The sequence below is a fragment of the Neovison vison genome, chromosome 9 (assembly GCF_020171115.1).
Source record: "Neovison vison isolate M4711 chromosome 9, ASM_NN_V1, whole genome shotgun sequence".
NCBI lineage: Eukaryota > Metazoa > Chordata > Mammalia > Carnivora > Mustelidae > Neogale > Neogale vison.
The window spans coordinates 15,148,834-15,220,922 of NC_058099.1; positions in this window are offsets into that span (position 1 = coordinate 15,148,834).

A 72,089-nucleotide genomic window follows, 5' to 3' on the forward strand; every position below is an offset into this window, starting at 1 on the left:
GGTAGAATGCCATGTGGGGATAAAAGTAGAAATTGTAGTGGTGCTCTGAGAGGCAAGATATGTCAACATTTTCCAGCAAACCACCAGAAGCTAGGAGAAAGGACTGGAACAGATTCTCCCTCTCAACCTCAGAAGGAACCAACCCTGCTGACATCTTGATCTAGGTCTTTAAACCCCCAGAACTCTGAGATGATAATGTCAGGTGGTTTAAGGCATTTAGTTGGTGGTATTTCATTGTGACAGCCCCAGAAAATCAATATACTCTGTTTTGTGTTTATTCTACTTCTCTTCTTGTGTCCTTATTTATGTATTTTACTCCCTTTCTCTTCACACTGGAATGTAGGGGTCTCATGTTCAATGCTATCCCTGGTTCTTGATCATGGGCTGCCACCTAATATGTAATAGGCAAATGTTTTGGGAAACAATATAAGAAAGTTTATTGACTCACGTAGTTCGAGGAAAGCTAGAAATACAATTTTAGGTAAGTTTGATCAAGTAACTTGATGTAATTACCAAAATCTATATTCTCCCTGTCCCTCTCCTCCTCCACAACCCCATGGATTTGGTATCAGTTTAATCCTATGCCCAGCTTCTCCAATGGAAACCAGATGGTTCCCAGTCATCCCAGACTTTATCAGTCAAGATTTTCACTTATAAGCAAAAAGTGGCTAACACTAAAAGAAATCCCCTAAAATTAGGCAGTTGATTCAAAACTCAACTGAATCAAAATTCAGTTGATTCTGGGCGATGGCAAATAGGATAGATATGTGCTCCTTAGGGCTTCAGGTGTCTACATCTAAGTAGAACAGAGGAAAGCAAGGATTTCTCAGTTGACACAGAGGAATGTCTGGAACTGATATTGCCTTCACTGGCCTGAACTGGGTGGGTCAAGGGCTCATCCTTGGCCCAATGACCCCATTCCTATGACACAAAGCTAGGAGTGGCCAAGGTTACTCTAATAAACTGAAGCCGTGGAGACTGGAGGTGGGGCCATTGCCACCTAAAACTCAAGGACTTCTTAGAGACAGGAATGGGAAATTGAAGTCTGAGACATAACCCAAAGTGCCCAGCACATAGTCTAAACATAGTGATTTTAGTATTCTTGAGTCACTAGCTTCCACCAGCATTACATGGGTCAAACAAATAGTTACTATATCATAGCTAATGTCTTTTCTCTGTTGTTCTTCCAAGTTCTGCTTTTTGAGATCCATTGCTTTGTTTACTCTTTATAACTCAAATACAAATTAAAACTGACACTTAGGTTGCTCATATCCTTTTATCAAAATGTGATGACTCATTTGAATGGATTTGGATGGATTCAAGACTTTCTACATCTCGAAAGCACCCAAATGACACTTTAAAGATATGAAGCCCAATTTAAAAATGGACAGATTCCTGAATATAGGTCTTAGTATATAAACCAATTATTAAGCATAACACTATCTATAATTCAGAATGAGAGAAGGCAGAGCATTTACTCAAATTTATTTTTTGTTATTGTTGTGGAGGGAGGATTATTCCCTTCACCAATTGGTTTCATGTTTTTTAGTTTTCTTGATTGATGTTCTGGGTAAAAGCTTGAAATGAACAGAATTTCTACTAAAAGCTGTACTTATGTGATTCTCTCAAACCACTAGCATTTAAAGGCTAGAATGCACTGGTTTCTAGGGTATAGAATAAAAGGATTTAAGAACACAATTAGTAACTTGTTCCAGCAATTAGAGCTGAGTTTAATTACAAACTAACCTCTTGATAGACCATTTGACAGTCAGCGCAAAGTGAGAGAAAGAGATCAGAAAACTGCTAGAAGCAGCAGCAAAAGAACTTTTCCATATATTTATTTTTGCTCACATTATCTTCAGACCTAGTGTTGTTGCTTTTGCAAAGGGAAAGGTACAGATTTTGTTCTTTAAAATGTTTTATTTTTTAACTTGGCAACAGGGTTTTATTTTTGCATTCTTTCTCTTCCACCCGAGAACCAAGCTGCCATCCTGGATTTATGCTCATCTGACACTAATGGGACCCGGTGGGTTTCCTCTCCAACCCCAAAGACATGTCTGTCTTAACATGGAGGAGGGCACCAAGCATGCTCAGAACCTAAAATGTTGAACATAATGGGGCTTAGAGATCACCTGGTCTAACTCAAGCAGATTATAGATGTGCATGCCTGGGTTCTGGAGAAGCTGTAACATACTCAAGATTAGAGAGAGAAGTAGGAGCCAAGACCCCAACACGAGTTCTATCAGCTAAGTGGAACAAAGTCCACTCTATGGAACAAAGAAAAGGTTTATCCGTCCTGCGGTTGCACTGGAGCAATTTATTTTCTTCCTGTTAGCATTTCCAAAAATGGAGACCTCAAAAAGATAAATAAGAGACCATTCTTTCAATGCTGCATATTTTCCCTTAAGTACCAGGACTCAGATCCATTTACTGGGTGTGTTACATTGATAGAGCTTTATGCAGAACCGTACTGGCCACATGCATAGAGCCAATTACATTACAGGGAGAACTGAGCAGAGCAGGAAAAAACATGTGGTTAAGAATTAGGATTGGCACAATGCCCTATTCTATTTACTAGCCATAAGTAAGTAAGCCTTGTCACCTCAATCATTTTGCTTCTCCTGATTTCTGAATGGGAATCCTAATGTCTTATCCAATATTGCATTTACTCAGCAAACATTAATGAGTACCTACTATGTGCCAGAAACTGTACCAGGTGCTAGAAATATGGTGGGAAGCAAGCAAAGTTCCTGATCTCACAGAGTTTATATTATAACAAGGTGGACATGTAAGCAGAGGATGAAAATGAGGGAGAGTCATGCAATAACCCAGAGGCAAAGCTCTCAGAGCTGAGGGATAACCAATAAAATTTTCCCAAGTCTCCTCTAATACTGAACAAGAAAGCCATAATTTTTTACAAGGATCAAATGCCTACCATCTGAAATAACAATAAGAAAGTTGTAAACACCTATGCTAATAATAAAGTGTTGCATTTATTAATGGGAACCATGTTCTGCTAAGATTATATATGAGTGATTTATAGTTTTATGGCTTTTTCCCAATATTCTAAAGTAAATGTATAATGCCTTTATAATTTCTTTTAAAAGTTATTAAAAATATGAAATCTGGACCCAGTAAACACTGTGTTTAGGAGAACAGACTTATAAATGACAGGCTGGGTTCAAATCTTGACTCCACTGTTCGCTGGCTTTGCAATTTTACAATAATTGTTATTTAAATCTTGCAGATTCAGTTTCCTCCTCTGTAAAAAGTGGTTAGAAAATATGGACCCCAGAAGGGCCCGAGAGGACTTAATTACACACTGAAAGTCAAGGACACAGCACAGTGGATGGGTCTGGAAGGGCTCAGTAAATGTTAGCTCTTACAATGTAATAATTAGGACGGCGTGATCATTTGTCCCCATTTCTCCTATAACAATGAACTTTACTCCTATAGAAAAAGTGCCCATTAGCCAAGAAACTTTGTAGAATAATCATCATTCTCAACTTGCTTTCTAAAGAAAATACCAAAGCAGGTCCAATTCAGAATGCAGGTTTGAACTGAGTCACCATCCGGTCCCTGCTTCTGCTGCTAAATAAGAGACAGAATAGAATGGCCTCTGACACATTCCCCACATTTAGTACAATCGCTCACTACACTAACCCCTTCTTGTGTGCAGCAATCTATGACTGCCACAGTGAGAAAGTCCTTTACCTTAGTCTATGTCCTTGCAGGGTGAGGTCAGGAAGAGTCTACAGAACTCATGACTTCCAGAGCAGCACTCTTGGCCCCTGCCTGGAATATCAACATTCACATATGAAATGATAGGTCTCTTACTAATAGTGGTCATATTTCATAGGAGCATATCATAATCTCTTGGAAGAACAAAATATACAATTACAATCAACTCATAAAGAGTACATTATATACGTTATGTTCAGACTACGCTTCCTGCTAAAAATAAGGCAGGCTTAGAGCCCTAACGGTCTACTGCTATTCATAGGGACCTGGCTCTCGTGAGAAGAGTTCTTTATAGATAACAGGTCATGGATTGCTTTGAGAATCTAATTAAATTCATGGGTGCTGGACAGTTCCCCAAAATGCCATATGACCATATTGCACAAGATCACCAGAGATCAGGATCCCTACAAAAACAACCCTGAACCCTAGTGTAATAATTTCATGCTTGGTAATATCTTATGTTACCCACTGTCTTTGGCTCCTTTACTGTGTATGAAGTGGCTTGACCCAGTCTTTCAAATGATTGGGTTACTCTTAGCCTGGGAGATTCCTAGAACAAAGAAGAATATAAGAAGGTCCTCCCTTGCTCCTCACCTTCCCTGCTTCTTCAGCATTTTTTACCAAGTCTCCCAAGTTCCCCAAAGGTTCTCCTGAATCATGAAATCTAGACAGATTATTTGAGCTAAGCCTAGAGACATTAGATTAAGTGACAGGGAAGTCAGGTGGCCACACAGCTTCTTCCCCCTTCATTCAAATGAAGTTGTGGTGGAATGACAAATACCACTTCCATCAAATATCTCTGCTTAATCTACTACACATTATGTACCAATTTTATTTATTCTAATTAAGGTTATATATTATCTGTTGGATACAAAACAAAAAGGTTTAACTCCAGTCTTCCTTCAGTTTATAGGTAAATTAAATTATTATCACTAGTAAAATTGTTTTTGCATTTAATTAATATATTGATAATGATGTCAAACATTGATTGAGGAACCAGAATATGCAGACATTGTTTGAGACTCCTCAAAGTAACTCCAAGAAGTGGGTTTTGTCATTTTTACATCTGATAAGGAAAATGAGGCAAAAATAGGGTAAACAACTTGTTCAGAGTTACACATCTAAATGGGAAAAAACCCATTTAGAAAAAAACCACATCTAAATGGAAAACACCACTATATTCTTGCCACTCCCCCATATTAAGATACCTTTTTAGGCAAGATTAAATTCTTTAATTTACCACAATAATCTTGGTTTTTTAAAAAAAAATTAAATTTTAGTTAGTTTGACATACAGTGCAATGTTGGTTTCAGGAGTAGAATTCAGTGATTCAACACTTAGATACAAGAGCCAGTGCTTATCACAACAAGTTGGGCTATAAGCTCTATTATAAGTATCTCCATGTAACAATGACGAAACTATGTTTTAGACAGTTAAGGGACTTATACACAAATTTAACCAGCACTAAGTACGCACTCAGAATTCAAACACCAAAATCTAGGATCTTGGCTTTGAGGACACACACAAAATATGCCAAGAAAGTTTATTCACCACGACCAAGTGGGATTTGTTCCTGGACTCCAAGGGTGGCTCAACATTCACAAATCAATCAACACGATATGTCACATTAATAAAAGAAAGGACAAGAATCATAGGATCCTCTCAATTGATGCAGAAAAAGCATTTGACAAAATACAACATCCTTTCTTGATTAAAACTTTCCACTGTAGGGATAAAGGAAACATATCTCAATATCATAAAAGCCATCTACGAAAAGCGCACAGCAACTATTCTCAATGGGGAAAAACTGAGAGCTTTTCCCCTGAGGTCAGGAACACAGCAGTACTGCCCACTTTCACCACTATTGTTCAACATAGTACTTCAACATATTGTACAACACAGAAGTCCTGGCCTCAGTAATCAGACAACAAAAAGAAATAAAAGGCATTCAAATTTGCAAAGAAGAAGTCAAATCATTACTCTTCGCAGATGACATGATACTTTATGTTGAAAACCCAAAAGACTCCACCCCAAAATTGCTAGAGCTCGTAGGAATTCAGTAAAGTGGCAGGATATAAATCAATGCACAGAAATCAGTTGCATTTCTATACACTAACAATGAGACTGAAGAAAGAGAAATTAAGGAATCGATCCCATTTACAAGGGTATCTAAAACCGTAAGACACCTAAGAATAAACCTTGCCAAAGAGGTAAAGGATCTGTACTCTAAAAACTACAGAACACTTATGAAAGAAATTGAAGAAGACATAAAGAGATGGCAAAACATTTCATGCTCATGGATTGGAAGAATTAATATTGTTAAAATGTCCATGCTACCCAGAGCAATCTACATATTTGATGCAATCTCTATAAAATGTCATTGACATTTTTCACAGAGCTGGAACAAATAATCCTAAAATTTGTATGGGACTAGAAAATACACCAAATAGCCCAAGGAATGTTGAAAAAGAATGCCATTGCTGGGGACATCACAATGCCTGACTTCCAGCTCTGTTACAAAGCTGTGATCATCAAGACGGCATGGTACTGGCACAAAAACAGACACATAGACCAATGGAACAGATTAGAGAACCCAGGAATAGACCCTCAACTCTATGGTCAGCTAATCTTCAACAAAGCAGGAAAGAACATCCAATGGAAAAAGAACAGTCTCTTCAATAAATGGTGCTGAGAAAATTGGACAGCCACATGCATAAATATGAAACCAAATTGGACCATTCACTTACACCATACACAAAGATAAACTCAAAATGGATGAAAGATTTAAACGTGAGACAGGAATCCATCAAAATCCTTGAGGAGAACACAGGCAGCAACCTCTTCAACCTTGGCCACAGCAACTTCTTGCAAGACAGGTCTCGTAAGGCAAAGGAAACAAAAGTGAAAATGAACTGTTGGGTTTTTATCAAGATCAAAAGCTTTTGCACAGCAAAGGAAAGAGTCAACAAAACCAAAAGACAACTGACAGTTTTCCAGGTGGTTAAGGGATTATGGTAAATATTTGGAAATCTGGAGATCCAAGGTCTAACCAAGGCCCTGCCACTATTGCTACCAGTACTTTCTTAAGTAGAAAGTTTTGGACGTTAAGTGTACCTGATGGTCATGAACACCAATAATTACTCTTGTTCTAACACAGCCAAGATCTCAGGATTCACTAGTTTGTAGGAAATTGTTTGTCCCTACAATGACTAGCCTCAGACTGATCTCTTTTCTAAGTTCTTTTGTTGATTTTCGCGTTGCTTGCCTTCGTTTCCATTTTGGTTGATAAACTCTCCATAGTTGCTTCTCATCTGTCAGCACCAGGAGGGAAGGAGAGGAGTCACTGTCTAAAGGAGAAGGAAAGAGATAGGTAGAGAGATAGGCAGACAGACAGATGGATAGATAATAGATTGGGACAGACAGTGAGGGAGAGAGCTGGAGAGAGGGAGAAGTGAGAGGGTGGGAGAGGGACAGAAAGGAGGAGAGAGTGTTGGGGTTGGGGAAGAGTCTGTGTGTGTGCAGTTTGGAAAAAGTAGACGAGATTGCCATTTTTATGGTTTATTTATAGCCTCTTAAATTTTAGTTCTTTTCATTCTTTTCTGATGGCAGAAGTACTTACTTTGAAATCTGCAATGATATTAATGAAGATGGTAAGATTTCTATTTGTATCCAAGGGGAAAAGAAATTGCAGGAAGACTGAGAGAGACGATTTTAGGGCAGCATTCCCATCTTTGCTCCCAATCTACAGCTTCACCTGGTTGTGTGCATCTCTCCTTCCCCTTAGCCCTCACAGAATTCTGTGCCCACCTACGGGTCCCTCAAGCCTCACAAAGCAAACTCTGTGTGGTATCAATGATATCCTCAGGTCTTCTTGAGATTATGTCTTGGTTCTTGACTGTTTCAGGTACTGGTGTTTGCAGTGAGTGAGGCGGACAGAAGCAGAAGCAGTAACAATCTGGAACATGTGATTCCCAAGCAACCACACCAGCCCTTATCTCACCCAAGCTTTGAAAAAAATCTGGAATTTCATGTCCTATCAGATTTATCATTCTCCGTGTGGTCTATTCTTCCTCCAGACAGATCTTTTTGTTTGGAAAAAGACTCAAGGGGCCCTTCTCAGGTTGGATAAGGAATTGGCCTGACTTCCATTTTATTCCTCATAATCTATGTAAAGTCTTGCATGGGTTAATGGGACATAGATGCACTATTTGCATAATCTCCCTCAGGTATTTTTGTCCACCTGTGTGAAGTGTTAATGCACACATTTGTCCTAAGATGATCTCTTGTCAACATTTTTATTCATTTTCAAGTAAGCCAGGAATGGGGAATATTATGAAATATTAGGAAATATACTTTTATTTTCTGGTAGAGCTTAAATTATCCCCTCTACCAAAGTTCTGTGATTGTCATACCTCTGCCGCCATATGGAAATAAGTACCATTTCTCTCGTTGAGAGCACCTCTTAAGTTTCATCTGTAATATGCATTATATCATTAACGCATATCATTTCTTTTACAGGATTTAAAGTTCTTTGAGGGCAAAAAACTGACTGCTAACTTCTACTCATTTCCTGATCACAAGACATGTGCAACAATGGGGCTCATTGTTGGTTCTATAATGATAATAATTACACTGACCTTATTTGCACCTTGCATTGTCTTATTAATTTGACTTTTATCCTTCCCTTGCTCTTCTCAAACTACAGAAGCCATATTTGCTTTCTGGATCAGGAAGGTAGGGGTGAAAGAAATTAATATGACAAATCAGCTAAGCCCAGCGAACCATGCAACATGCTTGCTATCATGCTATTTCTTGGGACAAGTGAAGTGGAGTGGTCAAAACAGGCTCTGGAGCCTCACTGCCTTGGTCTGAAATTAATTCAACCAGGTATTAAATGTGTGGCCTTGTCAAATCATCTAACCTCTCTCTACTTTACTCTTCCCATCTATAAAATGAGGACAATAAAAATGCCCACTTCGTTAGTAGGTAAAAGGATTAAAGGAAAAAAAATTATGTAAATTGGTTAGGATTGGTGCTTGGCATACCAAAAATACTAAACAAATATTATCCAGTGTTATTTTGTCCTACTGCAATATTGTGAGTTAAATTTTTACAGATTAATACCACCTATAAATGATACAGCTAAAACTCAAGACACATGAAGGAATGTAGTTAGTAAGTGGTAGAACCAGTGCTTAAATTCAGTTCTTTAGATTGGTAATACGTATGATGAAGAAGGAATTGAGAAAAACTACATGATTCACTGGGTGTTCAGTATGTGCCCAGTAATGTGCTAAAAGCTCTACAGGCATTATCTCATGTGACATGCAACGACAAAAATGAAGTAGTTTCTATCATTGTCCAAGTTCTATAAATGGTGACCTCTTGACTCAGAAAGGAGACCTACCTGTCGAGTAAGTGGTAGAGTGAGGAACTAAAGCAGACGTGTCTGATTCCAAAACCACATACTTTGCTTCAACTCTACCTAAGAGCTGGGAATCCATTTCTTGTTCTAAAAAGCAAGGGTTTCCAATGATCGTGTGCGCGTCTGGGAGTGGGGCTGGCAAAAGAATGAATATAGACAGCATTCTGAAAGAGAGTCATTTATAAGTGAGATTACAGAATCTGTTTGAAGATTCCCCCAGAGGACACGTTAAAAAGATGACTTGCACGCAACTTAACGAGAGGTTAGATGAAACGCACCAGGCTCTGTGTAGGCAGGATGTACACCGAAAATTAAATCCACGTTGGAAATGTTAATAAATGCAGACACATGTTCTTGTTTGTAATGTGCTTCTTGTTTTTCTCATTTTCCCCATGTTAGAACAGTGAGGGCATCTCTGTTGGGTCTCCTGGGGCCTGTTTTTTTTTGTTGTTGTTGTTTTGTTTTGTTTTTTGTTTTTTGTTTTTTCCTCTCTCTGGTTGTTTTGCTTTCTCTCTATATCTCTCCCCACCCCACCCTCATGCCCTCAAAATGTGATTTCATAGTTGAGACGGTCAGGACCCAGGGGTGTGACTATGCACAAGAAATGAAGAATAAGGAAAGAACACTCATGGGGCTTCCAGACCATGCATCCCACAGTAGCCATAGTAATGTTAAAACCAATAGCATCACATCACTCTCTTAAGGATTTCTCAGGTTTCCTTTGGTGATCCATACAGTGAAGTCCAGACACTTCCACAAGATGTTTAGGGCCGTAGTGTGTTGGCCATCCTCTGGCCCTCCTGGCCATCATGACTCTTCATGCCTTCTACCTTTTACCTGATATGTCCTCTTCCACTGGAAACCTTCATTCATTTTTCCATATCTAATTCACATGTGATCTTCTTTAAGAAATCTTTCCCTGCAGGGCACCTGAGTGGCTCAGTGGGTTAAAGCCTCTGCCTTCGGCTCAGGTCATGATCTCAGGGTCCTGGGATCGAGCCCTTCATCGGGCTCTCTGCTCAGTGGGGAGCCTGCTTCCTCCTCTCTCTCTCTCTCTCTGCCTCTCTGCCTACTTGTGATCTCTGTCTGTCAAATAAATAAATTAAAAAATCTTAAAAAAAAAAAAAGTCTTTCCCTGCAATTCCCCAGGTAAAGTCAGTTGCCCGGACCTCTTGGTTTCTCTAGCACTTTACATTTATCCTTTCTGTACTGTTAATATTAGCATAATAAATTGAATGCTTCACATGTAAGGAACAGGTCTAAACATCTTACATGAGTTTTCTAGTTTAATTCACCTAATAAATATATTAGACACACTTTTTTTTCTCCACCCAAAAATGAGGACTCTGAGACTCAGAGACATCTAGGAAACTGTTTGGTGCATGCTAAAAGGTGGTAGAGCCAGAATTAATGTTCTGATCCCTGTACTTTCAATACCCATACAGTAAACAATTACCCTTGACCATCATTTTACATTCATCCATAATGATTACATATGAGACTCACTTTGCTAGTAGTTCCTGGTATATCTGAAGGCAGAAATGTTTTCTTAGTCTTCTGGAGAAGGTTGGGTAGTGTAGTGAAGAGAACCTGGTTGAAACTCTAGCTTATTTATTACTGAATCACTCTGAAAACCTATCTCTACTTCTTTATAATGGGCACAGTAATGTGTAGTCAACAGAGCTGTAAAGAAAGCAGGTTACATATTAAAATACTGAAGACTATGGTCACTCATTATGGTCTAGTTCTTGTTCTTTTCTTTCCCTATATCCGCCCAAGATCCTGGCCTAGACTGAAAATCCAATAAAGGACTTATTTTGTTTTGTCTTCTTGTAAAGGAAATAAGACAAAATAAAAGGTGATTTTAATCTCAAGGCCACCTCAAAAGAAAAAAAAATGGCCTTTATTCATGACAACTGATTTATTAACTGAGTTCTCTAAAAGGCCTGGCAGGTTGATGGATTTGCATTCAAGGAAGAGGGTAGAGAGGGATAGAAAATTGGAATATTTTGACTAGGGAATATGGGAAGAACTCAGCACAGATGGGGAGGAAGGCAGACTGAATACTCCTCAGGGAAAGGAGAAAGGAGTTAAACATGTTCCCAGGAAGCAATTCCTGGGGTTTAGTGCCAAGAACTTGGTCCAAAAGATTCTTGGAATTAAGATCAAGACACTGGCATGTCATCATCATGCAAAAGGTGACCAGGAAGAGGGGAAAGATACAGCTTTCTACAACTACAATGAGATAAGAGTGAAAAGTAGACTCTTTAGGTCCTGGATGTCAGCCCTTATTCAGCTACTCTCCAACCTCAGGACTTGACACCAGTCTTTCTCCCAGAAAATGGGAGAAATGATATCTACATTGCCAGAGTCAAATGGAAAAAAGAAAAGAAAACTATCAAAATGTTTTTTTATCATAGGACTTAAATACAATGAGTATTTACTGAACAGATATTTATTCGGTTTGGTTTGGTTTGACCCCCCACCCCCAACCCCAATACCTCACTTCCTTTCTGTATTGGTCACATGCACGGGTAGAAAGAAGACATAAATGTATTTGTTCTATCTGAATTTTATCCACTTGCCAAAGGGCTTTCTACCATCATATCTCAGTGCAAAGCTTTCAGGAGCTGTGGATAACTTCAAGTTGCCACTCTCCTGCCAGACGCCAAAAGGGGCCAGGCCAGCTTGTCTCTCTCCTTACCATTTCCTTCATCACCCAAATCCAAGCCCTTTGGGTTCTCAGCCAGGATCACTCACAGCAGATAACCAGAGAACCAGGATAAAGAGACTGACACCTCAGCATTGTGACATATGCATTGAGTAATACTTATCTCATCATTCTTTTGTTCAGCCATGGTTCCCACTCAATGAAAGGCTATGCGGAGGACTATGGAGGAGCTTCTGTTCTAAATAAAATGTCTCTTGTTCTTACAGTGGTACTTGGCACACTTAACCATAGCTGGCTTGAAACCCTTCTCTCAGTTTCAGAAATACCATCCTCTTTCTGGCTCTATGTGCCTCATTCTTTCTCATTTGTAAAATGGTGGGGGGGTGGGGAGAAATATAGGCACGAGGTAAAGATTAAATAAAATAAATCTCAAGAAGCAGGTGCAGCTGCTGGCACATAGAAATATTTAATATCACTAGTTGAAATAGCAGCAGTGATGACAATCACAACAGAGATACCAGGAGTTGTTCTAGTGGTAAAATATATTATCATTACTATTCTCCCAGTGTCTATTGCTAATTTTCCTAAGTCCTCTTTCTGGAAGTAGTAAGCAGGCAAGTACTGCTGCTTCATAACAGCATGAAGAGGGGCAAGACCCCTCCCCATTCCTCATTGTCAAATCCACAGCACACTTGCTTCTGTACCCATCTTCCACTATCAAACACCAGCCCATCTACCTGAGTGCAGAGCAGATCCCGTCTCATGTGTTCCAAGTTCTTTCCTATACATACTCCCGCTTCCCTCTTTTCTGGAATATGGATATCCCCCTGTCTACTGCCTCTTTCCCCATGGAACACATACTATGGCATTACCCATTCATTGAAAGAAGCCCTCTCATGACCTCCCATTCCCCTGCAGCTGCTCTTGTTTCTCCCCGCCTTCAACATGATTCACTTGCTAGCTCAGCTTCCTCATCTTCCACTCACTGTTCAGCTCACTCCATTTAGGTCTCTATCACCATCATGCTAGAATATATATGGTCAAAGTCATCAATAACCTCATGTTCAAAACCAATGGATTTATTTTGCCCTCATCCTCCTTACCACCTTCTACCAGTCAATGACTCTCTCCTTGATAACCACTCTCCTCCCTCCATTTCCAAAACGGAAGCCTTTTTCTCCCTTAACTTTTTTTTTTTTTCCCCAACTATCCTCTTTTTGGCAAATGAGTTCAATATAGACCTGGATTCTCAAGCCAGAAACGGAATCTCTGTGATTTTCATTCTTTTCTCACTTGTTCGCTCTTTATTCATTTTTCTAGTCTCTTTTATCACTCAGATCCAATCCATTACCAGTCCATCAGTAGGCGTAGAATCTCTTCCAAATGAATCCTGGATCTATTATTATTAATACTATTATTATACTATGATTTTTCACCATGGCTGCCCTCATCCAGGCCCCCTGCAACTCCCATGGGAATACCGTAACACTTCCTAATTGCTCTCCCACCTCTTTGCTAGTCTCTTCCCCTCCATTACCGAATTAACTCCAATCCATCTAAGCATGACTGGCTCTTCTCTTTGCCTCATACATTTAAAGGCCACCCATTAGCCAGAACCCAAGTCTAAGCTCTTTAGAATGACATAGATAGGTAACCTGTCCCCTTTGGCTATCTCTTCAATTTCTTCTCCTTGATACCCTCCATTCCCTACTTTATGTTCAAACAACATGGGTATGCTTAGGGTTCTTGAAGTGCTCTTCCCTCTTCCTCATTAAATCAAACTTAGCTCCTGTCCCGAGAGATCCCATGAGAACTTCTTCCAAAAGACAGTGCGTCTCTGCTACTTTTGTATCTTGTGCACACTTCTATTGTTAATGATTTATTTTATACTCCTATCCTTTAATGCAGTAATTATACAACCTGGTGATAATGCAGGATTCCCCTGGAAAATTTAGAAACCCAAAACCAAAAGCTACTGCCTCGGTCTCTCATTCAGGGCTTCTGATTTAAACTGGTATGGAATACTGTTTGGGTATCAGGAATTTTTAAAAATCAAAGATTCTAATGTGTAGTCAAGCTGGAGACTAGGGATGTACCCATCTTCCACTATCAAATACCAGCCCATCTACCTGAGTACAGATTGTATCCCCTCTCATGTGTTCCAAGTTCTTTCCTATACATATTCCCGCTTCCCTCTTTTCTGGAATATGATATCCCCCTGTCTACTGCCTCTTTCCCCATGGTATACATACTATGGCATTATCCATTCGTTGAAAGAAGCCCTCCTTGAGGCTAGGGATGTCCTGTCTTTATTTTTAATTCTTGTTTCTTAGGTGTTCTACATCCTATCTGGCCCATAGTTGGAATTCAACTTATGTTGTTAAAAATACACTTACCATAAGTGAAAAGCTTATGATACAATATGATACACAATTCCCAAATTAAGCAGATAAAGCTAAGTTAAGAAAGGCAAATTTTCAACAAGATTTGGAAAATGGAAGATATGGAAGATTTTGGAAAATGCCTGGAATAGACTTGCAACAATAGACCTGCAACAGTGTTAACATCTGAAAGAGGCAAATAAAAGTAAATGGGATGCATAAATAAAGATATTCATAATTAAGAATGGAGAATCCTGAGGCCATTTGCAAAGTGAGTGGAAGAATAAGGAAAGCAAGAATTTGATGGTGAGACTTTAAAAGTATGGGAATAATAACAAGAGGTCAAGATAGATACCCATGGTAGTCTTCTTAGAGAGGGTGGCACTGACTTGACATGAGGATTGAAGAGAAAGAGACATTCAAATTGTGCAGCCCACTTTTCTTTTTTTTTAAAGATTTTATTTATTTATTTGACAGAGAGAGATCACAAGTAGGCAGAGAGGAGGCAGAGGGAGAGAGAGGAGGAAGCAGGCTCCCCGCTGAGCAGAGGGCCTGATGCGGGACTTGATCCCAGGACCCTGAGATCATGACCTGAGCTGAAGGCAGCGGCTTAACCCACTGAGCCACCCAGGCACCCCATCAGCCCACTTTTCTAACTACCACCAGTAAATGGTATTTGCACTCAAATGAACAGAGTATCTTTTGTTACCAACGATTACTGATGGTAATGATAATTTCACAGCCGAATAAGGTGGGATTCTGTCCTAGTAGCAGACATGAACTTTGGGGAGCCATTACATGGTTTCGTCAGTTAAAAGCTATAGGACTTTTGGCAAGTCACTTAACCCCCATGACTCCGTTTTCATCTAGGTAAAATGGGGATAACAGTTATGCCTTTGTCATGGACTTATTGTGACAAACAAGTGTATTAATTTAGGTAAAGTGCTTTGAAGAGCCAAGCACAGGGTAAGTAACAATAAATATTAGTTCTACAGTACAGAGGTAGGGGACTGCCCACTGTTTGGACAAAGTCAAGGCTTCCAGATGAGAGTGATAAAAAGGAAAAGTGAGATTGCATTCATTTAAGTTACAAATACAAAAAGAGATTTCCATTTTAGAACTAAATCTATAGCTATGTGTAAGATGTGTTTGATCTCACTCTCAAACACATACACACCACTAGAATAGTAGTAAAATAACCACATTAGTGAACATTTAAAATGATTCTCTTTAAATCCTTAATTATTATCAAATTTATATATAATCTCTACATAGGCTAACCAACTGTCGCCTGGGAGAGGTCATTAAGGCTCCACTGATTAGATAAGAATAATTTGCAATTAGCTTAGAGATTGTTAGCATGAAAATGGGCCCATCTAAATTTCTTGAGTGTTCTTGAAACTACTGTTCTCTAAGGTAGTCCAAACACTCATATAATCCTATTGATAGGGTTAATTAATTTGATTAGAATATTTTAATTTCCTAATTTCCTTTTTTTTTTAATATCAGACTTGCTCTATCCAAATGATCACAAATTATTTCTAAAACAGGCCAAACTTACAGTCAGGTTTAAACTTTTCTATAAGCCTCAGCATTCCACTAAGAATAACAAATTATCAGAAGTAACATAAGTATTTATTGTTACCGAAGTTCTCTCCCGTTGACTCTCGCTCTTTTTATGCATCTCTGCAAATCCGCCTCAAGGCTGCTTAACAGACCTCTATTCTCCTATGATGCTCATGAGCTGCTTTTCTTCCTCGGAGCCTCAAAAGCACTCACAGTCTGAATCAGACTCCTCAACTTAAAGAAAGAAGTAATGGACCCTATTCCAGTCCTTGCATCAGACCTTGGGTGAAATCCTTTTCGGTCATCTACTCCCTGTTTGATCCTAAGCAAGTTAATGGAATTCTCTTTGAACTACTGATGCCCACCACCTTCCAGTGGAAGTAAGAGCTCCTTTGTGGAAGCTTCAAGGGAGGGTCCCCAGAGATCATGCATGGCATAGTAACAGCTTCCCAATATAGGACAGCCATTATTAGCTTTTATCATACACTTGTTGATTTTCTACCAGATGAACTTTGCTTCCCCTGCTATACTGTAGTTTCTTAGAGGGAAGAATAAGTTTCTTCCTCTCTCATTTTCATGGTTCTTAGCATGAAGCATACAGTTGACAAATATTTCTTAGTTCTGCTTAAGCTTCTAGTCCAAACCATTTCCAGTAGGAAACTCAAACCAAATCAGTAGGTAATGCTCAACATAATAGACATTGTATATTTTATGTAGTATATGTAGGAAATGTATATGTATATGTGTGGTGCTAATGTATCTATAGAAAATCATATATAATCAGTAACTTATCTATAAAACACAACTAAGGATGAAATAGATGAAACATACACATTTGTATAAAAGCCACATACATAGCTTCTATTCATATATAGATGTACAGACTTACCATAGATCTTGTAAACAGACACACAGATGAGATACAAAGAGACACTTCAACTTAACGAAATGTTGTTAAGGTCTAAACCTTAGAGTACTTGTTTTATGACTATATAAGTACGACTTGTAATTAGTATATATACATACCATAGATAGGTGTATGTATAGTAATACTCTGAATTAAAATAAATGGATATTCTCCTTTTATCCTTGTAGACTCCCCTACCTAAAAGTTAGTCTCTATTTTTTGCCTTCCCCTCTCCCAATTCAGTGAGCTAATACATAGCCTCACTACTGAAGTCAGAAGGAAGAAGGACCTAGTGGTGTGCTACAGTCAGCTTGAACCAGTTCACCAACAGAACTGCAGATTTTTTGGAATTTTTTGCAAGCCAGTTGTTAAACAGAATCAGTAGTAAAAATTAAATTATATAAACTTACAATTAGATAAATGATTTTAAAAGAAAAGCTAATACATCCTCAAAATTCAACACTCAAACTAATTATTTTCTCTACAATTTGCTATCATCTATGCTCTTGACCTTGTTTATGCCTATTTTATCTGTGCAGCATCTATTTGGTACAAATACTGTGTAAGGAATGCTGGAGTGCATTTCCTTCCACTTGTGTTCCATGTCTCCTTTTTAGCTTGCAATGAGTATTTATACCACAGAAATTGGCCAATTCTTAAGTCGGTGCCTTTTCTTTTTCCTGGAGAGTCAGATGTTAAACATTTGCCATCACAACCCTAGATGAGCCTTTTTGCCTGTATGCTTCATATTCCTCTTGGAGGCTTGAGGATTAGTAGCTAAATAAGGTAGTTGTGAAAGAAAAGCAGTATTGGTATATAGATATATATGGGGAAACAAACCCCATATAAACATAGTTAAATTACATCCAATAAAGAAAGTACAGAGAGTGGAAGGGGAAGATTTCCCTGGAAACTGTCACAGAATACACACACATGCTTTTGAATAATGAATTTAATTTCCAAGCTTCACAGAGAGCTCTTTCCTGCCTTGGCTCTCCCTTAACCTTCTTCCTACCGCCTTTTCCTCACCCCTCTACCTGAAGTTCTTAAAGAGCTGCAATTCTAACCTGTTCCCTCCCTCTCTATTATTCCACTAATCGGTCTCCACCCACGTAATTAAGGCAATCACCTCCTCCTGCCTCCTGCAGAGCCGCTTTAATCACCCCTCTCTTACTCTGGCATAGCGACCTTCAGCCTACATGATCTGGGTAACAATCTTAGGGGCCCTTCCCACACTGTCCCCGAGTCTGCCCACTTCTCTCTTCCCTCCAGCCCACTGCCAGGCCAGGGCTGATCAGCTGCTAAGAAACCATTCTCCAACCTCTTAGCTGTTCTCCACCCACTAACATGTTTATCACCTTTGGTCAGAAAATCAAATTTCTTTCCACCTTTGTTTTTCTCTCATTGCTTTCTCCCAACCTCTTCCAGGCTCCCAGGAGGCTGAATTAAACTGCTCAAAAATCAAAAATCACCTGAGGAAACACTGAAGGAGTTATGGGTGTTGGCACCTGAAAAGCAATCCACTTCTTAAGTATCTCCGAGAAAGGGAGCAAATATGATCTGTGACATCCACAAAGAAAGAACATGGAACCATAGATAAATAAGCGAAGACTATGACTTCAGATCAAGGCAAGAACGGACATCCCACCTTGAGCTAACCATCACTCCAGTTTGATGGCGAAACAGTGAACTCTAAGACCTGGGATTATTTAAGAGCCATCACAAGAGATGCCTGGGCTGAGAAGGGGATTGGATTCAAGGTTCTGTAAAGTCCTTTCCAGTCTAAAATCATCTCGTTCCATGAATCTCTGAGTTGTAGCCTGAAACCTGGGCCATGGGACCAATAATTTTGACTTGCATTCATCTCTCACTTCTTACCTCCTTGCTTTGCATAATTTACAGCACAATTTTGTATCCCTGCTTGAAAACAAAGTGGGGCTTCTTCATTACAAGATCCCCCACTGGATTTGGGTTGGTTCTTCTTTGAAGTCACCCTGCATTGCTTGCTTTCTTCTGGTGAAACAAAAGGGTAAAATTTCCCCAGTAATATAGTGAAGTACTTCCTGAAGTAGGAAAAAGAAAAAGAAAAAGAAAAAGAAAAAAAGACAAAGTAAAATAAAGTGCAAAAGAGCCTTAACCAAGCATTTCAGAGACAGAGGATGAAACAGAAGAGGAAGCATTGGGACTTGAAATGCAGAGGTTTTTTTTTGTTTTTTTTTTTAAGATTTTTTTATTATTTGACAGAGAAGAATACAATGAGAGAGGGAACACAAGCAGTGAGAGTGGGAGTGGGAGAGGGAGAAGCAGGCTTCCCGCTGAGCAGGGAGCCTGATGCAGGGGCTTAATGCGGGGGCTTGATGCGGGGACTCAATCCCAGGACCCTGGGATCATGACCTGAGCCGAAGGCAGATGCTTAACCACCCAGGTGCCCCCTGAAATGCAGAGATTCTTACCATGGCTTTTATCCCAGGCTCTTCAACATCATGTGAAGCCACGTTATTGCCCTCATTGTTCATCTTATTATTATTTAGCATTTATATTTGCAAGGAGTTTAGTGTTCATTTTTATTAGCAACCCCTCATAATCTCATGGTGGGGAAGGCAGAGTTGGGGGCCTCCTCTGGTTCTGATGAGATAAATGAGCCCAGGCAAATTAGAGGCTTTGAGTCAGTCTGTCAGTGGACTAGGGGTCAAGGGGGAGATTCAAGCATCTGACCACAGAGTCTAAGTTTTGAGTAGGGGATAAGCAGGCCATGCACATGGGAAGCAGCAGAGTGTGTTGGAAAGAGCACTGCCTTTGGAATCTAATACTTGATTGGCCTTAGGATTTTTTTTTTCTCACTGAATCTTAGTTGTGTCTTCAGTAATATACAGAAGAAATAAATCCTACATCACTAAATAGAGTCATTTCTGAGAATACATTAAGGTAGGACATTTGAAGCAGGAGTTGGTATTCTGTAAAATTTAGGTCTCTTTTCCATTTCTTTTGATGTGGGCTTAGGGTGTGATTGTAATTCTACCAGCATGAAGATTGAACCCCAGGCAGTATGATAAGTGGAAAGTGCTGGGGAAGCAAAGATGCATAGAGCCAGTCCTGGCTCCGCAGATCCAGATAGAGAACATTAAAGGTGGGTAAAAATTCTTTGCTTCTCATCCCACTGAGAGGTAGAGACTAATAGCATTCATGCCTTGCTTGACCGGCAGAGGATGGAGAAAGTGACATTCTACCACTTCCAGACTAGCCTTTAAGAGGCCTGGCAACTTCTGGCTTGCCTCTTAGAATCTTGACCTCAGAGACATTGTCTATATATATACACTCTCTAATTGGTGATCCCACCTACACCAACTCTCATAATTCAAACAGGAGTAATGCCATCTTGGATCTTCCAGAAGAACTCATCTGCCAACCAAATGTAACCAAGGAGGCTTTGTTGGTACCGTGTAGAATAGACAACTCAATCAACAGAGCCCTGACCGATTTCCTGACCCACAAAAATACATGACACAATAAAAAGATGGGTGTTTTAAGCCATTATACTTTGAGTAGTTTGTTTAGACAACAGTGGCCAACTGGAACACCAGTTAAATCCCTACTGTCAAACTGGAAACCACAAAAATGGAAAATTGGAACTCCAAACTTAGCCACTCTCTGCATTTCCAACCTCATTTCCCTGAATACTTTGCATAGTTTATGCTTTTCCAGAAAAGTTTCCTCTGTCTGGAAGGTACATCTACGTATCATCCTGGACCTGTGGAAGTCTCATTTCTTTGCCGAGTATTTTTTGATAATTTCTATTAGTTAGGATAAGCAATGTTGTCTGTTCTAACGTGCAATACAAAAGTCTCAGGGACAGAGCACAATAAAGTCTTACTCTCTTTCATGTCACAGACTGATATAGACTAGAATCTTCTCTGGCGTGGCTCCCCTCCGGGATGTAGGGCAGGATTTCAAGCTTACTTCCAATAGTTCCACTGTCCTTAGGACCTCCTTTGTGTTCCCCACTGAATCCTCTACGTCAGACCAGATGCAAGAAAATCATGCATAAGCCAAGAGTCTCATAGGGAAATGTAGAGGCCACAACTGACAGTGACATATGGATGTCCCCCATATGCCATTATCTAGATTTAGTCACATGTTCCCAATCTAACGGCACTGGCAACTTAAAAATATAGGCTTTCTGTGGGCCCAGAAAAATAGAAAGACCAGTAGGAATCCACTCAGTCTCTGCTACACCACTGTTGTCAGAGGTAATCCATTCTTCATCCTGCCAAGAGTGTTCAGTCGGGGTATGAGTGTTTAAATCAATCTTGATTTTAGACTTGTGCCCAGCTCCTTTTCTAGCTGTGTGACCTGAACGGATCGCTTAACTTCTCTGAGTGTCAGTTCCAGTTGTAATGAAGATAATGATGTCCATGCAGAGCCATGTGAGCAAAATAAAGGCCTCATTAAAAATACTCAAGAATAGGTTTGGGGGTAGGAAAAGAATAAATGAAACAAGATGGGATCAGGAGGGAGACAAACCATAAGAGACTCACAAAACAAACTGAGGGCTGGCGGGGGGAGGGGGTAGGGAGAGGGTGGTGGGGTTATGGATATTGGAGAGGGTATGTGCTATGGTGAGTGCTGTGAAGTGTGTAAACCCAGCGATTCACAGACCTGTACCCCTGGGGCTAATAATACATTATATGTTTAAAAATATATATATGTATATATATATACATATATATAACTTAAAAAATAATAAAAATACTCTGTTCTAAAAAAATTGTAGAAAAATACTCAAAAATACACTTCATTCTTTCTTTCAACATGCCTTCTAAAACACTCTCTGTACCCAAGATGGACAATTTTTCCTTCTTTATCATTAGCAGTCATTATTAATCAGTTATGACACTTTATTTTCTATTCATTCTGTTACTGGTCTCAGAATCCTTCCTAGTATGACTTTCCAGGCAGCCAAAACTGATATATTGGAGTTAGTTTTTAAAACAAAGCCTTATTGTGATTTTTCATCTAACATAGTCACTAGACAGAAAATCTTACGCTTTGGATTCCATCATTGTGTTTTTATACAGGCATGTTTGCTTCTCCAATGAGAGGTTAAGTCTTTGAAGACAGATATTCTGCCTCTATTATCCCTTTCCTATATGGTGCCCAACACAGTGCATGGCACTTAACAGAACATCTGTCTCTGAATTGGATATATAGTATTGGAAACAATAAGTACTGTTTATTGAGAGGACATGAAGGTCACATGCTTTACATGCATTTTTTTATTTAACATGAATTCAAAACCTTACAAAGAAAGAACTATTATTATGCTGATTTTGATGACAGAAAACTGGGCCTTAGGAAGGTTAAGTGACTTTACCAAAGTTATTTAGCTAATGACTGAGAGAATGATTGAAACCCAGACCTCCCAGGCGCCAAAGCCCAGGACACTGACCACTGTTCTACATCATCATCATGGCTTACCACATGCTTGCCTACTTCTTTCCAGGTCAGTCGTGGTTATGGAGATAGAAGACTCTTTCAGCGGACAAGAAAGGAAATGAGAAACATGGTGGAAATAGACTGCTCAGAGAAAATGAGGGGATGAATAAGGGTGAAAGAGAGCATTTTGAGCAAGGGGAGAGAGGTTCAGATGGGATAAAGCTAGAACAGACGAGGAGCCTATGAAAGACAGGTATTTTGATTGAAGTGTGGGGCCTGCACAATTTGTCTTCAGAATCCTAAAAACTGGGGCACCTAGGTGACTCTCAGTTGGTTAAGTGGCTGCCTTTGACTCAGGTCATGATCACAGGGTCCTGGGATTTAGCCCCAGGTTAGGCTCTCTGTTCAGCAGGGAGCCTGCTTCTCCTTCTCCCTCTCCCTGTGGCTCCCTCTCCTTCTGCTTTCTCTCTCGAAGAAAGTCTTTTAAAAAAAGGAATCCTAAAAATTAATTTCTTAAAAAAAAGGACAGATATTATCGATGACTATTTATTAGCAAACTCAACTTGAGTCCTTTAGTTAGAAAAGGCTTTCTGCCACCATATTTTCTTCACCTGACATTTCTTCTTTGTACTTGCAAAACACAGACAAGAAACTAAAGCGATTTTCCAAGTGGTAAGTGTCAGACACAGAGCTGGATGCTTTTTTGTGTATTTATTTATTTAATTTTCAACAAAACCCTGAAGGGTTGTCGGTAGTATCCAATTCCACAAATGAACAAATAAAACTGAAGCTTGAAGAAGGGATTCATTCATGCAATACCCATAGCTACTAAGTGGGAGCTCTGTCTGAGATGGGAAGCTGTTTGTTTTTTTCCCCCATACATGACAGTTTTCTCTAATATCTATGTCTATAGCCATTATGCGATCATCCACTACTTGTTCACTTGCTTAGTCTGTCGTCACAGAAAGAGAACTTCATCCGGAACGCACTCTGCTTATGAAACAGTTCCTGGCATCCAGTAGGGATGTAATATTGAATTGAGTGAATATCACTCCTGGACATAAATAGCTCAGGTTTTTTTTGTTGTTGTTTTGTTTTGTTTTGTTTTGTTTTTTAATGCATAGACGAATGGATACCTGCAAACTACCACCTGCTGTTAGATCTGTAGATGATGGGGGGGCTTGCACAGGTAGTAGGAGTGGAGTGTAATTTCCTAGTGTTGACAGTTTCTAACCATCCTTTATCAGTCAGTCTATAGTCTAAGTTCTCACTATCCCCACGTACTCTGTAGGACTTTTTGAGTCCTGTGCCTCCGCACTGTTCAGAAATGGAAGGGCAGTGCAATGGGAAATGATTAAAGGAATGGGAAAGGAAACTCGGGATGACAGATTAAAAAATGTCAGCCTGCAGAAGGGAGAGATGAGGGGCTGGCTTAACAACTTTCAAATGCCTAAGAAGCTATGTAATAAGGAAGGTGACCAGGTTCACCCAGAAAAGAAAAAGTGGGCTGGCTATAGCTTCGAAGACTTACAGGGGAATTAACGAAGAACTGCCTGGCTACAGGTCCTCAGACACAAAAGCAAGCTACATGGAGGAGGCTGTCTTCTTTCCTACTTGATAAAATCATTATGGAAACAGACGTTCCCCTGCCTGGTATTGGGAGTGGTGGTGATTTGTAATGAATTCAGTCATTACTTGTGCCTCAACTATGTGCCAATTGTTGTGACACATTGTGATAGGCATTTTCTTGCTATTTGCTCAGAAAGGAAGAGTTGCTTCCATTTTTACAAACAAAGAGCTGACTCAGAAAAGGAATATTCCCTAATAAAAGTGACAGGGTCAGGACTGAGAACCACATCTGCCTGGCTTTAAGGCACAACAGCAGCAATGACAACAAGGATAACAACAATCAACATTTACAGATGACTTCCTAGGTGGCAGGTACATTGTGTTATGCATTGTGTCATTTTAACCTCCTGGCAACCTTATTTAAAAAGATTTTAAATCCACAATTTTCAAGTGAGGAAGCACTGCAAGGTGGTGATGTTATCTGTCCGAAGTAATATTATCTCCTAAATCAAGAGTCTGGATTCACACTCAGATCTTTCTTGTTCTTAAGGTCCTACTCTTCTTTCTCTAACATGCCACTTCTCCCAATCTTATATATGAATAGATTTAAGAGTCTCCAGTATCAGTATCTGATATATAATAGAGAGAGAAATAATAACATATAGGAGGGAGAGAAGACTGTTTTCTGGAACAGACATAAAGGGGTAACCAGAGAGAGAGAGGAGAGAGAGAGAGCACACAAGCATCATCGAAAATGTGACATTATAATGGAGAATTTTAAGATGGGTTGGGTTTCCTCTCAGACACAGGAAGGAAAGAAAGGACATGAATTAAGGAAGAGGTGAAATTGTGTAAAATTAACAATATTGAAATGAAGGAACTAAGCAGTTGACAGAACATAAAGTGCGTTGAGTTGGAGCATGCCAGGTAATTTTGGGGACAAAGAACAAAGAGCTTCAAAGTGACTAGTATGAATGAGACAGTGGTATATACTTTCTACTTTCCTCCTAGGCATAGAGACATTCCCCAGCCTTCTTTGTGTCTGGGTCAGGCAGCATAACTGAGCTCTTACCAGGGGAACGTGGAAAGAAGTACTGTGTGCCCCTTCTAGATCTGTCCATGGGCTGGCTTGGGAACTTCCCCAGCTCCGGACTTTCTCTCCCAGCCACATGGCTAGAAGTGAAGACTTTTAAGATAGCAGAGCCACTGGGTAAAAGTGGCTTGATTCTCTGAGCTCAGGAAGTATCGGTAACCTCCCCAGGAGGATCCACCAAACAAGAACTTTCATGAAAGAAAAATCAGCCATTGAGATATTGGCATTGCTAGTTAAGGAAGTATGTCTAGCTTGGGAATTTTCATTTTAGACTGGCATTTTCCAAAATGCATATGTTTACCATAACATTCATCACAGAAATGCTTCATTCTAAATAACTCCTTTTGGTTAAATATATTTAAGTATTCTATACATTACATCCCCTGTTAGAGACTCATTAATACATACCAGTGTAACAAGAACTCAATGAAGTCCTGAAATAAAAAAAAATCTGGTGAACTGTTTAAGTCAGTACTTTGCAAATGCACTTTCCCCCACAGAATCCTTTCTAGAAAGTAATGACTATGATATCTTGTGAAATTCATATTCTATGGATCACAGCATGGGGAGTATTATTCTGGCCAATGTGGACCCACTGAATGGACCCACTGAATGGACCCAGGTATGGGATATAATTATAACCTTTCAGAAAAGCTAATGTTGTGTTTTTTCTCCCTAAGCCATGTAACTTCAGCCTGTGATCTTCTTTTCTTAACCTGACAGTTTCCCCCTAAGGAAAGAGAAATTGCTAATCTGACCAAATTCAAAACTTTGTTTGAGTCATGCTTACTTATAAGAAGGGTCACTGTGTATTCAAGTCTGCATGAATAGTATAATTCTTATTTCCTACAGTAATGTGATAAACAGTTCTAGAAGAACTGAGTAGACTTCTGGGTCAAGTGATCAAGGGCGCTCTTTTCTCCCCTCTCTCATTCTGAATAAGAATTTCAGGAATTTTTAAAAATTCCAAGATTTCTATTTTGAAGGAAGGTGAATGGACAAAAGTAGAAAGTACTTGTTGAGATCCAGAGAGATAAAAGGATTTCCCTAAAGGCATTAGGGAAGCTGGTGACCTCTATCATCCTAACTCTGATCCCCTAAAGTTTCCTTGGAGGCAACCACCATAAGTTGTACATGATCACAGTGACACAACTTCCTCCTTAAGGACTGAACAAGCTGTCAGTTTATTCCTCTTATTAATACTGATCTCCATGGGATTACAGTAAAAGAATCAAATAACAGATGATTTTATTATTATCTTTTTTGTTAACATTTTCAGATATTCATCTCACTGTTTTTGCCTGCTTTGAAATAAGGTAGTTTTTCCTCCTGAGTATATGTCCAGCGATAATTAAAGCAAATTGGAGGAGTCATACCTTACACATCTGTCCTCTTCGTTACACTTCTACATGAGGTGATATAACCTTACCTGTTTTATTCTTTTAAAACATAAATGATTAACGCCCAATTATGAAGGAGGTCTATATATTAGTAAAGGCTGGACTACATAATGATAATAGTTTACATTTTGCAAATCAGTTTTGGACACATTGTCTCCTCTGAGCCTCAGATTAACCTGTAAGACACAAAGGGCAGAGGATCATCCCTTTTTTTGCAGATGAGAAAATCAATACTTTGGCAGATACAATGATTTTCCCCAGGGTCACAAAGCCAGTAAGATGTTCATTAAAACCTACAGTCAGGCCGCATCTTAGATTCATGCTCTTACTTCACTATTACGGCTTTCATGTGGTGAGGGCAGTGGAGAAGGGCCCAGTTCCCAGTGTAGACTAAGTCAAGGTGGAGAGTCTCTGGTTCCCTCTGTTCTACTTCTGTGCCCTAGGCAAAGTCACTTCCTCTCTCTGAGTCTCTATTCACTCAACTGCAAAATCAGAGAAAAAAAAATTATTTCATTGTTTCCAGCATTAAATGAGACATCATGTGTCAAATGTTTGGCATACAAAGAGTTCTTTGCACATGTTAGTTCTCTCCAAATGGCATGAGTCTGGGATTGTCCTTGAGGGAATTCCGATTTTAATTTTAAGGGGAAATAAGCCTCATTCTCTCTACTGAGCTCTAGGAGGACAGAGGTATTGTGTTCCCTGAAATCTTTATCTCCTTTGCCTGTACTGAGCATGGTGCACAGAAGGTGCTAAGCACATATGATTTTTGAAGACTGAAGTGGGAATATGGGGGTACTGTCTTTTTCAGTGCTTGCTTAATCTCATTATGGTGCATTGTCCAAAGAGAATGTGGAGCCAGAAACGTACAAAACAATGTCCTTGGCTTCAGGGCCAAACCAGGGAACCCATGATGAAGTGCAAATATATCAGCTCTTAAAGGCAACGATGGTGAAACTGGCCCAACAGGAACCCAGAGCATGACAATTCAGCCATCTCTTTTCTTGGAAGTGCCTGCAGAATTTACTTTTCAAGAGGCTTCATCTGTCAAGCTCCCTAGCCTATCCTTCTGGCAGCTTTCTCTCTGGAACCTTATTCCAAAAGCAAATCCAAGGATCTCAGCCTTCCAATTGTTGATAAATAAACCCCTCTCTGAGAGCTTCCATGACAGATAAATCTGTCCACCCAAGGACATTTCCTAAGCAGGACGGGCTGTTTAAACTCCTTACCAGATTGCAGCTGGCACCCGCCACGTCGATTTTTCCCTCTCCTTATAATCATAATGGGATCTCGGCAATAAAGATGGATTTGTTAATTTCCATCCCCTTCTCACTTTCTCTTTTAATCACTGTCGAGCATAAATTAATTTCAGCTTAAAGAGCTTTCAACAAGATTCCGTCATTGTCTAGGGCAGTAAAGGTCAAAAAACAGGAGCCTCTGAAAATACTCATCAGCTGTTTGCCAGGAATAAACTTTAGTTATTGACACTTAATTATTTCTATTTTGTCCATGGCAAGCTGGAGTCAGAGAAAGAAAGGGAGGGGGGGAGGAAGGGAGAGAGAGAGGGAGGGACGTAGAGGGAGTGTGGGAGGAGAAAAGGAGAGGGAGGAAGGAAAGAGAAGGGTGCAGGGGAGAGAGGGGAAACAGAAGAGAGGCGGAGATAGAGAGAGACAGAGAGACAGAGAAAGAGACAGAGAGAGAGAACCCAATTTGATCACCCACCTGCTGGTATGTGGAGTGTTACATTTTCTCCTGAATCTTTGATAAAATGAACTAAAGTTTTAATATCAGTCTTGATACTGTTTGTCCATTTCTTACAGGGTAAGATATAGTTAAGTATTAGGTCACCAGCCTGTTTAAGTCCAAATTCTGCTATATAGCAGTAGGAGTGCCTGAGGAATACTTAATCTCTGAATTTTTACCTGTTAAAAATGCAATAATTGCACCATCATACAGAACCATCCTGTGGAATGGATGAGAGAAATACTGTAAATGTCTAAGTACTAAGCCTGGAATGTCAGGCATCCCACAAAGTATAGCTATACTTAGTGGTATTTCCTTTATAGGTCTGTCACTTTAGATCTACGATGAACTGCGGACAGTGTTAAAAGGCAACAAAGTATGGAAATATATAGGACCATAAGGGAATGGATATTTTTTTCCCACCATGGGTGGAAGAGAGTCAGGAAGGCAGTATTTAAAAAAAAAAAAAAAAGCCTTCTCAAGTGATCTGTAAATACAATTTTCCTTGCTCTTTAGTGAGATACTGGAGTGAAGTTTGGACTTACTGAGATCAAGATCAACCCCCATTTCTGACACTAAGTCTGTGGGAGCTTGGCAAGTTAATTATACCTATGAACCTTAGTTCCTTCAACTGTATAATGGGAAAAGTACCTCCCACATTTGATTGCTGATGAGGATTAAATGACACGATATAGGGAATCAATGAACTTAAGACGTATTTGGGAACACTGATAGCAGATGTGTTTTACAGTCAGCATATAACTAAACAATAAAAATGATGTAATTATTAATACTAATAACTAATGCATATAGCATGTTCTACATCCTGGGGACTTCTCTGGCACTTACATATAATAACTCATGTAACCCTTACTAAAAACCCCACAGTGGTGGTATCAATATTGTTCTCATTTTACACATGAATAAACAGAGGAGGTCAGAGACATTGTTTAACTTGCTCAACATGATATAGAAATGGTCATGCAGCTAGGATTTAAAACCCATGCAACTGCATCCAGAGTCTAGGCTCTTCATCATTTTACTACTCTGTTTCGATGGAAGGAAAAGGAAGGAGATCTTACGCTTTTTATCCTAATACAGTGGTATGTTAATACACACACACACACACACACACACACACACACACACACGATCCACTTCATGGCCAGGAACTTCAGGGATGGAATTCTAATAAAAAAGCCCAGATTTAGAACTTCTAGAGGGTGGCCATATGGCAATGCAATCCTCTAATAACTGCAGGTAAGGAACTGTGTGATTTAATCCTCATGACAACCCTGGGAGACTAGTATTTTGCCTATAAGGAAATCACTAATTAGAAAGTTAAGTCACTTGTATAAGAACACACACAGGAAGTGTTAATGCTAGATTTTGGACTGAAGTCTGTCTTAACGCAGGACCTGGGAATTTTAAGGACCTGGGTATATAACTTCTCACTTAATTGCAGCACTTTTTTAAACAAAAGTAGCAGAGAGGGAGGGTACTATTAAAATCATTGTTCTTAAGCCTTTAAAAAATAAATCCTGTCTTTCTACATTTTTGTCTCCTTTCTCTCCTCAACCTCAGCACCATTCCAACTACTGCACATATCCATGATTTGGAGATTCCAGAATAAGCAGTTTCAAAACTATTTCTAACTGTGCTCCCAACTCAACAGCATCAGGCATAAGTGTGATTTCCCTCAAGGGTCTGTAAATAAGGATGCAAGGTGTGGAATATATTACCTGGGAGCTAGTGGTCTGAGGAGATCTATGGGAAGTGGAGACAAGGGCACACAATTCAGAAACAAATTTAACTAGTATTTCATAACTGGGGGGATATGATTTGATTTTGGATCTATCTGGACTTGGCTGGTTTTATTGAACCAGAGTCCATAAGAAAGACTTAATGTTTTTATTGGCTATTATAGCAATCCCATTTGACTCAGACCAGTGAGTCCAGGATTCTAGACCAGCTTTTTAAGGAGAATTTGGGTAATGGCCATATTCTACCCTGCTATATGTGACAAGGACTGGTAACTGTTTTTAGAAGCTGAAACTTGTGTTCACATGCATTATCTCCTCTTAGTTCATCCTTACAACAACTGTACTGGTTGCTCTATTATTCCCACATTGGGATAATGGGATTTTTTTCCCCAAAAAATATACTCTGTTGAACATTAGACATGGAGCTAAACCACTCCAGCCGTTCTTGAGGAAAGAAGAAGAGAAGATGACTAGAAATCTCCCACTGCATTCGCAACCAGTAACCTGGCTTTAGGTTTCAAGCAATGTATCTTGAGTCTACTATAGAGCAGACACTTTGTGGGACGCTGAGGGTAGAATTTTGACTAGGAACTGTGGGCCCTTTCCTCTCAGAGCTTATTTGCCGTGGGGAGTCAGATAAATGTATTATCCATTATTTAATTATATTTCTAACAAGTGTTATGAAGAAAACGACTGAATTGTCATAGGAGCTGATCTGTTTAGGTGAAGGGCCTGGATCATCAATGCCTTGGGCTTCAAATCTTGTGCTTTAAGTCTTTAAGTACTTTGAAAGCCACTAGATTAAAAAAAAAGAAGAAGAAAGAAAAAGAAAACTCCACATTTAATAAGATATCCTGAATAACTTTCAATGATGTCTAAACATTTCTGAACTTCATTTTAGTTTCCATATTATATTCTCTCAATATGGGGGGAAATAACTCGGCAAGATATTTTCCCTCTATCCTTATCATAATACCTTCAAGGTAGTTTATGTCATTGACAACTGTCTGCACAGCACCCTAACTTCTGACCACACAGTATTCACTGTCTGAAATCCTATTCCATCCCTTTTATTGACCACATTCGATGACTTTTTTCATGATCCATTCTTGCAAAAATCTCATTATTCCAAGTACCCATGTCATTTCTCATTTCTCAGGATTCCGAATGTTCTCACTATCTATACAACTCATTTACCCATTTCCTTGAGTTCCTGGCTATCTTTTTCTTTCCTTTTTTTTTTTTTTCATAGATGCCTCATCTCCCAAACTCAAGAGTGGTGCCTTAACATTTGATGACTCTCAAACCCCATTTCATGACATCCCTTCTCATTCCATTCCATTTCTTTCTAATCAATGACTGCTTACTTATTGTTGCTGGGTCCTGACCTGGATTGCTGCACCTTAACTTTAAGGAACTTAAATTCTGAAGTAAAGGTGAGGAGTTGATAGAGAGGCAGGAAGAGAGCAAAGAGAGAAGATTACATGCAACATGAAACAAAACACCTTTTGGAAAAAAAATTTTTTTGAGTGGATATTTAAAAAATTAGATAAATATGGTAGGAGAAGGGTTTGCATAGAGGTTGGGATACCCCCCCCAACTTTTTGAGAGACTTCAGAGGGATGTGGGATGTAAAGGAGGACATTCTAGACAGGGAAACCAGAGTGAGCAGCGATACTGAAGTTTATCTAGGGAACCGGGCATAGGGGGAAACAGTGTGGGTTGTGGGTTGGTTAAAGATTTAAGATTTTACAAGAAAATGATAATTTATGGGGGGGAGGAGTCAAGATGGCGGAGAAGTAGCAGGCTGAGACTACTTCAGCTAGCAGGAGATCAGCTAGAGAGCTTATCTAAAGATTGCAAACACCTGCAAATCCATCGGCAGATCGAAGAGAAGAAGAACAGCAATTCTAGAAACAGAAAAACAACCACTTTCTGAAAGGTAGGACTGGCGGAGAAGTGAATCCAAAGCGACGGGAAGATAGACCCCGGGGGGAGGGGCCGGCTCCCGGCAAGCGGCGGAGCAGCGGAGCACAGAATCAGGACTTTTAAAAGTCTGTTCCGCTGAGGGACATCGCTCCGGAGGCTAAACCGGGGCGAAGCCCACACGGGGTCGGCGTGACCTCAGGTCCCGCGGGTTCACAGAAGGATCGGGGGTGTCTGAGTGTCGCAGAGCTTGCGGATATTGGAACGGGAAAGCCGGCTGCAGAGACAGAGCCAACAGTAAGCTCGCAGCTCGGTGTTGCCTTGAACCGGTCGCAAGCTCGGTGAGCTCAGAGCGCGGCCGGAGGTTAGGCAGACGCGAGTTACTAGGAGCTGTTCGCTGAGGGCGCACAGGGGAGCGGGGCCCTGGGCTCTCGGCTCCTCCGGGCCGGAGACCAGGAGGCCGCCATTTGTATTCCCGTCCTCCGGAACTCTACGGAAAGCGCTCAGGGAACAAAAGCTCCTGAAAGCAAAGCCAAGCAGATCACTCAGCCCGGCCCCTGGTAAGGGTGGTGTAATTCCGCCTGGGGCAAAGACACTTGAGAATCACTACACCAGGCCCCTCCCCCAGAAGATCAACAAGAAATCCAAGCAAGACCAAGTTCACCTACCAAGGAGTGCAGTTTCAATACCAAGGAGAGAGCAGCAGAATTCCAGAGGAGGAGAAAACAAACCACGGAACTCATGGCTTTCTGCCTGTGATTTTTTAGTCTTGCAGTTAATTTTTTTTTTCTTTTTCATTTTTTTTTCTCTTCTTCTAAAATTTTTTATAATTTTACCCTTTTCTTTTTTAAGTTTTTTAACTAGATTATCTAATATATATATATTTTGCTTTTTTATACTTTTCTTTATTCATTTTCTTTTTTCTTAATTCTTTTTTTTTCTTTCTTTCTTTTTGAACCTCTTTTTATCCCCAAATCAGAAGAGATCCTAATCTCTTCAATCTTTTTTTTTCTTAATTCTTTTTTAAATTCTTGATTGAATTTTTAATTCAATCTCTTTTTTTTTAATTCTTTTTTTCTTTTTTTTCTTTCTTTCTTTTTGAACCTCTTTTTATCCCCAAATCAGAAGAGATCCCAATCAAAAGAGACTGGGAGATCCCAATCAGAAGAGATTGGGAGATCCCAATCAAAGGAGATCCCAATCAGAGGAGATCCCTCACCCAATCGTGAGGGGGGAGAAATCCCCCCGCATGATTTGGGATCTCTTCTGATTTGGTTAACGCATATTTTCCTGGGATTGTTGCCACCCTTTTAGTATTTTACTTGCTCCTTCATATACTCTTAGCTGGACAAAATGACAAGGCGGAAAAATTCACAACAAAAAAAAGAACAAGAGGCAGTACCGAAGGCTAGGGACCTAATCAATACAGACATTGGTAATATGTCAGATCTAGAGTTCAAAATGACAATTCTCAAGGTTATAGCCGGGCTTGAAAAAGGCATGGAAGATATTAGAGAAACCCTCTCCAGAGATATAAAAGCCCTTTCTGGAGAAATAAAAGAACTAAAATCTAACCAAGTTGAAATCAAAAAAGCTATTAATGAAGTTCAATCAAAAATGGAGGCTCTCACTGCTAGGATAAATGAGGCAGAAGAAAGAATTAGCGATATAGAAGACCAAATGACAGAGAATAAAGAAGCTGAACAAAAGAGGGACAAACAGCTACTGGACCATGAGGGGAGAATTCGAGAGATAAGTGACACCATAAGACGAAACAACATTAGAATAATTGGGATTCCAGAAGAAGAAGAAAGAGAGAGGGGAGCAGAAGGTATACTGGAGAGAATTATTGGGGAGAATTTCCCCAATATGGCAAAGGGAACGAGCATCAAAATTCAGGAGGTTCAGAGAACGCCCCTCAAAATCAGTAAGAATAGGCCCACACCCCGTCACCTAATAGTAAAATTTACAAGCCTTAGTGACAAAGAGAAAATCCTGAAAGCAGCCCGGGAAAAGAAGTCTGTAACATACAATGGTAAAAGTATTAGATTGGCAGCTGACTTATCCACAGAGACCTGGCAGGCCAGAAAGAGCTGGCATGACATTTTCAGAGCACTAAACGAGAAAAACATGCAGCCAAGAATACTATATCCAGCTAGGCTATCATTGAAAATAGAAGGAGAGATTAAAAGCTTCCAGGACAAACAAAAACTGAAAGAATTTGCAAACACCAAACCAGCTCTACAGGAAATACTGAAAGGGGTCCTCTAAGCAAAGAGAGAGCCTACAAGTGGTAGATCAGAAAGGAACAGAGACAATATACAGTAACAGTCACCTTACAGGCAATACAATGGCACTAAAATCATATCTCTCAATAGTTACCCTGAATGTTAATGGGCTAAATGCCCCAATCAAAAGACACAGGGTATCAGAATGGATAAAAAAACAAAACCCATCTATATGTTGCCTCCAAGAAACTCATTTTAAACCCGAAGACACCTCCAGACTTAAAGTGAGGGGGTGGAAAAGAATTTACCATGCTAATGGACATCAGAAAAAAGCAGGAGTGGCAATCCTTATATCAGATCAATTAGATTTTAAGCCAAAGACTATAATAAGAGATGAGGAAGGACACTATATCATACTCAAAGGGTCTGTCCAACAAGAAGATCTAACAATTTTAAATATCTATGTCCCCAACGTGGGCGCAGCAAACTATATAAACCAATTAATAACAAAATCAAAGAAACACATCAACAATAATACAATAATAGTAGGGGACTTTAACACTCCCCTCACTGAAATGGACAGATCATCCAAGCAAAAGATCAACAGGGAAATAAAGGCCTTAAATGATACACTGGATGAGATGGACATCACAGATATATTCAGAACATTTCATCCCAAAGCAACAGAATACACATTCTTCTCTAGTGCACATGGAACATTCTCCAGAATAGATCACATCCTCGGTCCTAAATCAGGACTCAACCGGTATCAAAAGATTGGGATCATTCCCTGCATATTTTCAGACCACAATGTTCTGAAGCTAGAACTCAACCACAAGAGGAAGTTTGGAAAGAACACAAATACATGGAGACTAAACAGCATCCTTCTAAAGAATGAATGGGTCAACCGGGAAATTAAAGAAGAATTGAAAAAAATCATGGAAACAAATGATAATGAAAATACAACGGTTCAAAATCTGTGGGACACAACAAAGGCAGTCCTGAGAGGAAAATATATAGCGGTACAAGCTTTTCTCAAGAAACAAGAAAGGTCTCAGGTACACAACCTAACCCTACACCTAAAGGAGCTGGAGAAAGAACAAGAAAGAAACCCTAAGCCCAGCAGGAGAAGAGAAATCATAAAGATCAGAGCAGAAATCAATGAAATAGAAACCAAAAAAACAATAGAACAAATCAATGAAACTAGGAGCTGGTTCTTTGAAAGAATTAATAAAATTGATAAACCCTTGGCCAGACTTATCAAAAAGAAAAGAGAAAGGACCCAAATAAATAAAATCATGAATGAAAGAGGAGAGATCACAACTAACACCAAAGAAATACAAACTATTATAAGAACATACTATGAGCAACTCTACGCCAACAAATTTGACAATCTGGAAGAAATGGATGCATTCCTAGAAACATATAAACTACCAAAATTGAACCAGGAAGAAATAGAAAGCCTGAACAGACCCATAACCAGTAAGGAGATTGAAACAGTCATTAAAAATCTCCAAACAAACAAAAGCCCAGGGCCAGATGGCTTCCCGGGGGAATTCTACCAAACATTTAAAGAAGAACTAATTCCTATTCTCCTGAAACTGTTCCAAAAAATAGAAATGGAAGGAAAACTCCCAAACTCATTTTATGAGGCCAGCATCACCTTGATCCCAAAACCAGACAAGGATCCCATCAAAAAAGAGAGCTATAGACCAATATCCTTGATGAACACAGATGCAAAAATTCTCACCAAAATACTAGCCAATAGGATTCAACAGTACATTAAAAGGATTATTCACCACGACCAAGTGGGATTTATCCCAGGGCTGCAAGGTTGGTTCAACATCCGCAAATCAGTCAATGTGATACAGCACATCAATAAAAGAAAGAACAAGAACCATATGATGCTCTCAATAGATGCTGAAAAAGCATTTGACAAAGTACAGCATCCCTTCCTGATCAAAACCCTTCAAAGTGTAGGGATAGAGGGCACATACCTCAATATCATCAAAGCCATCTATGAAAAACCCACTGCAAATATCATTCTCAATGGAGAAAAACTGAAAGCTTTTCCACTAAGGTCAGGAACACGGCAGGGATGTCCATTATCACCACTGCTATTCAACATAGTACTAGAAGTCCTAGCCTCAGCAATCAGACAACAAAAGGAAATTAAAGGCATCGAAATCGGCAAAGAAGAAGTCAAATTATCACTCTTCGCAGATGATATGATACTCTATGTGGAAAACCCAAAAGACTGCACTCCAAAACTGCTAGAACTTATACAGGAATTCAGTAAAGTGTCAGGATATAAGATCAATGCACAGAAATCAGTTGCATTTCTCTACACCAACAACAAGACAGAAGAAAGAGAAATTAAGGAGTCAATCCCATTTACAATTGCACCCCAAACCATAAGATACCTAGGAATAAACCTAACCAAAGAGGCTAAGAATCTATACTCAGAAAACTATAAAGTACTCATGAAAGAAATTGAGGAAGACACAAAGAAATGGAAAAATGTTCCATGCTCCTGGATTGGAAGAATAAATATTGTGAAAATGTCTATGCTACCTAAAGCAATCTACACATTTAATGCAATTCCTATCAAAGTACCATCCATCTTTTTCAAAGAAATGGAACAAATAATTTTAAAATTTATATGGAACCAGAAAAGACCTCGAATAGCCAAAGGGATATTGAAAAACAAAGCCAAAGTTGGTGGCATCACAATTCCGGACTTCAAGCTTTATTACAAAGCTGTCATCATCAAGACAGCATGGTACTGGCACAAAAACAGACACATAGACCAATGGAACAGAATAGAGAGCCCAGAAATAGACCCTCAACTCTATGGTCAACTAATCTTCGACAAAGCAGGAAAGAATGTCCAATGGAAAAAAGACAGCCTCTTCAATAAATGGTGTTGGGAAAATTGGACAGCCACGTGCAGAAAAATGAAATTGGACCATTTCCTTACACCACACACAAAAATAGATTCAAAATGGATTAAGGACCTCAATGTGAGAAAGGAATCCATCAAAATCCTGAGGAGAACACAGGCAGCAACCTCTTCGACCTCAGCCGCAGCAACATCTTCCTAGGAACATTGCCAAAGGCAAGGGAAGCAAGGGCAAAAATGAACTTTTGGGATTTCATCAAAATCAAAAGCTTTTGCACAGCAAAGGAAACAGTTAACAAAACCAAAAGACAACTGACAGAATGGGAGAAGATATTTGCAAACGACATATCAGATAAAGGACTAGTGTCCAAAATCTATAAAGAACTTAACAAACTCAACACCCAAAGAACAAATAATCCAATCAAGAAATGGGCAGAGGACATGAACAGACGTTTCTGCAAAGAAGACATCCAGATGGCCAACAGACACATGAAAAAGTGCTCCATATCACTCGGCATCAGGGAAATACAAATCAAAACCACAATGAGATATCACCTCACACCAGTCAGAATGGCTAAAATCAACAAGTCAGGAAATGACAGATGCTGGCGAGGATGCGGAGAAAGGGGAACCCTCCTACACTGTTGGTGGGAATGCAAGCTGGTGCAACCACTCTGGAAAACAGCATGGAGGTTCCTCAAAATGTTGAAAATAGAACTGCCCTATGACCCAGCAATTGCACTACTGGGAATTTACCCTAAAGATACAAATGTAGTGATCCAAAGGGGTACGTGCACCCGAATGTTTATAGCAGCAATGTCCACAATAGCCAAACTATGGAAAGAACCTAGATGTCCATCAACAGATGAATGGATCAAGAAGATGTGGTATATATACACAATGGAATACTATGCAGCCATCAAAAGAAACGAAATCTTGCCATTTGCGACAACATGGATGGAACTAGAGCGTATCATGCTTAGCGAAATAAGTCAAGCGGAGAAAGACAACTATCATATGATCTCCCTGATATGAGGGAGTGGTGGTGCAACATGGGGGCTTCAGTGGGTAGGAGAAGAATCCATGAAACAAGATGGGATAGGGAGGGAGACAAACCATAAGTGACTCTTAATCTCACGAAACAAACTGTGGGTTGCTGGGGGGAGGGGGGTTGGGGGAAGGGGGGAAGGTTATGGACATTGAGGAGGGTATGTGCTTTTGGGTAAATTGGAAGGGGAGATGAACCATGAGAGACTATGGACTCTGAAAAACAGTCTGAGGGTTTTGAAGTGGCGGGGGTGTGGGAGTTTGGGGTACCAGGTGGTGGGTATTATAGACGGCACAGCTTGCATGGAGCACTGGGTGTGGTGAAAAAATAATGAATACTGTTTTTCTGAAAATAAATAAATTGGAAAAAAAAAAAAAGAAAATGATAATTTATTAAATTTTTCATGAAGTTATAAGTAAGGTATCTATCAGAATTCTCTTAAAAATATTAATGTCCAATTCAACGACAAATATAGTTTGAATCATTTATGTAATCATCTTATAACCAAGCACTACAACTCTATTTCAATGCCTGTATCTTATCGTCCCATTTGTGCAAAATTAGGGGCAAATGATAATACGACATGCTGTAGAAAAACAGGAATTCTGGATATTTTGAAAAGAGAAACAAGGCAAGGTAAAATTGAGTTATCCCATTGTGCGAGGTAGTACATTCATATCGAATTAAAAAGGTTTACTCAAGGGGCGCCTGGGTGGCTCAGTGGGTTAAAGCCTCTGCCTTTGGCTCGGGTCATGATCCCAGTGTCCTGGGATCGAGCCCCACGTTGGGCTCTCTGCTCCGCAGGGAACCTGCTTTCTCCCCTCTCTCTCTCTGCCTGCCTCTCTGCCTACTTGTGATTACTCTCTCTCTGTCAAATAAATAAAATCTTTAAAAAAAAAAAAAAGGTTTACTCAAAATGATGGTCACATTTTCAAAGGTTACATAATCAGAACTTCTTTTTATATGTATCAGCATTTCATTAAAAGTAATGTAGTAAATGTGAAATTAGATTGTTTTCTCCTTAAGCATGATTAATTGTATAAAGATTTTGTGGGAAACCAATTACCTTGATTTGATCAATCAGTATGACTAGATGTTGAAATAATACTAGGACTAAAAAGGAAAAAAAAGTCTAAAAATAATGACAACGATTCAAATGATGATCGATTCTATCAAAATCTAAAAAGTAAAATTTGTATGGATAATTTAGAAGTTATCAGAAAAACATATATATATTTATAGAGAGAGAGTGAGAGAGCATGCACGAGCACACATGCATTGGGGGAGGGGCAGAGGAGAGAGTCTTAAGCAGACTCTGCACGCTGGGCATAGACCCTGGTATAAGGCTCAATCTCACAACCCTGATATCAAACCAAGAGTCAGATGCTTAACCACCGTGCCACCCAGGCACCCTGAGGTAAATCCTATATTCATACAATTTTAGAGAAACAATGATCATATTTGGTATTTTTTTTCTTTTTGGCTTCGTTATGTTGTTTCATTTCATTTATAAATTTGATTTGTTGGTAAAACTGCAAAAGCACTATTATTTTAAGAAGTATATGTCTAGACTTATGCCTGAATTCTATTATGAGGAAAATAATTGGAACCTTCATTGGTGGCCCACAAAAATATTTTTTATTCTCTAGATAAGAACTGCATATTACCTTAGTTTATGGTGGAGAAGAGGACAAAATAAGATCTGTGCTTTAAAGTAAATATTTCATCCAATACAGAGAATGGATTGAAGGGGAACAGGGACACCAGAGAGAAGTAATTATATTGTCTAGACCAGATAATATAGGACCTGAATCAAGACAGCAGTGGTTGGAATGGAGAAGTAGACAGATTCTAGGAGACAATTTGGTGCAATAATAATCTCTTGTTACCACTAATGATGATGATCATTTAGCAGCAGAGAAGTTGCACCTCTGTGCCAAATGCTTCTGGGGTCTATAGAATTCAGGCCAGAAATTAGTAAAGGGGCAGTTTGTCAAGCTTATTGCCTTGTAATAGTTATCCTCAATGGGTATTTGTTGATTTGGTTTGATTACTTTGTGTGGAATACAAACCAATTAAACCCAAGCCATATCTTCACAGAGAGGGAGGTCTCTGTAGACAATACAAAAAGGGAAATTTTCAAAATATCCCTACCTTATCCTCATAATTCAGGACAAGAAGGCTGATTCAGAAGATAGTGGTCAGGAGGGCAGCAGAGAAGATTGGTGATGGGAACATGATTAGCCAGAATTTTATTTCTTTGAATACTGTATGTCTTCAGAACTACAGTGTGAGAGAAATCACCAAAGGGAAAGGTTGTTCCCTCTTCACAAATATGAATGAGTAAATGGCAATTCCTGTTCATTAAAATTCTATGGAGATAAAGAATGAAAATTTGTAGATAATTAGCCGATTTCTCTATTTGTAGAACTCGGCTGAGCATACATAAAGAATGGGCTTGCTATCGATGCATGTGGTCATCATCTACAAATGGAAAAATCTGCTCATCACCATTAAAGAGGATTTTTCATGTCATTTGCTTTGAAGCATTAACAAAAGGAAATATACAATTAGAAGGAAGGATACTGCTTCTCTATTCACTGCCACTGACTTTGCCTCAGACACAGCATAATCAGAAAAAATACTATTGTCTCCAATTTTGAAAACAGAGTAGCAAGATAACAGAGAACCTCCACCTTGATGACTTCTAAACATCAGGTCTTTATTAGTAGGTGCCAGGATGACCCCAAAATGAAAAGGTGGTACCTAAAATTAGATCAATTTTAATCTAATCTCAAATTTGTAAAATACTATGCACTTTTCCAGTCATATCATGCTTATGCCATGTATTGTAATTGAACCTTCACAAGCTAAGGGGAACCTTTGTTAATTCTGTGACAGTCCACACTCTTAAAGTCTTGTTTCTATTCTTCCTGTAGCCATGAATGACTCACAAATCTACACTGGGCTCCTCCTTAGTCTTCAACCTTGGCCAAATCAAAATGATATATTTTATCTGAAGCCACCTCTAATATATACTTGTCTCTCGGAATTAATCATTGCTTTCTCTGCCCTCTCAAAATTCAGAAGTTATTACAGACTCCTTCTAATTTACTGTTATTTTTATTAATCTTGACTGATAAGAAACTAAAGGTAGTGACTTTACCTTGTCATTTTTCTTGGACTCTCCCAGAGCACTGAGCAAAGACAGCTCCAAAAACTCAACCAGTTTTCCAGCTAACAGAGATATTCCATGTATGTTTTGCTTCATTTTGATACTTTCAGAAAATCTATGACACATCAGGTCAGCTATGATTTATTCTAATTTAATAATTAAGATAGAGAAGTCTCAAAGTATTAACACAAAGACCCCAAAGCACATCGTTTATAGCTGAAATGATAAAAGCCATCAATTTTATCTGATGTCAGGATTATAGTACTCTCTCCTTTACACCATCTGGGCAAAGCTGGAAACATGAATATCAATGGTACCACAGGTTTGAGCCTTGGTTTATCTTTTCTCAAGCCTTTTGCAGTTCCATTACTCAGAAAGTTCAAGAGGTCTTGTTGTTCTTGTTGTTTTACAACAGAACTATTTCATTTTTGTATGCTTCCAATACTTCATTTTCTTGAAGTAAGAGATGGTGTGTATTGGGGGGAAAAAAACACTGAAAATAAAATAAAAAAAAAACATAAGGCAATTTTATTGTAAAATTAAGATGGACCGTTAAGATACGTAAAGACCTCTAAAGTTCTTATAGAATTAGGTCTGACAATCACAATCCTAATATCTACTGTATTATATAGGATAAGATTTAAGTGAAGATATTCCAAAAGGCAGTTTAAATGAGTTACCATTTCTTTCTCAAAGAAAGTTCAGAGGACAACAGAACATTCCATGGTAACCTTCCAAATTCCAACTCACAGTTTCAAATGTTGAGGTAGTTATTGTCATTGAGACTGTACTGGGCATGTGGTGATGGGTAAGTCCTCAACTGTACAAGGGAGAATCCTCACATAATAAGGATGTTTTGAGAATCAACTGGGATAACATTGGTAAAATACTTTTTTGGTGTCTAATACACAGTGGGCACTTGATAAAGCTTATTGTTTAGTGTCAGTGTTGTTATTTGTTATAGTAATGGTGGTGGTTATATCTTCATCTTTTCCCTTCTTTCCCTTTTCAACTTATTTTTATACTTCTCACTTCTTTTTTTTTTTTAAATAGGTTTTCAATTTCTTTCTTTTTTTTTTAAGATTTTATTTATTTATTTGACAGAGAAAGATCAAAAATAGGCAGAGAGGCAGGCAGAGAGAGAGGGAGGGAAGCAGGCCCCCTGCTGAGCAGAGAGCCCGATGTGGGACTCGATCCCAGGACTCTGAGATCATGACCTGAGCCGAAGGCAGCAGCTTAACCCACTGAGCCACCCAGGCGCCCATATACTTCTCACTTCTTAAAACCTAATTACATAATATACCTTCTTAGATAAGGGTTTTAACATCAAAGATAGAGTGAGGCATTCAATCAAGTGTTCAAGAAATTCTTAGTCAACTTTTACCTAAGACTCCCACCAGCAATAATTTCCACCCCCCCACCTCATAATAAGGCACTACCCAACATGTCCAGAGCCTTAGTAATTATGATACCCAGTGGGTTAGATTCTGCCACTTTTACTAGACTCATTCTTATACCAGTTCTTTAATTAATGTAAAGAAAGAAGTCAATGTCAGGTGCAGGGTATGAAGAGAGTCAGTTATCTATATTCTTGAATTATAAACTGCTCACTCCTCCAGTGGATAGTCCTGCTAGGTTCTTCTTCCTTCCCTGTAGAAGCTTACCACAAAAAAAATATTTTTTTTTAATTTAAATTAACTTAGTGTCCCTTGTTACTTAGTTTTATCTATTCCTCCTAAGAATGAAAATTCTGACCTGTATCCATACCATTTTTTTCTATATTTCTCCTTTAATTCCCTTCTACTTAAGACTAATGATATGTTTTCTTAGAATGAGCCACCTCTCTATTCTTTTTCCTCATAATAGCTGTCAATAACTTCAGTGTCATGGAATTTTTTTTTTAAGATTTTATTTATCTATTTATTTATTTATTTATTTATTTATTTGACAAAGAAAGAGCAATCATAAGTAGGCAGAGAGGCAGGCGGGGGGTAAGGGGCATGGGGAGAAGGCTCCCTGCTGAGCAGAGAGTTCAATACAGGGCTTGATCCCAGGACCCTGAGATCACGACCTGAGCTGAAGGCAGAGGCTTAACACACTGAGCCACCCAGGCACCCCAGTGTAATGGAATCTTGAGCAAAGTTTAGGTTAAGGGAAAGAGGATTACAATCCTACTCTAGTATTTGGAATCTGGGATTCATGAATTTCCAGGGACACTGTTCAAATGATTTCTTTAGAGAACTATCCATTTTTAAATACTCACTTTTTTTCTGAGTCACTTTCCCTGTACCATAATGTCAGGTGTCATTTATCTCAGACTGTAAGATAGATAATGCTTTGCCATGTGATACTTTAAAATAGTTTTGCTCCACGAAACCCATATGCTAAATGAAAGTGTCTTCTTGGTTAGTTTTTATCTCTCACAATCTACAGGGAAAAACATTGATAAATATTAAGTGTCTAATAAAAGTCCCATTATGAAAGTATTAAATGATAGACAAGGGAATCAATAAACTAAAGCCCCCCACCCCCGGTTCTCTAGCAGTGGTTTGGGCAATTCCATGGTTTAATGATGTCCCATGAAGAAGTTTTCAAGTTGAGATTAGAGAGCTGTTCTCAGAAAAGAAAAAAAGCATATAATCCCATTATATCTGCCATTCTAAATTATTTATGGGCTAAAAAAGTACTTTCAGTGAGTTGTGAACTGAAATAAAAAATCACGTTCATCCAATACTTCAAGGTAAATAATAAACAATTCCATATTCTTCCAAGGTTTACTTATGAATTACAGTCTAGGAAAACAATGGTGGTTACCAACACTTGATCTTTATAAAGTAAAATTTCATTGCTAAAATTAAGTGACCCCTTACTTATTCTCTATATCTGATCTTCCAGTCAGCTTTCCTAGAGCTGGCTTCCCTTAGAAAAGGAATGAAGAAATTTGATCAAACTTAAGTAGACCATAATCAACTATCAGTGAGATACTTTCTCCGTCATTAGACATTCAGCTTCCTTGAAGCAGTCATAGGGTCTATTTCTTGCTGCTTCCTTGGAGCTTAGAAGAGTGTTCAGCACATAGTATATGTTCAATAAATATTTATTAAATAAATTAATACAAACAAATAGAATCATAAAAAGAGATACAGGTACCTATTTAAATATATTTTTAAAATCTGTATGTTATTACATCAATTTCACAGCCAAAAATTATTCCAATCCTCACAACAAACTTATATAGTTAGAATAGGCAGCTAATGTTATGATTATGTACATTTGCAGATGACGAAAATGAGGGCTGAAAATATTTCCCTGAGGTTAAGAATCTATTTACTAGCAGAACTGAGACTCTAACTAAGGCTTTCCTCGTCGTCTTCTGGTGATTTCTTTTCACTAGCTTCCTCCTACCTCTCAGATTTGGTCATTCAAACTGGAACCCAGGATGGCTTCCTGGATCAGATTGACCACACTTGCCTCTCTCTGGTTCCCTCCAGAGATATCCTGGGCCACCCTGAGCTTCCTCCAACCAGAGCATCCTTAATTGCTGGAAAACACAGCGCTACTGAGCCTACTCATCAGCCAGTTGGCACTTTTTCAAATGAGCCACTGAATGGCAAATGCACAGATAACACTGGGATAAAATGAGCTCCTCTTATTGATTTTCCAAACCAATATGGCACGGGTGCTCCCTCTTTGTGCCATCTCCTCCCTCTGCCTGGAGGCATTCTCCGCCCGTTCATCATTTTAATTAGACATTACACCTGGCACAAATGCTGAGTTGATTAACCTTAAAGGAGCTGAATAGGTTCTGTGATCGTTAACACGGGGCCCCTGACATATTATAACTCATGTTAACATGTGCTGTTGCACAAACTCACAGCTTCTTCAGCCCACTTTCCAAAGCTGCCGTGCGGGGTAATAGCATCTACCGAGAGCGCTTCATGAAGTGTGCTCCCATAATAACGCCATGAAAAGCAAGATTTAAAAGATGGATTGGTGTGGACTCTGCAGATACCACTTTTTAATGTTTATATAAATGCACCTTCTGTGTCAAGGGCGGGGATCAAACGGTTGGTCTTTTGTGTTGGAGTACTGAAAAGGAAGGAACACTGCTTTTGGAGGTGGAAAACACGGGGTTTCATCCTGTGCTGACTATGATCTCCAAACAGTCTCTTAATTTCACTGAGTCTCAAACTCGCATGGAAAATGGGAGACTGGAAAGAACATGAAGGTTTCCCCGCATTGTCCCTAACTGGGGCCCGTCAGAACGCCTCTCATCTAGGGTGGGGATCCTAGAGACAGTACATAGAGAACACTAGCCAATCCTTATTCTTTAATCCAGGTTAAGTACTTTCTGCCTCAAATAACTGATCCTTGCTGGTAAGATAGTTTCAGTATGCCATAAAGATGTCAGGAACCCCCTTCCCTCTCCCTGACAAGCCACACATATCAGCCCTTAACATCCCGTCCTGACTTCATGCCCTCACCTCTCCAGAGCTAACGCATCTCCCTAACACAAGTCACACCCGTACTTCACCTCGTGTTATATCCAGATGGAAAGACAGACAAGAAATAAGCCCAGGAGGAGGAAGAAAGAACTTTTCAAAGATCCTTTCCTGCTCTCAAGAAAGCTCCCTCCTTTTAGTTTAAGGAAAGGATCGCTTTTCTCGGGCAGGTGTGGGGTTTGAGTTATAGATCCATTCCTCTGGTTTGCTCAGAGGATCAGAATAATTGGCCAGTTAGATTGAGTTTCAGGATGACAGGGACTGTTCTTAACCTATTTTTTGGTTATCTCTAATGCCAACAGAAATGCCATACACACAACGGACACAAAATACGCATTGATTGAATTGCTTAAAATAGTTGGGATTTCAAGCACAAGCAAAGAGTGATGAAAAATATATCCACATCTGAATATTTTTATTTCTCAAATAGCATTATTTTGGTGGCAAACTATTCCAGTTCACCTTTGGTCAATTATTCCACTTATAATTACTATTATTGGATAGGGGAAGAAACTGCTATATGAGAAAGGCAATCTGTCTCACTTGTTAGTCCTGTGTGCTGATATTAGATCCGGGTTTTCTTAGCTGTGTGACTTTGATCAGGTGACTTGTCTTCTCTGAACCTTTTTTTTTTCCTTGTTAAGTTTTTCTGAGAATTAATTGAGCTAATATGTGTAAAGCCCTTGGCATAGGATCTAACACAGCCAATACTAAGTAAATAGCACTTCATTTTAACATTAAAGTGAGAAAGAGAAAAAAAATGAAGTAAAGAGAATTCCGTGAGTTACTGTCTATCAAGGCTATAAGTAAGCAGAGGGTAGGAAAAAGTTAAGTTTCCTTGCTTTGCCTTAAAATACAGGGAGAATTCAGTCTCTTTGGAAGTTCCTGGAAATGAGAATTTGTGTTCTGACACAATGATCTTATTTCTTATATTCTTGTTTGAGAATCAAAGGCAGGGCCCAGAAGATAGGTCTATGAGCACCTCTTTTTATCTGTCGAAACTTAAGGACTTCAAAGATGGCCCACTTAAACAAAATCCCTGACCTCTCGTCCTTGTCCATTTCTGTAGAAAGGTCATCCTCTCTTCGGCTTGAGGCTTGTGGCAAGCGAAGAAACATCCAGCCTTGCAGGAAAGCTTCACAGATTGGTGCCTGAACTATGCTCAATTAATAGGCTTCATCTTGGAGGAATATAGGAAGTGGGATCACTTAAAGAACTCTCGTCATGCTACCACTCTTGCTGAAGAAATGTCCATATGTTCCTTGATTGCCATAGTACGTACCCAGGACCACAGCTCCAGTGTCACCAACTCAGGATGTTCTCCTGGACACCTACCAATACCCTCTTAGGTAAAAATGCTCCAGTGTCCTCCAAAGCATAGCATACATTTCTGTTTTAATACCTGCCATCTGGCTATGATCATTTGGCTACTCCCTGCATCTCTGATTTGACTGTAAGCTGGGATTCATCCATACTTTAATATATTAGTCTTTGCCTTGCTCACACCAAGCACAGTGCTTGACACTGGGGAAACTTTCAAAGATAGATTTTTTTTTTTTATTTTTTGGTATAGAGCACTTGGTCTTATACGCAAACAATGAATCTTGGAGCACCACATCAAAAACTAATGACATACTGTATAGTGACTAACATAACATAATAAAAAATTTTTTTTTAATTTAGAAAAAAGAATTTTTTTTGAATAACCAAAGAAGTAAACATGTTAACCAATTAAACAAGATGGTGCATTGGGAAAGATATACTTTCTGCTGAATAACAACTGAGTTCATATATTGGCTCTTCCACCAACTGACTATATGACCTGTCCAAACTATCCAGTCTCTCCAAATCATAGCTTTATCCTTTGTAAAATAAGGATAAATAGACAAACTATATGAGTTATTAAGCTGTGGTCTCTCAGTTCCAAATGAGTTCTTTACTGTGGAAAATATTTATTTTCTTTGCCATCTGGAGGTGGAGATGCTGGGAGAGGCATCAAGACAAGAGGTGGAAGAGGGACGCCTGGGTGGCGCAGTTGGTTAAACGACTGCCTCCGGCTCAGGGAGTGATCCTGGAGTCCCGGGATCGAGTCCCACATCAGGCTCCCAGCTCCATGGGGAGTCTGCTTCGCTCTCTGACCTTCTCCTCGCTCATTCTCTCTCTCACTGTCTCTCTCTCTCAAATAAATAAAATAAAATCTTTAAAAAAAAATCTTTAAAAAAAAAAAAGACAAGAGGTGGAAGAGAAGACACAATCCATCCTATGTAGTTCTTATTCCTGCCATTCTCGCTCAGTACTCCTCATTCCCTCTGGCTGCAGTAAGGTGCTCCTGCAGAAGCTGGTTCTGGTTGGCAGTGCCCCAACACCCTCAGAAGCGGCTTTGCCACATGTCCAGAGCTACCAGCCTCTGCCAGTCAGTGGCTCTTCCTTAGTGGTCTTAATCCCAGCTTTATGGAGCCCTCTGTCAAGATTTTTAGTTTTAATAATTCTAACTTCTTTACTTTTGCCCCTGCCCCAGAAGAGATACCTCAATCCTATTTAATTTCCCATCCCACTTTACTCTCTTTAGTTCTCCATCATATGACAAACAGATTTCATATTAAATTCTCTCTGTTTAAGTGACTGGCCTCGTTTCTTCTAATTGGTCTGACTGAACCATGACTGATAGCCCCACCTTGTAGGATTGTGGTATGTGTGAGATATAGCCCCACCATCAGGCATTCAATGCAATGCTCTACTTGCAGAAGCGACTTGTAGAAGTGACTTAATAAACAGCTCTAAGTTATTATTAGTTAGAATGTAAAATTTACCATTTTAACCACTTTTGAGTGTACAACTCTGTGGCACTAAGTGCACTGCCACTGTTGTATACTTATCACTCAAGAACTTTTCATCTTCCCAAACTGACACCCTGTACCCATTCAATAATAACTTCCCTTTCTCTCCTGCCCTCAGACCCTGGTAACCGATGTTCTACATTCTTTCTCCACAAATTTGACTCTTCTAGGTACCCCCTAGAAATGGAATCATTGTGTCTGAATTCAATGAACACAGTGTTTTCAAGGTCCCTCCATGTTGTAGAATGCACCAGAATGTAATTAACTTTTTTTAAAAGATTTTATTTATTTGAGAGAGAGAGAGAGAACACATGCAAGGGAAGGGGCAGAGGAGGAGAGAGAGAAGAAGACCTCCTGCTGAGCAAGAAGCCCCATGCAGGGCTTGATCCCAGGACCCCAAGATCATGACCTGAGCCAAAGGAAGATGCTTAACTGAGTCACCAAGGTGACCCCAGAATGTAATTAATTTTTTAAGGACAAATGATACTCCTCTGTATGTATGTATTGCATTTTGTTTCTTTATTCATATCTCAATGATATCCCAGTTGTGTCTACCCTCAGACTACTGCGAATAATGCTGCTATGAACACAGGTATACAAATATCTGTTCAAGTTCTTGTTTTCATTTCTTTCACAAGTAGTATTGCTGAATCATGGGGTAATTCTATGTTTAACTTTCTGAGGAATCACCATACTCTACAGAGGTTACAAGATTTTTCACTACCACCAACAATGTCCAAGGCTTCTAATTTCTCCACATCCTTGCCAACACTTGTTATCTTCTGGGACTTTTTTGGGTAACAGCCACTCTAATAAATGTGAAGTAGTGTTTGTGATTATTGCTTCTATTGTTCTGTTCCAATTCACAACACCTTGAAAAGAAAAAGTTTCCCATATTAAAACTGAACACATGCTGTCACTTCAGAACTGAAAAGACTGGGTGAAGAGGAATAGCTTAATTGATGGTATCACCACTGTAATTCTGACATGCTCACTTCTATTATGTTTGCAAAGAATGCATAAAACCTTTTTTTTTGTTTGTTTGTTTCCTCTATAAAATACAGGTATGTCGGAATTGAAAATGCTCTGATAAATTTGGAGGGAGAGCATAATAAATTAACCAAAAATATAAGAGGAAAAAAGTCATCTAACTCTCATTTGATTTTATAGCTTTATCTTACTTAGTTAAATTCAGTTTGATCTGATAAGTTACCAACCATCCAATAATGCACCAGGTTCTATATTATATATAGACTCAGTCAGATAGGAACTTGCCTCCCACCACCTGCAAGAGATCACCACCAGATAATACCAGACAGACAATTTTGACTATTGACATATGTCTAGGATATGCCATCACAAGGCTCACGGGAAATACTCCACTACTGACTCTATGAATTCTAGTCTTAAAACCTGTCTCAGTATGCCAGGGTACCGCTTCTCATCCTGCCTCCATATATCAGGAGCATCTTACTTAACTCGGGTCTTGAGGACATGATGAGGAGAACAAAATGAGATTTTTATTTTTTTAAGACTTTACTTATTTTATTTTAGAGAGATAGAAAATGAGTGGGGGGAGAAGAAGAAGGGGAGGGAGATGAAGAGGTAAAGAAACTCAAGCTGACTGTATGTTGAGCATGGAGCCTGTTGCAAGGCTTGATCTCATGAACTTGAGATCATGACCTGAGCAGAAACCAAAAGTTGGATGCTTAACCAAGTCACCCAGGTGTACCATCAATATTTTTAAAAGTAGCCTTTGAAATCCTTTTAGAGCAAAGACTGTTTTTGTTCAGGAAAATACCCTGAAGATCTTCCTGGGATGGTTGATACTGTCTTGAAGACATAGGGTTTTAGGAGCCTAGGAAACCAAGAAGTAGCTAAACTAATTTGGACAGAAACTGTGAGATGAAAGTAAAAATGGAAAATAAAGAAGAAAGGAGTAGAGAGAGAGGAAATGAGACAAAGAGCAACCAAGAAATGTGCTATGAGGATGAACACTGACAAGCAAAAACAACGAGTGGTCTTTCAGAAACAGAATAATTCAAAATTTTTAAAATTTATTTGACAGACAGAGATCACAAGTAGGCAGAGAGGCAGGCAGAGAGAGAGGAAGGAAAGCAGGCTCCCCGCTGAACAGAGAACCTGATGCGGGGCTCGATCCCAGGACCCTGGGATCATGACCTGAGCCGAAAGCAGAGGCTTTAACCCACTGAGCCACCCAGGCACCCCAGAATAATTCAATTTTTAAGGTTGTGTGTGTGTGTGTGTGTGTGCTGAAATAGAAATTTGTTTTATGATTTGATTCTTCAGTAAAGTTACCCACACATATACAAGCCTGTCTTGAGATTTTTGTTTTAGTCCTCTTTTTAGAAATCAAAGAAAGGGAAAAAATTGGCTTCCACATCTAAGTTGATCCATTGCAGAACAACAGGGAGAGATCATAATACAAGATGAGAAAATATTCCCTAAATTGTTTTAGTAGAAGCAGAAGTTCACAACCAAACAGGGTCAAGATAAAGGAAGATCCCAGGAAATTCACACACACACACACACACACACACACGAGAAACCATCAGAATAGTTATAACTATGGCATATATATTTGAATAAGTATTGCCTTGTTTTTCTTTTTTTTAAGACAAGGTGATTGTGTGCAATTGGAATATCTAAGAATATCTGAGATTCCAATATAATAGGTTGTGTAAGGTAGTGATTAGAATCACAGAATTTAGATTCAGTAAGAATCAAGTTAATTTCTTATTTTTGCCTCAGGGTTTTTGGACACATTAATTCTCTGAACTTCAGTTTCCTCACCAGTTACACCAATAATTATGTCAACCTTCTGAGGTGTTTTGAAAATTCAATAAAACGATGCAAATCAAACCAAGAGGTGAATCTTGACTTTACCCATAAATCACAGCTGTCGTTTCTCACTCTTTTTGGCTTATTCACCATACGATTTATGTTACAGTCCTGTTAACTCTCATCCTTCCAGGAAGATGAACACCTACTAAATAAAGCAAGTTCTCTGCACACTTTTGCTAATATAGAGTGAACATTTTTTTAAGTACTTGCCTCCCTACAGGACTGTGAGCTCCCAGGGAGATGGTAGTACCTAATATATCTGTGTGCCATCAGCAGTTGTCAGACTCTATTGGCCGTAATAGAAGCCCACAGCAGATATGCTGACTAGATGGATGGATGAAGAAATGAATGAATCCTGACAGACGATGAGCTATAATCCATGCTCACCTGGTGCTGGCATTTCAGAGGAATTTAGGAATGTATAAACTGACCCAGAGCCTTTTAAACATGGACTTCAAAGTTCTTTCTATGCTGACCGTGCTGGCTCCTAAGTTTCATCTCCCATCACCTTTCTTCAGGGTTCTATTCCCCATCAATTCTGACTGTAGTGGAAATAATAAGCACTTTTACCTGCATTATCAACTTCCATTTCTCCCCTCCTCATTAGTCCCAGTTTTCGTGATTGGTTCCTGTGATTCTGGGCCATAGTTCTGGTTTTGCAGTTGGGCATAGGACCTGAGACTGTACTACAGAGTGAATCTTAGGACTTCACTTGCAAAGCTAGAAGACAAAACAGATATTTGTCCCTGGACCCTATAATTCGTAGATGTGAATCTTGGAGGTGCCATGGTCAGTCTTGCTAGCATGAGGAAAGCCAGGTTAAAGAAAGACAAAAGAGGAGGTAAAACTCTGGCATCACATGGAGAAATGGTGCCCAATCCAAGATGGCATCATGGAACTCTAATTCAAACTATTTTGAGGCCAACAACACATCTCATTTATTAAGTTATGTGATAAAACCAACTTTGGTTATAGTTCATTTATCATAAGTCAGCTGGAGATGGGCATTCTATTGGTTGAAACTGGAAAATTAGCTGATAGAGGGGGGCTATTGTTTTCAATCCCTGTCGGTCTTTCTTTTAACCTATTTTCTCTTGTGATAGGATACCTATTTTTTTTCTTTTTTTTTTAAAGTAACATATAATGTATTTTTTCAGGGGTACATGTCTGTGAAACAGACTTACACAAGTCACAGCACTCACTGTAGCACACACCCTCCCAGTGTCCATCATCCAGCCACCCTAACCGCCCATCCCACTCTCCTCCAGCAACCCTCAGTTTGTTTCCTGAAATTACGAGGCTCTTATGATTTGTCTCTCTCCCTGGCCCCATCTTGTTTCATATTTCCTTCCCTTTCCCCCACGACCGTCTGCCCTGCTTCCCAAATTCCTCATATCAGAGAGAGCATATGATAATCATCTTTCTCTGATTGACTCATTTTGCTTAGCATACTACCCACTAGTTCCATCCATGTCATTGCAAATGGCAAAATTTCAGGGTTTTGATGGCTACATAGCATTTCAGTGTGTGTGTGTGTGTGTGATATATATATCACATCTTCTTTATCCATTCATCTGTTTATGGACATCTAGACTCTTTCCATAGTTTGGTTATTTTCATTTTGGAAACTATTCTTTCTCCCTAATGGTCTTGTGAATTTTGTCCCACCTCCCCCACAATAAGTCAGAACCCTGAGGAGGAGAGGGTCATCCAGGAGTTAACTAACTGGTGACACAATGGAAACCTGAAGCTTCCCCATGGAACCCTGCATTACAAGAAGAGAACTCATGCAATAATTAAGTTTACAAACTATTGAATGTAGATGAATAAGGTCCTGATGACATCATTCAACACCTAGCTCCAATTATTTCTGAAGAGAGATCTGCCCCTTTCAATCTCCAACTACGAGAGCCAATAAATTCCTTTACTGGCTCAAACTAGCTTGAATTGAATTTTCATCATTTATAGCTAGAATGACATTAGTGAGGACAATGAACCTCTCATAGATACTTCAAGTTCTCTTAATGGATTCCTGCCTCAGTGCTCTTGCATATGCTATTCCTGCCCTCTGGAAGGTAGTATTTAAATATTTAGTTTTTGTAGCATAACAGAACCTCCCAAAATTTAGTGGTTTGGACAATACTTTGATTTGCTTCATGATTCTATGTTAGAAATTTGAAATAAGCCAACCTGGATGGCTCTTCTGGTCTTGGCTAGAATCACTAATGCAACTCTGCAGCTAGGTCCCCTACTTCTAGGCTTGGCTGGCTATTATCTCAAGTGATTGAAACAGCTAAGCCACATGGCTTTTATCATCTGGTAAGGCAGTCTACACTTATTTGTATGGTGGTCTCAGAATTCCAAAGAGAAAAATGGAAGCTTGCAAGGTACCTTGAGGTTGAAACTAAGAACTAATACCCAACTTTTGTAGCAACATGGACAGGACTGGAAGAGATTATGCTGAGTGAAATAAGTCAACTTATTTGTGGAGCATAACAAATAGCATGGAGGACAAGGGGCATTAGGGAGGAGAAGGGAATTTGGGTAAATTGGAAGGGGATGTGAAGTATGAGAGACTATGGACTCTGAAAAACAATCTGAGGGGTTTGAAGTGGCGGGGGGGTGGGAGGTTGGGGTACCAGGTGGTGGGTATTATAGAGGGCACGGCTTGCATGGAGCACTGGGTGTGGTGAAAAAATAATGAATAATGTTTTTCTGAAAATAAATAAATTGGAAAAAAAAAAACTAATACAGCATTGCTTCTTCGTATTCTCCTGGTCAAAGTGAATTCTAAGGAAGCCACCTTGCATCCATGGAGGGAGGGAAGAGGAAGGGAAAAGGTAGACATTACTGCTTTATGAGAAGAGATACAGAGTCTAATTTCCAACAGTCTTAGATATAGGGAAAGGAATGATTGCCACCACTGTTGCCAATTACCTAGCACAAGGTCTAGCTAGTAAAGTTTTCTTTACCCTTTAAAACACTGCTCAGGTGTGACTATGTCTTCAAAATATTTCCTGAGCACATGTCCGAGAAAAATTCATTTTATTTGACACATAGTTAGCATACATGAAATATTTTGTGAATAAATGAATGAAGGAATGAATTTCTTCTCCATGAAAACTTATTCATACTATTACTATTACACATATTACCTTTCATTACGATAATTTGTCTTTCTTTTAGAGTGGAAAGCGTTTTGATGAAAAAGGCTATTATATATTTTTCATCTTGCTTTCCCCCGTGCCCAGGACTCTTGTTTGTAGAGGAGGCAAATAATTGTGTCAATGAACCCATCTCTGCCTAGACTGAACTTTAGTTTACCTTCCTTCTCACCAAAAATGACCTGCTGATGTGGCCAGAGACTGTTCACTGACAAATCAGATTACATTAGTGGTTCAGAACCACAAAAAGTATAAAACTCACAGTAGATAGTTAATCATAATGAAATTAGCTCAGTGAGTCTCCATCTAAATCAAATCAAATATCCGTTTTATAGGCTTCTGAACAGATAGATACAATCATTCTTGCAACCAAAAGAGAGCTAGGGAGAGAGCAAGTGCCAGCAAGGATGTGAATGGGCTGATGTATCTTTGTGTGTCACCAGAGGTAAGAAAATAAATAAATAAAGACTCACGTAAATGAATTGCAGTGGTTTGGTTTAACCTAATCAATCTGTGACTGGGTGGATGATGGAATTCAGTAGGCTGTGCCAGAGAGTGGAGAGAAATAAATAAATTCTTTCATTTCAGATGGAGAAATTATCAGAGATAAATGAAATCTGATGAGAGACTCAGCCAACAATTGTGATACTGAATTTTTTGCTTGCTTTTTCTTTGTCATATATATGTGTGTTTATATATGTGTGTGTATGTATATGTATGTATATGTGTATGTATATATGTATGGATATACATATATATGTATGTATATACCTAAATATATCTAAATATATATAATGTATATAATTCTAAAATATATAAATATATATATAAATATATATAATTCTAAAATATATATTTACAGACTTTTAAATTAAGCCCCTATTTTGGCATTTAACCAACATGAAAAAGATGCTTAAAAGAGTTCCTCCATCTTTGTTCATATGTGTGGGTAAATGGAAGGGTAGAAGTTAGAAGTGGGGCAAAAAGGGATAAATAGAAGTTGAAAGGTTGAAGAATTCTTGCACAGGAAGATAGAGGTGACTTCAGATATCAATGGCCTCGGTAAAGATAATTGATTTAGTACTCACTGTGTGCTGCACACTGTTCAGCACCAAGGATACCAATAAATCTTAGCTCATTTCTTTCAGATTTAAAGATTATGCTACCATGACGACCATTTTGTAGTAGATTGCCAACACCAAAATCTGGGACAATAGTGCTAATGTTTGTAGTTCCTCAACTTTTATTACCCATACTGGCCTTTGTACTGATTGTAGTAATCATAATGATAATAAGTAGTATCCTCACTTCTATGGCTTATACAATTTTGTCATCAGTGCTGTTATACTTGAATGCTCACTAATGGGCCATCTGGAAATTAATATACCCATTTTATAGATCGGGGAAAAAAATAGGGTAATTAACATGGCCAAGATCACAAAGCTACATTTACATATATAACTGATGCATACCACAAGTTGCTTTATTTGCTTCGGGTAGCCTTGTTAAGCACATCAAGTATTGGGGGGAGAAAAAAGAGTTGATTAGGATATTAAAACATATGTCCCAGAAAAAAATTTTTTATAATTTTTTTTCTACCGGCTTAATTCAGTGAAATACAATTCAAATAAAATTTTATGAATATAGATTGATTTCCTTGCTACTATCTCTTAACGTCCTCTGTAATTCATTCTCTATTGACATACTGGTCTATTGCCTTTCTGATCATTTCTTCTCCCTGGTTAAAAATATCCAGTGGCTTCCTTGAGGCACCTAGGTGGCTCAGTCAGTTAAGCCTCCGACATTTGGTTTTGGCTCAGGTCATGATCTCTGAGTCATAGATCGAGATCCAGCTTGAGTTCTGTGCTCAGCAGGGAGTCTGCTTGAAGACGCTTTCTCTCTGCCCCTGCTCCCACTATCATGTGCACACTCTCTGTAATAAAGAAATCTTTAAAAAAAAAAAATCCAGTAGATTCTAATTCATTTTCTAGAGTTTAACAATTCGATCTCCCTAGCAGAGCATTTATTTATTTTTTTTTAAGATTTTATTTGTTTATTTGACAGACAGAGATCACAGTCGACAGAGAAGCAGGCAGAGAGAGAGGAAGGGAAGCAGGCTCCCTGCTGAGCAGAGAGCCCGATGCGGGACTCCATCCCAGGATCCTGAGATCATGACCTGAGTCAAAGGCAGCAGCTTAACCCACTGAGCCACCCAGGCGCCCCCTAGCAGAGAATTTAGACTTCATAATTATTTCCTGTTTCTAAACTAGCCATACTGTTGCTCAAGTCCTTGATTTTACAAGCTTTTCTCTTTTATCCACTGGGCATATGTCTAAGCTTCTTTCAGGCTTCTACATGAAAATCATTTTCATGTACTCAGTCATTAAGTCAGTCACATGTTAATTCTTTTATTACCCCTTCATTCACTAAACCAAAGTTTATACCAAGCACACCAACATATACAGTGTACAGATGCTAGAGATGTAGCGATAAAATGCAAAGACAGAGTCTGTGATACTGGAGAACTCCCCCTCAAGCCATGCTTGATTCCTGCTAGTCACAGTTACTTCAGTCTCTCTGGTCTTATAACTCCCTCTTTTGAGCACCACAAGTCTAATTACTATTAAGATGTTTTACCATCCAGCAGATTCTTTGTGTAAATATATTTCTCTGACTTCAGATTGTCAGCCATTCAAAAGATGAGATTCACCTGTTAAGCTACTTCACTGCCTAGCACTAGGCCTTGCATATATTAGGAGTTATATAAATGTTCATTCAGTGAATTAATTATAAAATTGACTCTGTCTTCACATTTTCAGTTCTTCTAGTGAGTACCATATGCCTAAAAGTTCAAGTTTTCAACTGAGGCATCAAAGGTTCAAATACTGGCTCATCCATACACTAGTTGTATGACCTCTACTGTGTTATTGAACCAATGTAAGCCTTACAAATGTTAAGTATTTTTTACATATACAGCAGGTATACATTTTTAATGTACACACATACACTTTATGTATATACATATGTATACATGTACATTTTATATGTATATGCATATTTTTATATGTACATATACACACATTTTTATGTATACATATACATACATTTTATGCATGTACATACACATTTTTACGTATACAGCAGAAAGTAGCACCTCTGCATAATTATTTTATGCAGATTCAGTAACTATCCAATATATGATTTTTTATCAGTACAGCTGATACACAACGATGCATTAGATAAATGGTAGCTAATATTATCAAAGAAAAGGAGGCATTTATGCATTGTCACAAGACAGATTTAAAATAGCAGTTGCTAAATATCAAGCTTGTGGGTGAGGAGTAGAAAATTCCAGATTTTAGATTTCACACAAGCAAGAGTTTTGTTTTTTTTCGCCTCGCACATGTGCTCTGGCTTTGTTTGTCTATTTCTTAAAACTGAGAACCCTTAGTATAGCTGGGAGTCCTCCACATCGCCCTCCTCCTGCGCCACCCTCACTTCTATTCTGAGAGGTCCATCTTCAGTGCCCTGAGACAGCACAGTGACGGAAGTGGGTCTCATTAGCAGGATGGCCCAATTGCGTCCAGCCTTCCCTACACCATCAAAGCAGTGGCGCCTGTTTCACGGGCAGCACAAGAGATGTAGGAGGTTTCAGGATTACAATAAAGATATCTATGTTCAGGGTCATTGGAAGAGGCTTTAAAAGGAAAATATCAAAAGAAGAGAGATCTGTGAAAGCTCTTCCTGAGCGGCATCCTTGGGCTCCTGCTAAATGATGACTCTGTAATTAAAATGAACAAAGTGTGTGACGATGTTCTGTCTCCGCAGTCCCAGCACCTTCTCTCTCTCCCCCTTTGTTTAACTGCTTTGTTCATCTGAAACTGGTGTTAAAAAAAATAACAGAAATAGAAGTTGAACGTATTCCTGCAGGGTTGTATTTTTAGTAGCTCATCACTCCGCGGAAGGGGCCCGGAGGTTGCAGAGTCTAATTATGAACCGAGAAGGTTGTGTTGGGGAGAGGAGGGACACTGGAGTGGGGTGAGAAGGGTGCCAGGCAGGTGGCAGGGGGTAGGCTGCTTCCTGCTAAACTCCAGCCAGAACCAACAACAGCTTCTGGGCGTGGAGGATTAACAGAGGCCGAGAAATAAGGAGATGCTCCCCAGTTCAACGTCACTAATGCAGGCTTTTGATGGACAAGTTCCCTAACTGGACGTAGGAGGAAAAGCATCCTCTTCATGACGCCACCCCGAAAATGCTATCCCATAGTGAAGTGCTTCCGGAAGGAGATGAATCAGATGAAAGCAGACCATCGGGGAGACAGTAAACAGAATGAGGAATGGTGCAGACAACCACATACAGGTGCTCAGAGGGTAACCACAGAGAGGGTGTTGGGATGAACTTTTTATATCTTTATTGATGATCACGAAGAATTAAATAGCACTTGAACACAATTTATTATTGGCATTGATTTATGAGTTAGCATGTATATTTATAGCTCTTTTATATCTGCCAAGTTCTTCCCCATCATCATTTTTAGTATTTTATGCCTCAAAGACACTGCAAGGAAAGTATTCTGGCAGGTGGTGAGAGATGTGTGCCATTCATCATGTTAGAACTTTGTCTAAGGGTAAACTGAGGCACATGAGAAGTGGTAAGACAGGTCGCAGGGAGCTTCTGAATTAAGAACTGGGATAGAAATAAGTGGGTCAAATGAAAAAAAGTAAAAAAAAAATAAGTGAGCTTTATTGATCTAAGTCTAAGAGGACAGAAATAGGCGCTAGGAAATGTGCAAGGGATGCAGCAAAATGAACCGAATTACAACTGGACAAAAGATGAAGAAACCCAGATATTGAGTTGGGGAGTAGGGTTTTGGTCAGAATAGCTAAGACTTGATAAGCTCAGCAGGTGCTTTTTAATGCCAGATGACAAAAGTGCTTTATTCTAAAGAAAACACTACTGTATCCTGCTCTCTCTAGATGATGCTACAGTAAACAGATACCTTATTGTAATAGACCATATTTTAAAGCCCCTAATTAATACTTCTATGTTGGCTTATTTCACATACAGGCTCAGAGTAGGCATTTATCAGATGATTGTTGCATGAATGAAGGAAGGAAGGATACAAAGTTACAGTTAACAAACAACATGAAGAAAACAAGTATTTTCTCTATTGCTTTTTTTTTAAAAAAAAAAAAAAAGCTTTTATTTATTTGAGAGAGAGAGTGTGTGCACACATGAGCAGGTGGAGAGGCAGAGGGAGAGGAAGAACAGGATCCGTGCTGAGTTGGGAGCCCCGACAGAATGCCACGCCCTCAAGATCATGACCTGAGCTGAAGGTGGATGCTTAACAGACTGAGCTACCCAGGCATCCCTTGCTATTGCTTTCCTGATGTCTAACTTACCTATTGTTGCATAATAAGCCAACTAATGGCTTAATCAACCACCATTTAGTATTCTCCATGAGTGTATGCATTGATTGGTTCTGGTTTTGTTGGTCCAGGTAAGCTTGACTGATTTTAACAGAGCTTGCTTATGTGTCGATGGTCAGCTAGCGGCTTGGCTAGAGAGAGACTGGTCTAGGGCCTTATGCACATGTTTGACACTGGCTGATTGCTGGCTGCTATTACAGGGGTGACTGAGCCACATGACTCTTATCCTACAGGCTAGCCCAGGTTGTTCATACAGTAAAGGACTAAGAAAGAACAAAAAGTATGCAAGGTCTCTTAATGCTTAGGCTTGGCTCGGACTGGTGCACTCTCATTTCTGCTTCATTAATTGCCCACATAAAGTCACAAAGCTAGCTCAAATTCAAGCGAAGTGCAAAGAAACTCCACTTCTTCATAGAAAATGCTGCAAAATCACCTAGCAAAGGGATATGGAGAGAAATAATTACTGGCTTTTTGCAAACAATCTATCACACCTGGATTAAATTTCTTGACTCTTAAGTGTCCATTAAGATTATATCTGTGTGTGGCACAAATAGAAATTCAACTGAGCCTAATTATGCATCAACTGAATTATAAGATGACTGAATACATATACTCTAACGTGAACTATATGATTAAGTACAACTGAGGAAGAATCTGCAAGGTTATAGTATTTTTAGCCTTACAGCTTAATTTGTTGTTGTTGGGTTTTTTTAAGATTTTTTTTCAAAAATTATCATTTTATTTTATTTTTCCCTCTATTTTTTATTTATTTATTTTCAGCATAACAGTATTCATTATTTTTGCACCACACCCAGTGCTCTATGCAATCTGTGCCCTCTATAATACCCACCACCTAGTACCCCAACCTCCCACCCCCCCCCACCACTTCAAACCCCTCAGATTGTTTTTCAGAGTCCATAGTCTCTCATGGTTCACTTCCCCTTCCAATTTCCCCCAACTCCCTTTAAGATTTTATTTATTTATTTGACAGACAGAAAGCAAGAGAGGGAACACAAGCAGGGGGAATGGGATGGGGAGAAGCAGGCTCCACATTTAGCAAGGAGCCTGATGCAGGGCTTGATCCCAGGACCCTGGGATCATGAGCCCAGCTGAAGGCAGATGCTTAATGACTGAACCACCCAGGTGCCCCTTAATTTGGTTTTCTTACTGTACCACTCACTACCTCTTTACTTTTCCTAATTCAATTTCCTAATCTAAAAATGATATTCATACTAGTACCTACCATATGGGGCAACCATGGAGTGCTACATGAGGTAACACTGTGTGCTTTAAACCCAGTGAATTAGCTAGTCAACATGTACATGGTCAACATGTGTTGGCTATCATTATTGTCTTTAAAGATCGTAAGAGTGATGTTCTTATAGGCACTGATAGGAGTAAGATCTATCCCTCCATTTTTTCATCATCTTAATTCCATTTACTTACACATTACTTACACATTCAGCAAGATAAAACTTCTCTAGATAGTTTCAAAGTAAACATTAACACCCAAAACCGTGCTTCTCCTATATTGACCCAAATTGATAAGACCTATGTGCATTCTTTATCAATCTAGCCAAACTAATAAGGTCTTGGAAAAAGCAAAGTTGTCTCATTTAAAGATTGTGATGGTGTGTTCGCATTCCAGACTGGAGATTATTCTGATTGTAAGGAAGAATGAGAGCGTGTAGGATTTCACAGACTTTAAATCAACTCCCCACATGCTTCTGAACTATTCAAGTGCTGTACTTGGTGTGACTTCATGTCTCCATAAGTAACAGCAGGCACACTGAGTGGGCTCAGATCCCATCTTCCAAGGCAAGAGACAGAAAAACAACAACAACAACAACAAAACAGAAGGGGAAGAAGGAGAGGGAATTACCATGGATTTGAACCCTAATGAGTGATAGGAGTGATAATGTTTTCTAACTTGTTCCCATGTCACCTATAATTCCAGGATGCATAGGCATTCTGAAAACCAAAAACCAAAAACCAAAAACCAAAAACCAAAAAAAAAACCAAACCCGGAAATTTCTGTCTGAATAAGTATAACTCAATTATTTAACAAAAATAGAATCTGAGGCTCTGTTAAGTAACTTGTCAAAGAAAATATACCAAATCTGTGGCAGAACCAAGCTTGTACAAGTCTAGAGCCTCAGCTTCCATCAATGTGAACACAAAATTAGGAAAAACCAGTGTTAAAGAAAATTCTTTTTATTTCCTTATCATTGCAAAGTTTTTATGAACACTTCACAATTTGCTTTATCTTACTTTATATACGTATGCATGTGTGTACATGTGTGTGTTAGAGAGACTTTCTAACCATGTAACCATGTAGTAGTATAATTGAAAGTACATGATTTGAGAGTCTGAAAATCTAGCTCTATAACTTACTCGATTCACCAATTTAGGTCATTACCTTGGCTACTCTTATCTTTATATTCCTTTTTGGATGGAGATGACCTGGGTAGGCTGATTAAAATCATTTCAATTTATATACATTCTGTCTTCTTACCTTGCAAGCTTGCTATAACTACTATTAATTCTTTTTTTTGTTTTTGAGGAAAAAGGAATGTACATGGAGACTTTTTGTATACTACAGAGTGCAATCCAAACACAAATGGCAATTTGGTTTAAACTCAGGACTAGAAGTGTAGCCTGTGGATTTCAGTATCCTCTGGGGCTTTTAGTGATAAAGATCCTTAGGCCTCATCTCAGGTCTACTGAATGATGATATGTTAATCTTCACAAGATTCTCAACAGTTAATATGCATAAGAAAAGAGGCACTGGGGGTGTCTGGGTGGCTCAGTGGGTTAAAGCCTCTGCCTTCAGCTCAGGTCATGATCCCAGGGTCCTGGGATTGAGTCCCATCCGGCTCTCTGCTCAATGGGGAGCCTGCTTCCTCCTCTCTCTCTGCTTGCCTCTCTGCCTACTTGTGATCTCAGTCTGTCAAATAAATAAATAAAATCTTAAGAAAAAAGAAAGAAAGAAAGAGAGGAAGGAAGAAAGGAAGGAAGGAGGCACTGGTGTATGTTGCGTGGATGAGATTAATGGTGCTCTAAATGAACACTTGCAAGTGTACAGAGCTCTCCTGGTATGTGCATATAGGCAGTCTTCCTGGCCAGAAGGCCTATTGCATTTATACGATTGAGGGGAGGTCTAGGAAGTAAAAATATTTAAGTACTAATAGTCTATTGGTTTTTAATTGTATGGAGACTTTCTCAATGTCAGAGAAATTTCAAATTTGCTCAACATTTAGTGGAGATTTTTGCCACATAAAAGCAACAGAAGGAGGAAGAGGAAGAGGAGGAGTAGGAAGAGAGGAATGGGGAAGAAGGGGAAGGGAAGAGAAGAAAAGGGAGGAGGGAGAGGAAAAAGGGAAAGGGGAAGAGGAAAGGAAGAGGGAGAGCTCAAATAATCCACCCTCAGGTGTTGGTGAAGGTGATGGAATTTATCTGAAAGGATACAGGAAGGGGAAGGGGAAAGCCCATCTTTGAGTCTTGAGTCTAGGCAGTAATCTCTATGGGAACTTGAAAAAGTTACCTCCCTATCCTGAATCTCAATCTCTGCTTCTGTGAGATAAAGATGCTTACATTATTCCAAAGATTCCTTTCAGTTTTAAGATTCTGTGAATGATTTCTGCTCTCACTAAGCTGTGAGCCAAATCTCTACTCTGCAAGCCAAATTTTATCCCCTTTCGCTGCTTAGACCAGAGGGAGAAAGACAGGTTGTTTCTCTCAGAATTTGATTATGGAGTTGGAGTGGCTATATTTTAAATACAGATTAGATATCATAATATGCCCTTTGTAGAATAGAAAGTTAAATGTGGTGCATATACATGTATGTACATATACATACACACATATACATGCATATAATGGAATATTACTCAGCAATAAAAAAGAATGAAATTCTACTATTTGTGACAACATGGATGGAACTTGAGGGAATTAACCTAAATGAAATAAGTCATAGGAAAACAAAAACCATATAATCACACTTACATGTAAAATCTAAAAACAAAAACAAAAAAAGAAGGATGTCTGGGTGGCTTAGTCAGTTAAGTGTCTGCCTTCAGCTCAGGTCATGATCTAAGGGTCCTGGGATCAAGTCTTGAATCAGGCTTCTTGCTCAGTGGGGAGCCTGTGGATTTCCACAGGCTTGTGTTCACTTGCTCTTTCTCTCTCTCTCTGACAAATTAAAACAAAAAAATCTTTATAAAGCAAACAAACAAACAAACAAAACTAACCCATAGATATAAGGAACAGATTGGTGGTGCCAAAGACAAGGTGGAGGGGGATGGGTGAAGGTGGTCCAAAGGTACAGAATTCTAGTTATAAAATAAATAAAACCTGAGGGTGTAATGTACAGCATGGTGACTATAGTTAACTTTTTTTTTTACATACTTGAAAGTTGCTTAAGAGTAGTTCTTAAAAGTTCTCACCATTAGAACAAAAGTTGGAAACATGTGTGGTGATGGATGTTAAGCCGACTTTGTGTGGTGATTATTTTGTTACAGGTATATCAAATGTTACTATATATAATATATGTATATGTGTATATCAAATCATATAGAGTATATGCCTGAAACTAATATAACACTATATATCAATTATATCTCAATAAAAAAGGAAAGTTATAGACTTGAAATTGAAATAGTTTAAATTCTCTAGATTAAGAGAAAAAATTGGAGAAAGGTCTTACTCATCTAACTGTGGCAGAAGAGAATGACAAAATTTCTCCTTGAGATGTTGTTAGGTTGGGACAAGAAGAAAAGTCAATAGGAGGAGGGTACCAAAGTACATCCTAAAGAACACAAAAGCAAATCCATAAGAGTTTGGTAAGACAAGACTTTTATACTTCAATTTTCAGAAAACGGAGATAAAACCATTTAAATGTTCTTTTTTTTTTTAAGATTTTATTTATTTATTTGACAGAGAGATTACAAGTAGGCAGAGAGAGGAGAAAGCAGGCTCCCCACTGAGCAGAGAGCCTGATGTGGGGCTCGATCCCAGGACCTCGGGATCATGACCTGAGCCAAAGGCAGAGGCTTTAACCCACTAAGCCACCCCGGAGCCCCTGAGATAAAACCATTTAAATAGGTTTTCTTTTTGGCAGGATTTCTTTGTTGTGCTTACGTGTGACACCATTTGTTAAAAATGTAAATGATGCGCCTATTTGTAAACTGGTTTCACCATGAGTACTTTTTATGCATTGATGTGCCTGAGCAGAACTTACTTTGAGAAATGTTATGTGACTTTAGGGAAGTCACTTCTCTTGGTGCCATTTTCTCCTTTTGTACAAATGAGGGGGTTGGCTTAGAAATCTCTAATGTTCTTCCCAGGTATAAAATGGTACAGTTGAATAATGCCTAAAAAAAAATACCATTTTGAATTTGGAAACAATAATGAGTCAGTGCAAGACACAGAACAGGATAATAAGGCTGCCAGTTTGTGTGGTACAGATGATCAATGCTAGGGAAGATCAGGAAGGTTAGATTTCAGTGTGGGCTCAAGCTGTTAGAACAGACTGGGCCACCAAGCAAAGGAGAAGAGGCAGGGGTATTTTAAGGAGCTCTTCCTTGAATTGAGGTGTCAGGAAAGGGAAGATTTCAGTATCTGGCAACTCTTGGTCCCCAGAAATGGGACCTAACTTGAACTAGCTCAGGGGAAAAAAGGCAGGGGGGGGGGAATTTATCAGAATGGTGGAGAATATGCTAAGTGACTAGGGAAAGGGTAGAGAGCAGAAGACCTCGGGGACAATTAGAACTAGGAACTGAATCACCACCAGAAGGTTCGCTCTGTTCTCTCTGTACATCTGCTTTATATTTTCTTTTGTATATCTCTTTCTCTGTTCAGCAGGAGCTCCTAAACCTCACATTTTCTCACTACCTTTATTTCCAAATCAGAGTCTCCAGGAGAATGCTTCTGATTGGTCTACTTGGCTCAGGTAACTGGATGAATTACTTGTGGGCAGAGGAGCAGGGTTACCTAATACAAACATGGCAGCTCATGCCTCATCCTCACAGACGAGAAAAATCACTCTGAGCTGGAAAGTCATCCTAATGCTCATTAAAACACTGAAGACATGGTCAGAACTTTGCCTAAGATGTGTTCAGCTAGTGTGGGAAAGGTAGAACAAGTCAGCTGAGTGCTGATCTGGAAGGGTTTTTAATGCTCAGACAAGGGGACCTTATTTGCTCCATTTTTAATTATTATAATTATAGAATAATAATAATAATATTGTTATTTTGTCCAGTGGTTTTGAAAGTTAGGTTGGTGCCATAATGCAGAAAGAAGAATTACTTCGGGGAGTGAGGGTATGCTTACTAAAATACTGAGCCCAGGGCCCATCCCCAATTACTATGATTCAGCAGATTGGGCTGCAACACGAAAACTGGTGCTTATTAAAAATTCTCTGGGTGATGCTAGTTAGTAGCCAGTTTAAGGATTTACAGGTCAATCTGATATAACTTTATTGTGGACCTATTAAGCATAATATTTTTTATGTAAGTTTCTGAAAGACAAAATATGCTTGTTTCAGAGGCATATTCACAAGACATTTATCCTTTTCTTAAGAAATCTGGCTCTATTAACGAACATATAGCTTGTATATAAATAGACATAAATGATCAAATATCATTTGGAAGCTCAGAGGAATGATTAGAACTGGAGGTGGTGTGCAGTTAGCAAAGACTTGGTGGAGGAGGCAACATTTCAGTTCTTAAATAATGGATTGATTTTTGAATATTCAGAGGAGGAAGTTTATTCCAGTTGGGAAGAAGAGTATATAAAAACGCCCAAAGGAGAAAAATCTAGAGTAGGGTTTCTTAATTTCACATCCAAGGATACCCCAAGGGATCAGTAAATTTGTATGGAAAAATATTTATTTTCACTATCATCTAATGGAAATTAATAAGTCCTTAATTTGACAGCAAACAAAAGTGGATTTAGTAATACCTGCAAATTTTTTTACCACTCAAAATTATATATAGGGGTGCCTGGGTGGCTCAGTCAGTTGAGCATCTGGCTCTTGATTTTGGCTCAGGTCATGATCTCAGGGAGATTGAGCCCCACATTGGGCTCTGCACTGGGAATGGTCCTGTTTAGGATACTCTCTCTCTCTAAGAAAAAAAGAGAAAGAGAGAGAGAAACAGAATTTACATATAAATTATATGTAATTTATAATATATACAATATATAATATTTGTATATTATTATATATTGTACTAGATGTAATATATATACTCTGTGTGTGTGTGTGTGTGTGTGTGTATTTTTTTTAAGTAGGCTCCACATCCAGCATGGAGCCCAACACAGGGCTTGAACTCATGACCCTGAGATCAAGACCAGAGCTGAAATTAAGAGTCAGACGCTCAGTCTGCTGAGCTACCCAGGTACTCCCATATTTCTATGTTTGATTAAAACTGTAGCAGATGATTTGGATTCTCATTTTTTTGCTCACATTGACTCAAAATTTAGAATAGCTATAGATCCACTAGCTCTTATTAAGGACTCAACAATAAATAAGATTAATGATTTAAAATCAAATTATTTTAAAAAGTATTTTATAGCTATTTGCTACTAGTTTTCTTTATAATTTTGTAAGTTTTATTTCATGCATTTAAAAAGATTGCTCTGAAAATATTTTTTGGTTAGCTACAATTGGGTAACAGGTTATCTTAAAATTTATCCACATACAATAACCATTTTATTTTCTCGTGAAATTTTGGATAATGAATTTGAGAAGGGTCAAGGTAAGCAGTGTTAAATGTGATCTCTCATGTGGTTACAGCTCACTGTTATCTGCACTCATCAGCAGCTCAGCTGGGCTAGATACCCAAGATGGCTGGGAGTTCAAATGGGATGGACTACCCATCTACCTCACCTAGTACCATGGGCTTCTCACATCTTAGTGGCTGAGTTATGAAAGAGAAGCATCTCTAGAGGTAGTATTCAATAAGAGAGTAGTCCACTAGAATAAAACAGAAGAAAGAAGATTTCTGACCTGGATTTTCATGTCATGCAATGTCACCCCACCTCCTTTCTCTTGGTTACTCATGAATCACTAAGGCCAACTCAGAGTTGAAAAAAGGCAAACCCCTAGTCATTTTGGGAAAAGTGTCAAAAAACTATGGCCATCTTTAATCTGGTACAGAAGGATTCCATAGGCTTCAGTAAACTGTCAAAACTCTTCATGGCATTAAAAAAAAAAAAAGTTGATAATATTGGCTCTAGCATACATGCCTTAAGTAAAGGCTGTATTCAATGAAAGAATTAAAATTAGCTTTAGAGGGTATTCAAGGTAGCCAGTAGCTAGCTACTGAGTCATATGTATACATTTTCCAAGTTCTATTATTCCAATGTCTGTTAGAAACAAACAAACAAAAAAGAAATAAATAAAAAATCTACTTAACCTTGATGGGTCAAAAATGACAGAACTGAGCTTTACCCCAAACCAGAAGAGCAAGCAAATAATTCCATAATGGTGAAAGGATCTTGCTTATGGGTAGATAAGACTTGTCTTCTTCTGTTGAATATAATTAAAAGAGATGGGCAAGAGATGTGACAAGGCCCCTGTATCTCCTCTCAAACATGCTGCAGTGATGAATCAAAGAGATGGAAACTGACACCTTCCATCTCCGGGACACCCAGAGTAGAAATACAGTCAATAAGACGGCATGTTCATTGATGTGCAAGGTCTCTTCCCTATCAGGAGGAGAAAGATGAAATCTGACAGCTCTCCCCTCAGTAATTCCTCACCTCTTTCCACCACTGGCTACAGATGGAAGAAACCTTTTGGTGAGAAAGTAGAAGTCTGTGTCTGTGGGATCTATGGGTGGGATTTTTATCCAGGTCTTTAGCCAAAGCCTTTAGCATATTCACTTACAGGCTTTAGCTAAAAGATGACTAGGGGAGTTATTAACATGGGAGAGAAGCAGAACTCCTTAGGTTAGGAGACATGCAGGCATACGAATCAGATGTATCTTAACCGTTTCATTTAGGAGATGTCTTCTTAATGGATCACAGTCTACTCAGGAGAACACATGGTTCAGGAGTCTTATATGTGCTTGGGAATATCAAGTATTTTAGGTTTGAATTATAACTGAAAGCTCCTTAAAGTCTAAGATAACTTTGCATCCCTAGTACTTTTCAGTGCTTAGTTGAGAGTAAATCTTTAAATAAATGCTTTATAGAAGAATAAATGATGGTTGAATGAAACTATATAGAGGTCTGAAGAACACTACCCAGATCCCAAAGAATAAAATACAGGCTATTTAGCTAATATATAAGACCTTGTATTACCTGACCTCTGACTAGTTGTCTGGCCCAATCTCTAATTACTATCTCTCCTCCTTTGGTCACCAAACTAAGATAACACAAAGAAACTTGTATGTCTTAGCAGCTCTTTCCATGTTTATTCAGCTCCCAAAAGGTTAAAAAAAGAAAAAAAAAAGAAAAAGAAAATAAAAGAAAAGCTAATTTGATTAGCTAATTTTGATTAAATTTCTCTGTGAGAAGACAGTGCTTGAGTAGACATCCAAAACAAAACACCAAGCTAGCCCCGTGAAGATCTGGGAGTGGGGGTGGAAAGCACAATCCAGATGGAGAGAAAGCAAGTAAAAAGCCACTAAACCAGGAGCTTGACATTCTTACTGTTTTTTTCTTCAACAGAAAGACAGCTGGTGTGACAGAAAGATAAGGAATGAAGGGGTAGTTCCATACAGATGAGGTCAGAGAAGAAAGAGTTAGGGTGGGTCCATGTCACTTAGAACCTTGAAGGAAGGCTATATTACAGGGTTTGGATTGTGTTCTAAGTGGAATGGGAAGCCATTCGACTGTAGTAAGCAGGAGTGGGCATTATCTGATTTGTCTTTTGAGAAGAAAATCCCCTGCAAGAAAACAAGTAAGGATGCAGGCAGCCTGGGTAGAAGGTGATGTCAGCAGTTATTGTGAAGTAGTGGTTCAGATCACGGTGATAGCAGTGAAGCAGGAGAGAAGTAAAGAGTCTTAGTCTATTTTTCAGAATCAAAACTAGTAAGATTGGACAGAGGATGAAATTTAAATAATCAACTAATGGGAAAAATGTTTACATTTATTTACAGGTTAAGAAAAAGAAACAAACATCAATACAACTCTGAAATGGTATTTTTTTTCTCCTATCAAATTGACAAATGATTTTTAAAAATGGTAAATCCTGAACCATGAGAGACTATGGACTCTGAAAAACAGTCTGAGGGGCTTGAAGTGGCGGGGGGGTGGGAGGTTGGGGTACCAGGTGGTGGGTATTATAGAGGGCACGGCTTGCATGGAGCACTGGGTGTGGTGAAAAAATAATGAATACTGTTTTTCTGAAAATAAATAAATTGGGAAAAAAATAAAAATGGTAAATCCTTAAAAAAAAAAAGGTAAATCCCTAAAATATGCAACCTAACTGCCCAACAATCAAGGATCAATGAAATAAAACACAGGGCATGCATATGTTTAAATGCTCCATGGCCATTACAAATGATGTCGTGTAAGAACACTTAATGACACAGAAAATGTTCAAAGTTTTATCTGCTCAACAAGCAGCTTCAGGGTCCCATGCTTCTTGTTAAGTACCAAATGGCTTTGGAGTGAAAGGAAAAGCTAATATCTTTAAAATTTGCTACAGAACTTCCTTAAGGTTTGACACTTTTTTTTTTTTTTTTTTTTAATGTGCTTGGCAAACTTCCTGAGAGTGAGGCCCAAGTGACAGTGAGACTCCCAGGACATGTAATATTATGATGCAAGATTAACAGAAATAGAATCACTGAAAACAAAACAAAACAAAAAAACCTTTGGGCAAGTGGTTTTGGTATGGAGTTGGGAAAACATGGCTGTATTATATAAATAATATATACTATTATATTGGGAATAAAATGGTCTGTGGCAGGGCAAGATAGACCAGAATCTGCAAACGCAGGATAGCAAGTTAGGTAGGTCATAAACTTAGTCAGGCTGTCTTAATGGCCATGATAACAAAGCTCTTTCCTATTTCATACTCCATCTTCCTTAGGAGTTTGCAGAAAACCTGGCAAGGAGTTTCCATTTCTATGGTATGTGGCATGGTATTTTGAACTGATTTTTCAAAAGGCAAAGAGATCTCAACTCCGTCATTAAAAAAACAGTATCCCAGGTCAGAAAATTTATTTTGTAAAGACAGGGACCTAGAATGTAACCAGTACAGAAGGAAGGGTCTTTAAAGAACATGTAATGGATCTTATTAGTAAAGGATAAACTGTGGCTCCCATAAAGATATAATGCAAAAATTACCCATAGATGTATGTCCACAGGTGAACCTAAAGCATGAAAGTTATGCAAGTTGGCTCTAAATGCAAATTAAAGTTGATTTCAAAGTGAAATGGGGTGTCTACCACTCAGTGTTCAGGCTTATTGTTGCTAACAGACAGTAGAAAACTTATTACTCACTCCCCATGTGTAGATGGCTTTTGCAAACTTGTGCAAGAGCTATGGAATTTGTTTTCAATTTGCTGCTTTCATTCTCTGTGTTGCCTGTGGTTCCAGGCAGCCCTTAAACAGAAAGCCCATGGCTCAGCTAATATTTCATTTTGGAGATACCATCATGTGCTGGTATCCTGCCATCACTAAAAGATTAATATCAATGCTGGCTGTCATTTCTTGTTAGTATGCTTAAAGAAAGCAGCCCTGTTGCACAGAAACACACTGAACCAGCACTGCACTGGAAAGCAAAAGCATGCCTCTGTCACTTTGAGTTCAGTAAACTTGGGCAAAACACACAGAGTTACAGGTCTTCATTTTTTCATCTGAAAATCAGGATAGTAAATTTGTCCAACTTGTATTTGATAAGAAAATAAGTATAAGGGGCACCTGCGTGGCTCGGTCGGTTAAGCGTCCAAATCTTGGTTCTGGCTCAGGTCATGGCCTGAATACTGAGATCTAGCCAGGTGTAGGACTCTGTGCTCAGCGGGGAGTCTGCTTGAGGTTCTCTATCTCCCTGGCCCTCTACCCCTCCCCCTGTACTCTTTCTGTCTCTCAAAAATAAAATGAATAATTAATAAAAGAGAAAGAAAATCAGTGTGAAAAATCCTTGTGAACCTTAAATACCTCTTCAAGTATAAAATAGTGATGTTCTTAAGCCTCGAATATTCTATTCTATCCTTTAAATTGCTAGTCTCTACCATGAAAGTTCCTGCACGTTCTTGTTGCCCATCACTTCAACACTAACTCCCCTCAGTCTGCATCTCTAAATATAAGGTCTACTTCCTCCTGTTTTCGTGCACTGAGCCTAGCATATCACACTAACCCCTTTGATCA